The sequence below is a fragment of the Lissotriton helveticus genome, chromosome 3_1 (genome assembly GCF_964261635.1).
Source record: "Lissotriton helveticus chromosome 3_1, aLisHel1.1, whole genome shotgun sequence".
Taxonomy (NCBI): Eukaryota; Metazoa; Chordata; class Amphibia; order Caudata; family Salamandridae; genus Lissotriton; species Lissotriton helveticus.
In genome coordinates this window covers 1,724,963,156-1,725,035,244 of record NC_136061.1, presented here as the reverse complement: position 1 = coordinate 1,725,035,244, position 72,089 = coordinate 1,724,963,156, and the positions used below count along the sequence as shown (strand labels likewise).

The 72,089-nt window shown below is 47.2% G+C and overlaps 1 protein-coding gene across 1 annotated transcript; it reads right to left on the bottom strand.

The window, feature by feature from the left end:
* Positions 1 to 16,107: 16,107 nt before the first annotated feature.
* PTAFR (platelet activating factor receptor) lies at positions 16,108 to 43,515 on the bottom strand. Its single transcript, XM_078682510.1, has 2 exons — positions 42,196 to 43,515; positions 16,108 to 18,888 (listed from the first exon to the last, which is right to left on the bottom strand). The coding sequence occupies exon 2, from the start codon at positions 18,835 to 18,837 to the stop codon at positions 17,779 to 17,781; it is 1,059 nt and encodes a 352-aa protein (XP_078538636.1). The 5' UTR covers positions 18,838 to 18,888; positions 42,196 to 43,515; the 3' UTR covers positions 16,108 to 17,778.
* Positions 43,516 to 72,089: the final 28,574 nt, after the last annotated feature.

Below are 72,089 nucleotides of genomic sequence, written 5' to 3'. Positions count from 1 at the left end.
TTTGTCTGAGTGAAATGTCCAACTACCTATAACATCCCTGAAACCTGTGGGTTTTTTCAGTGAATATATATATATGTCATGTGATCAAGGGCCAAGAGGGCTCGAAACACGTCATGGCGGCGGTGCGGGGGATTTGCACAATAAAAGACTAAAGCACTTAAGATTTGGGTCCGCTCACGTCCTTACGATGTGGTAGTGTCGACTTCCTTGATATATATATATATATATATATATATTTATATTTATATATATATATATATATATATATATATTTTTTTTTTTATTTTTTTTTTTTTTTTTTTTTTACATTGTTGTGAAAGAGTAATAAAATAAAAAATAAGATTCATGTTGCCGGATGCAATGTACAGAAGGAAGAGCCCCTCCCCACAGGGCAGGAGGATCCAGGATGAGCAGCAGTGGTGGATCATGGGTGGAAGCCCCAATGTCAGTCAGGATAGTGATTTTTTTAGGTCTTGGCTTGGCAGCGCATGCGCTGCATGCACTGTCTCAGTGAGACATAAAGTACTCTGTATGCTGGTTCAAAGTCTGTGGACTTTCTCATGCCCCTTGTTATTTGTCGAAATCTGGCATTGCTGTTGTTATCTTTGTTTCTGTTGGCTGTTGATCCGATGCATCACTTCCGTTTTTATCGGAAGCAGCACCAACCAACTACTGTTTTATTGCGCTGTCTGGCTTTGTTAAATTTGTTTAGGGACTATTTGATTTTTTTTCTTTAGATGTGCCGCGTCCGCTTTACTGAGCATGTTTTCACGGACTGGATTTTGCACTCGGGGCTTGTTGCTCGTAATGTTTACAAGACAATTGCATCCACGCTGCTGGAATGGCGAGCGCTTGTCTCTCTCTTCCTCCCCCTCATTAGTGTACAGTAGCTATAATATATGGTCTCTTAAAATAAACACAGGAAGTCTTTGTGATCGTTGGAGTGATTTCTGCATGCTTCCTTTCTGCAATTTCCATAATCAGGAGCGCGTGTTGCTTTTTTCTTTGAAGTGTTTCTCTGGCGAGTAAATTGCCTCTCGTTCTCCTCCAGTGCTAAATGCTTCCTGCTTTTGTAAAGCATCTGTTGGTCACTAGCAGGCGTGCAACGCCCATTGGACCCAAAGGGCTTCAGCTCCCCCAACTGTCATGTGTGGCAGCCCGGGATGAGACAGCTTCCCGGGCACGCACAGCCGCACCCGAGCACTTCACAGGTCTTTAAAAGACCATTTGCATGTTAATGAGGCATTGTTGTTGTTTCGCCCCTTCTAAGCGCCCTTGCAGCTCCACTCTGCCTATTGCTTAAAGATTCAGCTCCCCCCGAAATATTTTCTTAGCGCGCCCCCCCTCCCCTGAAATTTGGCTCTAGTTGCGCCTCTGGTCACTGGAATAATTATCGTGAGAGGAAGCCGCAGCCACCTAGCCTCTAACATCGCCTTTTCAAAGAATTGCACTTGGTATGATAGGGTTCTGTATAAATTTGCCTTATTAAAAAGATTTCCGAGTGGAAACCTTAAATAGGCATTTACGTGCTGTTATGGCTTCAGTATTACCATGGATGGAGGGCTATTAAAAATACTTCTGTGTGATCTTTAGCGATCCACCTTCACTGCCCTCCACCTAAGTATTTGTCTGTAAACTACACATGTCTAGTAACGATTACTTTTGAAGGTACCTGTGAAAAACATAGCTTTGTCAGCTGTGGGCCTACTATAACAATTTGTGTACATCCTTCAGATCATAGACTCGCTAAGTAGCAGAGTCATCTCAGCCATTTATCCTGTGAGGTTGATAAAAATTGTTTAATTGAGGTAGGCAATGAAGACATCCATTTTCAGACTCTAGAAATTGTTCAGTTTGTATCAAACGCAAACAGTAGTAAATCACAGTAAGTGTGATATAAGCGTCCTCTGTACCACAAGCACAAATATTTTGGCTGCCTTACTGAGTCTTGAGAAAACTTTTGTATTTCATTTTGATTTGTCTGTATTGATGATTCGGATAAAATTTGTATATTTAAGAAGTGCGTTCAAATGTCAAATTTGTGGCATAAATCATGCTGTGTTGTGTATGGTGCTGCTGATTTTGGTTCTGTGGTAGCAAATAGAGCTTGCATTTGTGGCTGTTATTACATGATTCTGCAAAAAAATGTATCATCTGTATTGAAAAAGCTTTCTGAAATTTCACGAATACTGCTGTCTGGGGCTTCATCATGTAGGATGGACGTATGCTCTGCTGTTTGATCCCGTAAACTATATGTAGCTGAGCAGTATCACTGCTAAATAAGACATTTTCTTCTATCTTTACATCTGTTTCGTAACGATTATTGCAATAGGATAGCTTGGAGGGTAAAGTGCAGAGAACAGAATATAACATAGTAGCCAGTGCAAAACACCCATCGAGCGACCAATTGCGAGGCCCCTAACTCTCACATCAAGACAAGCTGTGAAGAGAGAAAGTGCTACGGCTTCCTTCAGATCCTACAGCAGATGCAAAACAAGCAAGAAAATGCAATCGGTCTCGCCTTTGATTAAGTTAAAACCATTTGCTTCGCTAATGGTATTGTATAGCAAATCACTTTAACCTAATGAAAGGCGAGACCTATTGCATTTTTAATGCTTGTTTATATTTGGCTTGGCTGTGTTGTAAGACAGCTGGAAATCTGGCTTTCTACTACTATTATTGAGTTCATGAAGTTGCCTGATAGCATTGAAGGGAGAGTGGACTGAGTATAAACTCACAACCGTGTATGCCCTCCTACTTTGTATTTGCACCTTTGTTCCTACACTGCGTGGTATGCACACCATGGTGCATGCCACACCGTGCAGGAACGTGCAGTAGGCACTGTCATGGTGACAGCCTGCTTGTTAGGCTCTCCTACGAGCATAAGAGACCACCACCGTGACACCACCGCTGCACGTCCCACCCGTCCTGGATTCAACTTTTAATCTGGTGGGCGGGTGCACAATGGGCTTAGCAGTCATCCTGAGAGCGCAGCAGTGGCGGTCCTACAGGAGGATGGTCAAACTCATAATCGGCCCCTAAGTAACCCAAAAATGAAAGCTTCTAGGTAGCTGGTAAATTCAAAAAGGGGGTGGTGATGGACAGAGTATCTGACTTAATCAGAACACTCCTACCCAGTCAAGAGATCAGGGCTTGATCCATCACCGTTTTTTAGCTCACTGCACCATCCCAGTTCAGAACCTGGCTATATGCAAATTAGTCTGTCCCTAGCCCAGTGCATCATGGGAACAGGGGAGACCAAACTACCAAGCCAATTCTTCACTGGAAAGGAAACAAGCTTCCGGGGACCGGTTTCTGGCATTACAGCCGTCTTCGGCCTGGCTTGCTTGAATCCTGATGGTGCAGTGAGCAAGGGACTCATGTCTGAGCATACCCTTCCACACTCATGGTGGCCAAAATAATTTCAAAAAGGGGGTGGTGATGGACAGAGTATCTGAGTTAATCAGAACACTCCTACCCAGTCAAGAGATCAGGGCTTGATCCATCACCGTTTTTTAGCTCACTGCACCATCCCAGTTCAGAACCTGGCTATATGCAAATTAGTCTGTCCCTGGCCCAGTGCATCATGGGAACAGGGCAGACCAAACTACCAAGCCAATTCTTCACTGGAAAGGAAACAAGCTTCCGGGGACCGGTTTCTGGCATTACAGCCGTCTTCGGCCCGGCTTGCTTGAATCCTGATGGTGCAGTGAGCAAGGGACTCATGTCTGAGCATACCCTTCCACACTCATGGTGGCCAAAATAATTTCAAAAAGGGGGTGGTGATGGACAGAGTATCTGAGTTAATCAGAACACTCCTACCCAGTCAAGAGATCAGGGCTTGATCCATCACCGTTTTTTAGCTCACTGCACCATCCCAGTTCAGAACCTGGCTATATGCAAATTAGTCTGTCCCTGGCCCAGTGCATCATGGGAACAGGGCAGACCAAACTACCAAGCCAATTCTTCACTGGAAAGGAAACAAGCTTCCGGGGACCGGTTTCTGGCATTACAGCCGTCTTCGGCCCGGCTTGCTTGAATCCTGATGGTGCAGTGAGCAAGGGACTCATGTCTGAGCATACCCTTCCACACTCATGGTGGCCAAAATAATTTCAAAAAGGGGGTGGTGATGGACAGAGTATCTGAGTTAATCAGAACACTCCTACCCAGTCAAGAGATCAGGGCTTGATCCATCACCGTTTTTTAGCTCACTGCACCATCCCAGTTCAGAACCTGGCTATATGCAAATTAGACTGTCCCTGGCCCAGTGCATCATGGGAACAGGGCAGACCAAACTACCAAGCCAATTCTTCACTGGAAAGGAAACAAGCTTCCGGGGACCGGTTTCTGGCATTACAGCCGTCTTCGGCCCGGCTTGCTTGAATCCTGATGGTGCCGTGAGCAAGGGACTCATGTCTGAGCATACCCTTCCACACTCATGGTGGCCAACATAATTTCAAAAAGGGGGTGGTGATGGACAGAGTATCTGAGTTAATCAGAACACTCCTACCCAGTCAAGAGATCAGGGCTTGATCCATCACCGTTTTTAGCTCACTGCACCATCCCAGTTCAGAACCTGGCTATATGCAAATTAGTCTGTCCCTGGCCCAGTGCATCATGAGAACAGGGGAGACCAAACTACCAAGCCAATTCTTCACTGGAAAGGAAACAAGCTTCCGGGGACCGGTTTCTAGCATTACAGCCGTCTTCGGCCCAGCTTGCTTGAATCCTGATGGTGCAGTGAGCAAGGGACTCATGTCTGAGCATACCCTTCCACACTCATGGTGGCCAAAATAATTTTGAAAAGGGGGTGGTGATGGACAGAGTATCTGAGTTAATCAGAACACTCCTACCCAGTCAAGAGATCAGGGCTTGATCCATCACCGTTTTTTAGCTCACTGCACCATCCCAGTTCAGAACCTGGCTATATGCAAATTAGTCTGTCCCTGGCCCAGTGCATCATGGGAACAGGGCAGACCAAACTACCAAGCCAATTCTTCACTGGAAAGGAAACAAGCTTCCGGGGACCGGTTTCTGGCATTACAGCCGTCTTCGGCCCGGCTTGCTTGAATCCTGATGGTGCAGTGAGCAAGGGACTCATGTCTGAGCATACCCTTCCACACTCATGGTGGCCAAAATAATTTCAAAAAGGGGGTGGTGATGGACAGAGTATCTGAGTTAATCAGAACACTCCTACCCAGTCAAGAGATCAGGGCTTGATCCATCACCGTTTTTTAGCTCACTGCACCATCCCAGTTCAGAACCTGGCTATATGCAAATTAGTCTGTCCCTGGCCCAGTGCATCATGGGAACAGGGCAGACCAAACTACCAAGCCAATTCTTCACTGGAAAGGAAACAAGCTTCCGGGGACCGGTTTCTGGCATTACAGCCGTCTTCGGCCCGGCTTGCTTGAATCCTGATGGTGCAGTGAGCAAGGGACTCATGTCTGAGCATACCCTTCCACACTCATGGTGGCCAAAATAATTTCAAAAAGGGGGTGGTGATGGACAGAGTATCTGAGTTAATCAGAACACTCCTACCCAGTCAAGAGATCAGGGCTTGATCCATCACCGTTTTTTAGCTCACTGCACCATCCCAGTTCAGAACCTGGCTATATGCAAATTAGTCTGTCCCTGGCCCAGTGCATCATGGGAACAGGGCAGACCAAACTACCAAGCCAATTCTTCACTGGAAAGGAAACAAGCTTCCGGGGACCGGTTTCTGGCATTACAGCCGTCTTCGGCCCGGGTTGCTTGAATCCTGATGGTGCAGTGAGCAAGGGACTCATGTCTGAGCATACCCTTCCTCACTCATGGTGGCCAAAATAATTTCAAAAAGGGGGTGGTGATGGACAGAGTATCTGAGTTAATCAGAACACTCCTACCCAGTCAAGAGATCAGGGCTTGATCCATCACCGTTTTTTAGCTCACTGCACCTTCCCAGTTCAGAACCTGGCTATATGCAAATTAGTCTGTCCCTGGCCCAGTGCATCATGGGAAAAGGGCAGACCAAACTACCAAGCCAATTCTTCACTGGAAAGGAAACAAGCTTCCGGGGACCGGTTTCTGGCATTACAGCCGTCTTCGGCCCGGCTTGCTTGAATCCTGATGTGCAGTGAGCAAGGGACTCATGTCTGAGCATACCCTTCCACGCTCATGGTGGCCAAAATAATTTCAAAAAGGGGGTGGTGATGGACAGAATATCTGAGTTAATCAGAACACTCCTACCCAGTCAAGAGATCAGGGCTTGATCCATCACCGTTTTTTAGCTCACTGCACCATCCCAGTTCAGAACCTGACTATATGCAAATTAGTCTGTCCCTGGCCCAGTGCATCATGGGAACAGGGCAGACCAAACTACCAAGCCAATTCTTCACTGGAAAGGAAACAAGCTTCCGGGGACCGGTTTCCGGCATTACAGCCGTCTTCGGCCCGGCTTGCTTGAATCCTGATGGTGCAGTGAGCAAGGGACTCATGTCTGAGCATACCCTTCCACACTCATGGTGGCCAAAATAATTTCAAAAAGGGGGTGGTGATGGACAGAGTATCTGAGTTAATCAGAACACTCCTACCCAGTCAAGAGATCAGGGCTTGATCCATCACCGTTTTTTAGCTCACTGCACCTTCCCAGTTCAGAACCTGGCTATATGCAAAGTAGTCTGTCCCTGGCCCAGTGCATCATGGGAACAGGGCAGACCAAACTACCAAGCCAATTCTTCACTGGAAAGGAAACAAGCTTCCGGGGACCGGTTTCTGGCATTACAGCCGTCTTCGGCCCGGCTTGCTTGAATCCTGATGGTGCAGTGAGCAAGGGACTCATGTCTGAGCATACCCTTCCACGCTCATGGTGGCCAAAATAATTTCAAAAAGGGGGTGGTGATGGACAGAATATCTGAGTTAATCAGAACACTCCTACCCAGTCAAGAGATCAGGGCTTGATCCATCACCGTTTTTTAGCTCACTGCACCATCCCAGTTCAGAACCTGACTATATGCAAATTAGTCTGTCCCTGGCCCAGTGCATCATGGGAACAGGGCAGACCAAACTACCAAGCCAATTCTTCACTGGAAAGGAAACAAGCTTCCGGGGACCGGTTTCCGGCATTACAGCCGTCTTCGGCCCGGCTTGCTTGAATCCTGATGGTGCAGTGAGCAAGGGACTCATGTCTGAGCATACCCTTCCACACTCATGGTGGCCAAAATAATTTCAAAAAGGGGGTGGTGATGGACAGAGTATCTGAGTTAATCAGAACACTCCTACCCAGTCAAGAGATCAGGGCTTGATCCATCACCGTTTTTTAGCTCACTGCACCATCCCAGTTCAGAACCTGGCTATATGCAAATTAGACTGTCCCTGGCCCAGTGCATCATGGGAACAGGGCAGACCAAACTACCAAGCCAATTCTTCACTGGAAAGGAAACAAGCTTCCGGGGACTGGTTTCTGGCATTACAGCCGTCTTCGGCCCGGCTTGCTTGAATCCTGATGGTGCCGTGAGCAAGGGACTCATGTCTGAGCATACCCTTCCACACTCATGGTGGCCAACATAATTTCAAAAAGGGGGTGGTGATGGACAGAGTATCTGAGTTAATCAGAACACTCCTACCCAGTCAAGAGATCAGGGCTTGATCCATCACCGTTTTTAGCTCACTGCACCATCCCAGTTCAGAACCTGGCTATATGCAAATTAGTCTGTCCCTGGCCCAGTGCATCATGAGAACAGGGGAGACCAAACTACCAAGCCAATTCTTCACTGGAAAGGAAACAAGCTTCCGGGGACCGGTTTCTGGCATTACAGCCGTCTTCGGCCCGGCTTGCTTGAATCCTGATGGTGCAGTGAGCAAGGGACTCATGTCTGAGCATACCCTTCCACACTCATGGTGGCCAAAATAATTTTGAAAAGGGGGTGGTGATGGACAGAGTATCTGAGTTAATCAGAACACTCCTACCCAGTCAAGAGATCAGGGCTTGATCCATCACCGTTTTTTAGCTCACTGCACCATCCCAGTTCAGAACCTGGCTATATGCAAAGTAGTCTGTCCCTGGCCCAGTGCATCATGGGAACAGGGCAGACCAAACTACCAAGCCAATTCTTCACTGGAAAGGAAACAAGCTTCCGGGGACCGGTTTCTGGCATTACAGCCGTCTTCGGCCCGGCTTGCTTGAATCCTGATGGTGCAGTGAGCAAGGGACTCATGTCTGAGCATACCCTTCCACACTCATGGTGGCCAAAATAATTTCAAAAAGGGGGTGGTGATGGACAGAGTATCTGAGTTAATCAGAACACTCCTACCCAGTCAAGAGATCAGGGCTTGATCCATCACCGTTTTTTAGCTCACTGCACCATCCCAGTTCAGAACCTGGCTATATGCAAATTAGTCTGTCCCTGGCCCAGTGCATCATGGGAACAGGGCAGACCAAACTACCAAGCCAATTCTTCACTGGAAAGGAAACAAGCTTCCGGGGACCGGTTTCTGGCATTACAGCCGTCTTCGGCCCGGCTTGCTTGAATCCTGATGGTGCAGTGAGCAAGGGACTCACATCTGAGCATACCCTTCCACACTTGTGGCCACTGAGTCTTAAAGAAAACCTTCCATATGGTCAGTTTCTGCGTGTCCGCAGAAACTGTACTTACACTGATGATTTCGAATACCATGCTGAAAACCTTGTGTCAAAATTGTGTGATAGAGGGTACCCAAAAAAGCTAGTAAAAAGTTGCAAGAAAAGAGCACGATGGGCACCGAGGGAAGCTCTTTTAGAGCGCAGAACAAAACCGGCTTTGAATCGCCAGGTCTGTGTTACCACATTCTGCCCTAATGCAAATCAGTTGAAACGCATAATTGGACAGAATTGGCACCTTGTAAAAAACCTAGATCCTTCGCTTAAGGAATTACCTCTGTTCGCCTTCAAAAAGGAAAACAGCATAGCGAACCATATAGTCCGAGCTGCCATGCCCTCTGAATCACCACCAACTTTGCGCCATCTGTTAGGGATGCCGCCAGTCACTGGACACCACAAATGTGGCACTTGTCTGTGCTGTGAAACCACAGTGGAGGGGTCCCTATTCCAACATAAGGGAATCTCTTGGAAGCACAATGCTTTTAGCAATTGCAAATCCAGATTTGTAGTTTATGGAGTAATCTGTCCTTGTGACAGCCTCTATATTGGTAAAACCAACCAAGAAGTGCGCCAACGCATTTCGCAGCACAAATCCAGATTAAAAAATAAAGTGGAGAATGCCCCGTTGGTCAATCACTGGAGCAAAGCCAATCATAAGATCAGTGACCTGAAATGGACCATAATCTCCAAAGTAGAGAAAGACCCCAGAGGCGGCGACCAGAACCTAAAACTGGCACAGCGAGAGGCTTACTTAATCGTAAAATTCAACACAGCCCTATCAGGACTCAATGAATTGAGTGAAATTTATAATCTGTGAGCCCTACTGCTCCTATATGCCATACAATGAATAATGTACCTGCAGGTCAGCTTATTTTCTTAATTTCGATTTTTTGTTGACATGTTTTATACTTAATCACTTACTCTACCAAAATAGGCCCTTCGTTCACCCTTAGTTCACATCGTTCGCCCTTAGTTCACACCGGTGCATGAGCCTGTGTCTGGAAGAAATGTGTGCCACTTTGAACTATGTAATATTAAGCTGGCGAGCTCCAGCTCTCAACTTCCACATGGATAGAGTGGATGAACACCCACGTGACTCCATCAGCCGCGAGGTACGCCCCACTAGATAGTGCTCCTATTCCGCTGGACTATTTAAATGCAACAGCGCATGCGCGAAGGATTAGCGCTATGCTGAATCCGGACAGTGAGACGCGCATGCGCGAGTAATCAGCGCCTCAAGGAACGCCGCCTTCGGAAGAAACTGCTGCTTGCCGAAGTAAGTTTGCGCCCGAGTTTTGTATTCGTTAGCGGTCCTTTCAGAACTCCAGACCTTGTAATGCAGGTCCCTGTTGTTTTTGTTTGCAACCCCCAAGGACATTAAAGTAATTCAAGACCGCTGTGAGACCGGTAACCGCGAAGAAGCAGACGCGATAGACCTCACAGCCCGTTTTTACACGGTACAGTTTTGCCCGTGCCCATATCTAAAACTTGAAACTCTGGATAAGTATCCCCCGATATTGATATATTTTCATTACATCCCCAGCCTACCCTGGTGAGACATTCTAAAATCAACGAAAAAGAGATGGCAGACGCTACTTAACGACTACAACTGGTAAGATCCAGCCTATGTTGTTGTTAACCCAGGCCTCCTTGCATGTGTTCCAAGTATAATCTTAGACTTCTGGGTGATTAGAACCTCAAGCCGTTCAGTTTAGGCTTTAGGCAGTCCTCAAAAAATTACATCCTGAGTAGCATCAAAAAAATTACATCCTGAGTAGTATTTAATCACGTGAACGCGATAGTGGTGGCACGCTTGTAAATCAAGACTCCTCCAGCAGAATGAATTCAATATATGTGCATTCCTGTTTCCCAAGGCACCACGGATAGCGGCAAGTCAACACCCAAGAAACACAGCCCCATCTACCAGACAGCCAAGAGGCACGTCAACAGAACTCTTTAAGGTCGGTAAGAACCGTAGTGAACTCCTAATCCTTCCATCATTAGAATTTGAGAATTAGAGGCTTATTTTTAATTCAGTTATCGTTCTTGTACCTACCAGGTCAGGATACCCTAGGGTCCACTCCCTCTTTCATTGTAAAGTGACCGCTCCCACCTTGATCCCGGTAAGCTGGGTTGATGACCGGTGTTGCATTGCTTAGTAGCGTATCCTGGTGTGTTCATGTGTATTGCCCAACTAACTACTACTAGTTCACTTACTGATTTCCTCCCGTTTTCTTCTAATTTTTTCAGATTCTTTTCACTGGCCCTGATGAGAATCCCTCTTGCGACTTCAGAAGGGATTCGAAACGCGTAGGCCCAGCCACCTTAGTCTACTTGGATATCCAGGTGTTTCAAATAATCCAACCTGGGATCCAGTTTCATGTACATTACCGGACAATACAAGTGTTAATGAATGTTAAAGTAAATACTCTGACACATAGGAATGTACAGTTTTTTATTGATTTCTTACCTTTTTTGAAATCTTTTGTAGGCTTTGGCTTTTCTGTCCTTTAAAATATTGTTTTTTCTTCTTTCTCTTGTTACTATTTATTAATTTTCTTTTTCTGTGGTTTAAATGTATGAATCGGTTTTGGTCGTCTGTGATATGTGTGGTTCCTTGAATGATCGTTTGAATGTATGCATAGTAATTCTATTATTTATTTGTATTTAAAAATGAGTGCTATTGTACTATGTATTGATTTTGCTAAATGCACAAAAGTAACTTTAAAATAAAAAAAGCTATTGAAGAGTAAATTTCCCTTGCTTGAATCTGGTGTCAGGTTAAGGAAGCACACTGAAAGATAGTGAAGAATTGTTTGCTTCAGTATTGGCATCCCTGTTGTGTTTATTATATTGAAGGCTCAGCCTTACTGAATAGAGCCAACCCCTTGTTGTTTGCTATCATAATCCCTTGGGCAGAAGGAGATGCCCGAGGGATTACTGGAGGCTGTCCAAATGGCAGACAGGATCTCCGAACCCATACTGAGATTGTATTTTATCACTAAACGTTTTGTAAATTGTTTTTAAATAAATCTGGATTTGGCTAAATTACCATGGACTGAATGTTATAACAACCATGCTGCTACATTGAGAATGGATGGAATTTTTTTTTAAACCATCCAGAATTAGGTAAAATATCGTAATGTTGCCCGTCCTAAATGTGTGGAATATATATTTACAGGGCCCTATTAACGAGAAATTAACGCAGCGCGGTGCCGCAAGTCATTTTGCTGCACTGCACTTTGTTCGTTTGGAAGCACAGGGATGCAACATATTTACAACAATATGTCGCATCTCTGTCCTTTTCCCTGCACTAGTGCACAAACAGCTGCCATGCACCGGTGCAGGCACCCTTGCACCAGGGTGCAAGGATGCCTGCCTCGTGGGGAGATAGTTTGTGAAGGTGCCCCTTCCTGCACAAAAACAATCAATTGAATGGATTTTCACTTCCAATATGTGCTGTAGAATGCAGCACGCATTGAAAGAAGAAAAAAACAAGGAGTATTGAAAACATTTCTCCTCGTTGCGCCTTGCTATGCCACCCCTGGGGTGGTGTAGCATTCTGATTCATTTCCAGGTTTATGATTGCTCGTAAATCTTCCCGCAATGCGGGAAAATTTCACCCGCATTTAAAGGGTTAAAAAAGATTTGTGAGCATGAGTTAGATTTGGATTGTAATGGCAAGTTCCTCGACTTTCTGGAGGTAGTGTTAAAACAGGAGGAAATGTCACCCGTGACTTAAGGGGCTCTCAGAAAAAGTGCAGGATGTTGAACAGGAGCAGCAAAGGCTGGGACATCAGATCTGCAAGCTGGAGGGTCAGTCTGAAGAGACGAACACTACTGTTTAAGGCCTGGCATCCTGTAAGGCCATAGAGACAGAAGAGATCCCTATATTGATGCGAGAATTGAACGGTTAGATAATATGGGGAGAGGGTCTTGCCTCAGAGTCTGAGAGGTTACTCATGATTCCCAAAAAGATCTTATGAAATGAGATGTACAAGGAGTTGTCAAAGTTGGTAGATTTGAAGGGAGACACAGCACAGCAGATGGTGAAATTTGCTCATCGTACCCTCCAGACCATGAGATAACAGGCCAGAGACAGGAGGTACAATGATGGTCTCCCTGAGATCCTCTGGGGAAAGATGTGAAATCCTGAAAGCGGTCGCCAGAAACAACTTGATGCAGATTGGAGACCAGTGACTTCTGGTTTTTCGTGTTCTGCACTGATACAGGCTGGTGAAGAAAAGAGCCTTTGTGAGGGAAACAGCCATTACAACGTGGCTGTTTCCATGCATAATGTCAATAGTGGTTTGTACTGTGCACTCCTGGTTTTGTAACTAAATTATACTAAACTTATAATATGCCTGAAATTAAACTCCCGTGCTAGGGGGAAAGGAGGTAGCTACCCTCCACCAACATAAACTACTTATAATATGTTTCCATGCAAAGCCTTTACCACGCATGTGTTACAACGCATGCACCATTACCACGCATAACATTGACCATGCATGCTGTTACAACGAATTACGTTATAATTACGTTATAGTACCTCATGCATGCGTTGCAATAGAATGGGTGTAACGTCATACAACCCTTTTTAGTGATTAAGAACACATTAGTGGCAAGGAACCTGGAGGCTTAATAGGCATCCCCGCACATCTGAGGGCGACAAACAATGGGAAGTACCTTGTGTCCTCCCAAGTGGAACCGGGGAAGTCCTTCCTGGACAGTTTGTTAGCGGGTAGTGATTTGCTATTTTGCTTAGGCTTATGAGGTATTGTCTCTCTGCTCTCTTCATTTCCCTCTTTTTGGGCTGGATATAAGCCCCCTGGGATTCACAAGCACAATTGAAATTGGTGAAGGCTTACAGTTAATTTGTGACTGGACTGGACTTATAATTGCATTTAGGCCAACACTGGTAAATGGTGTCTCTATGTGTTGTCTTTCATTTGCAATGGCCGATATTGCAAATTCTTAATAGATTAAACATAAGAGTCACAGATGAAATTTCCTCCACCAGAGCAATAGTATTCCAGTGGCGGGTTCCATTCTAGTCTTAGCGCCTCATGCAGAAATCCGAGAACTTCCATTCACCTCTTTCGTCCTTCCTACTGTAGACACCTCATTGGGTAGCACACAGTTGATAGCAGACGATTGTAAGCGATTACCGAGAACCAAACAAATCGCCCCAAGTGCATCCCTGTACCTCTAAGACTGCCTATACCACAATACTACAACCCCCTACCCATACCATGTTAGCCATACCTCCAAGCTACACCTTGCATACATTTTTAAATATCTACCCATCCCCTACTTATAACCCTGTATCTCTATGTCTGCCAGCGCTCTTGTACATCTTGCTCTGCCATTCCCTAAGTGCCTCCACCTCTAGTTTGCATATAGCCTTGTATGTCTGTTCCTATACTAGCAGCTCTACCCCTGCCTTTTCCTTAGTACCTGTACCCAGGTTGGTAACCTTTTATCTCTACCGCTGCTTATCCCATAGTACCTCCACCTATGCCTATACCCTTTTACCTTTACCTCTAATTACTGCTATCCTTACCTAAATGCTACCTCTGATATCTATTGCTGGCGATATCTTAGTACATCACCCCTTTCTGTACCCTAGTATTTCTACATGTCCCTATACCACAGAGCTCTACCTGTACTCCACCATCGCACCTCCACCACTGCCTGTGCCCTAGTGCCTCAGTCCCTACCTAAACCCTAGTCTGTTTATCCTATCTGTACCCCACAAGCTCTTTCTCTGTCACTTTCTCATTAATCCTTCCTCTTTTTCGCCGTAACTTGTTTTTGAACCATTTTATTTCCAATGTGTACTTATATACCAAACCTTTTCCCCACAAGTAACCTCCTGCCTATGCAGTAGAACAATAGTATGTCTGCCTCTGCAACCCCGGAGTCACTAATGCATACCTGTAAACTCACACGGTGCGTGTGAGAATGAGTGACGTTACAACGCAAACATTTACAACGCATTCCTATACGACGTAGTTTTTACACCGCAACATCCTTTACAACACATGATTTTACATCGCATGCCATCATAACGCATTTTTAGAAACTACATTTACAACGCATTCCCTTACAACGCATACCATTACAACGCATACCATTACACCGTATATTACTTTTAGGGGTACAGTAGGGTAAGTGTTGGATAGTGTAGGGATAAAAATTACTATTCTCACTCCAGTGAGTGCAACAGTAGGGTAAGTGTTGGATAGTGTAGGGGTAAAAAATTACTATTCCCCATTTCTTACCTTATATTGCGCTCTAAGGTCATGCGCTGTAATCGCAGGTGTTGTAGTGACATGTGTTGCAATGACATGCGTTGTAGTGACATGCGATGTAATGGCTGCGTTGTAATGGCATGCGATGTGAAGGATGTTGCATTGAAATGACTGTGTTGTGAAGGTTGTTTCCCCCCATGTGACACACGTTCTCGGCTCCCATCACCAGGTCTTCCGGTGAGGAGCCAATTTCACTTGGTGGCAGGGAAAACAAGCTGAAAACCACTGTAAATAGTGATTTTTCAGCTTGTTTACCGAGATTTTGAACTGTTGGGTGGTCAATGCATTGATCACCTCCCGTTTAGATTACGGAAATGTCCTATACCTGGGATCATCACAAGCAGTTATGAGACGCCTCCAACTTGTCCAAAATGCCGCTGCTAGACTACTTCGTAAGTGTCCCAAAAGGGAACGTATATCCGGTCATCTCAAGGCACTCCACTTGTTGAAAATCGAAAACCGTGTCAAATTCAAGACATTGAGCCTTATGCACCGAATTAAATGGGGAAATGCCCCGAGATATCTACAATCCCTTGTGCAGGCTTATATGCCGGCTCGCTGCCTTAGGTCTGCATCTCAATGTCTCTTTTGCGTGCCAAAAGTGCGTAGAACGAAGATTGGAGGAAGATCATTCTCCCTGTTGGGCCCCAAACTCTGGAATGCTCTCCTACTGAACTTACGTTTGGAAACCCGCTACAACCACTTCCGCAGAGCCATTAAAACATGGCTCTTTAATCAGTAAATTGCTCCTGCTCCTCCTCAGAGTTGTACAATCTGCTCACGGATATAGTATCTTTTCAGCGCCGGGAAACCCTTTTTGGGTAGCTGTCGCGCTTTAGAAGCCTAATAAATAAATAAATAAATAAACAAATTGACGTCCATTAAGCAATGTGAAAACACCCCAGGACATCGGCACCAGCCTCAGCAAGCTTTTTTTTTTGGGAGGAGGGGACTTGGGGGCGGGGTGCGGTTGAAAAGAGCCTCGTAGGTACTTCTCGGCAGGAGGCTCCACCCCCTTCAAGTCCCGGGCCCCTCCTCACACAGTGAGATTGTTCTTCAAGTTGGCAGGTATGCTACTTGCATCCTAACTACCTCGGTGAGTGCTACCCAACACCATGAGTTCTGCTACAGATCTGCACACAATAAGGTACATGGATAATTTACAAATCCAAAGAATTCAGTCATGGTTGGTTTAGTTTATTAAGGGCCATATGTATGAACATATTTTCCCATAGACACAGAATGGGTAAAACCCTTTGATACATCTGGCCCTTAGTCTTTATAAGAATGTGTTCAGCTGCCTGTACACCACATCTTCAGATGCTAAGATCACACATCTGAGCTTGCTGGGACTGATGATCACTCACATCATAATCAAATGGCAAGGTCGCACTGTAAATCCTTCAAGGCATAGAAGCCTGTCTAGGGCCCCCCTCTTACTGTGCATCTGATGCATTTGTGCATTTCTTTCTACCCCTCCTCTTAAGGCCTTTCTCACTGAAATCTTGGCATTGGAATGCTTACTACTGGATTAAGTGCATTGTGTGAAACCTGAGCGCTTTCTATTGAACTCCGTCATGGTGGAAATTCCAGTTGGTCAGCTATGAATGTATTTTAATGGATCAAGTTGGTAGCATGTGAGTTTTTCGCACATCATAAGCTGCTGCAAAGAACAATCCAACACATCAAATGCAAAGGTATCGTGAAACTAGCTATTGGTGTCTATGCTTGCCCACAGGTGACAGTTGTGTGCCGCAGGATTACTATACCACATAACATATTGGTGCCTATTGGTTTCAAGTTCATCTTGAAAATAGCTACTGATCTCTAGCTGTGACTGTTGGTTTAGCATAAATATTGGAAGCGGTTATTTGTGTCTGATTGTGTTTATTGCTTTCAGGTACATCTTGAGACTGAGTACTGGTGCTTTGTGGGGTCCAGTGATTTTAGGGGCATCCTGCCTATGTGTACCTAACGGTGTCTATAGGTTTCAGGTGCATCTGGGACCTGGTCCTTAATGTCTAACAAAACTGTGTATTGGGTTCATGTACATTTTACACATTGATCTTTGGTGTCTGATGGTCTCCGCTGCCCATCTAGAATTTCCACCAATGCACAAGGTTATGCTTAACTTCTTATTTCACTTCTAACCCTCAGCTCCATTGCGTTGTTCCCAGATAATGTCAGACATCAGCTCATGCATTTGGTGGACAAAAGCTTTCCTCGAATCCCCTAAATGAAAAGTGTCCACCATTTTAAATACCACAGACATATATATCATAAGGTCTCATGTGAAAAATCTTCAAAGGATTTTAGAGTTAGAATCAAGGCTTTTGTGGAAGCAATCCAATTATTTATGTTCACACTCAGCAGAGAAGGCCCTGGAAGACCCTTGCTGCTCAAGCTCCGACTTTTCTCAGCCTATAAATTGGAGACTGGAATTTCCACCGTCTATATCGTATAAAAATAGCCTTGGAAGTTAAGGGTTGCCTCATAAAGGTAATTACTCCTCCAATGAGGCACTACTGCCTTGTCATTGCTAAAGAGGAAATGCACCCTAAAAGGAAGCATCCAGTGTGCCTGGCCTGTGCTTGTCTCTTTTAGAAGGTGAGCTCCTTTTAAGTGCAGTTAATTCTCATTGTGGTTGACAGTACCTTTCCTTTCATTGTCTCCACAATGCTCTCTGGTCAGAAGTATTCTTGGGAAGTGCATGAGCATGTGTCTACCACTGATTATAAGGAATACATAGGAGCAAATACTCATGCGCCTTGATGCTATTTTGCATTGTTGCGCTTTACAAGTCTTTTTTCATTCATTCATTCATGCCTGCATCAAATGGCTTTGAATTTAGTTCACCGCACAGGGTTTTAGTGGCACCATGCCTTCCAAGCCTGTCTCAGTGGTTTGTTTGGAGCACTTCCGACTACTTGTCATATTCCTGACATGCGCTGAAAGATGTTGCCTGAACTTTTTAGTTAGGAAGCAGTAGATGACAGGGTCCAGCACACAGTTTGTGCCCATGAGACAGAGGGTCACTTGGTGGACATCGTTCATGGCTTGACGGAAGGCACAATCCTCCACTCTCCACAGGTGTAAAACAGTTAAAGTCCAAGGCCCCTGGACCACGTGGTGAGGAACGAAGCAAATCACAAAGACACCCAGTACAGCACACACCATTCTCAGGGCACGCGTCTTTGCGTTGACACTTTGCCTTATTTGCGCAGGTTGTGATAAAAGAGTCTTAATAATAATTATATTGCATACAACTATGATCAGGAAAACAATGAAGAAGGCGGCAATAAGTAAGAAATTGATTATTGCCACTGGTTTGTTGTTTGCAGGACCGTACCCTTCAAAACAGCGAGTGACGTTGTGTGACCCGAAATTTTCCACATTTGTTCCAGTGACAAAGAAGAAGTAGGAGGCGATGGCCACGATCAGGACCCAGACTATCGCCGATATGCAAAGGCCTCTCCTCCCAGTAGAACCCTGGGCGGTCTCCACAGGTCGGGTCACGGCTTGGAATCGGTTGTAGCTGATCACCCCCAGGAAGGCCACGGAGCAGTAGGTGTTGATGAAGAAGAAGCAGCCAGCAATGTTACACAAGAAATCAGGCATGATCCAGTCGCCTTTGTGATGGTAGTACACGATCCAGAGTGGCAAGGTCACCAGGTAGAGCATGTCCGCCACAGTGAGGTTCATCATGAAGACCTTGATCTCGCTCAGCCTGCGCGTCGGATAAATGCGGGTAAAAATCCAAAGAACGTAGGCATTGGCAATGAAACCCACAATGAAGATCAGGCTGTATGACACAGTGAAAAGCAGATATCTGAACTCTGAATCCACATGACAAGAGATATTGGAGGCCTCCACTGGGGTAGGGGTGGCAGTGGTGATCATGGTCATTCTTTTGTGATGTGGGTTATCAGCTGAGGTAAGGTTGCGCTGCTGCACCACCTACAGTAAGGAACAGAAGAAAATAATAGAACAAAGTTACCTGATGCAGTGTATTCAGTTGTAACATTAATTGTCCATAGGCAGAGACATATGGAGAAGAAATAGCCCTGAGCCTGACCATTGGCCAAATAGGAACGGGAAGATCGGGTAAACCTGTCTAGTCCCTCTGAGCATGTCAAAATGGATCAGGGCACCTACTGCTAGTAGTGTAGCTTCTTGCATGTTGCAACTCACCAGAATAATTCTAATGTGCATCACTCGCAACCCTGCCCTCTCCATTACTTTCCACAGGAACCCTAGCACAAGGTGCCAAAGTGCTCCTTTGCATTCAACTAAATCAATATTGGTTCATTCCTCCTCTTGCTTGACTTTTCAACAAGGAGAGGTAGTTTGTGTTATCAAAGGTCTGCACCCCTTGACACACCTAGTTTACTCGTTATGTATCCGATCCGGGTGTTTTTAATCTAGCATTCTATAGAGGGTTCACAAAAGAATCTGTGCATCCACATTTAGTGGAGCTAAGGCCTGTGAAATGTATGTAGCGTCTTGGGCCTGTCAATGTAGGGATCACTCTCCCTAGGGATCACCCTTCTACGGAGTCCCCAACCCATACCCTGGGCTTCCCAGACCTTTAGAAACAAGAGCTTATCCAGAACGACATTCTAAACAGGACTCAACTCAACCACCCGAGTATAACAAAGAGTAGAACTTTCTAAACAAAGCAACGTTCACACAGTCATCCTTTTATTTATTTTTTAACGCAAGGTTTATTACCTTTTTATTTTAGCAAAATAGATAATAGTACAGGAGAATGATGTCCATTGAGCACTTTACACCGCCGTTGAGCGTGTGCCGGATCAGGTTTTGATAATGACCATGGGCGAAAAATCACTTAATTGACTTTCAAACCACACCCACCCGAATCCCTACCCAAGCTTGAAACTACTGTGTGCCACTGAAGGGCTAACAATATAAGAAGGAGGAGGCAGGGGGGGGAGGGGACAGGAGTGACCATGTGGGTGTAGTGTAACAAGTTTGTGAACCTAGTGAACACTAGTGTTTATGGGAGCCACACCCTAGTGTTTACCAGGCGAGGGGTACTGCTAAACTAATGAATGCCCACTCACTGGGAACCTACTGCCCCCCGGGATCCAAATCCTGTGCTTTAAAGCTCTCAAATAACAAATCCCATTCCATGGAGATTGGGATTTTGCAGCGTCCTCTAAATTCTTCCCCTCTAAGGGCTCCGCTTTCGGCGAGGGCCCACTGGCTGACGTCTTCCCACCAGTCTAACAATCTAGGGGCTGTTCACCCAGTCATTCTTAACCATATATTCCTTGGGGTCTCTCAATACCTACATTGTTTCCCTATGAATGCTCACCCGTACTCATTGTTTCAGCACCCTAAGGGCTTTTCTTTATGTTGTCAAATAACCTCTGGTTCAGAGCCAAGGTCAATAACGTACTCAGTTTGGTCCTTAACTTGTTCAGTTCGCTATATCCTGCTGGGAATCAGTACAGTTGTGCTTGTCCTCAGCCACCTTCAGGTCCTCATGGCTTCAGATGCCCAAGCAAGAGGATTGCTCATTAGCACTGCTGCAAAGATTCCTAATTCCCCAGTAATCGTGGTCGCAATCCGTTTGGCTGGTACATGAATGTCAAGGTCTCATCTGCATACATAGACACTATATGAGCAGTCGCACCCAAGGCGATGCCACACTCCCGCAACACTACTTAAAGTGTACAGGCCAATTGATCCATCACAAGAGCAAACAACAATGGTGAGAGAGGACTATCTTGCCCTATTTCTCACTCCATCATCCAGCTATCCAACAACATCCACCCTATATTCACTCTCACAGTTGGATGCGCACACAACCGCTTTGTTTGCTCAATCAGGACAGAATTATAATTAATCACTAAGGGGCATATTATCAAGAACGGCGTTAAATTATCGCCGGTTTAGCGGCAGAAAACTGCCGCTCAAGCGGCGGTAATGGACTTGATAATATGCCCTTGAGAATTCCAATAGAAGCCCATGTTCTGGTGTGAACATGGGTTTACATTGGAATTCTCCAGGGCATATTATCAAGCCCATTATTGCCGCTTTAGAGGCAGTTTTCTGACTCTAAATCGGCGATAATTTTAACGCCGTTCTTGATAATATGCCCCTAAATTTTCGCTCCAGTTGTTTGACTGTTAGCTATGCCATAAATAAATAAGAAGAAAACAGAAGTTTAAAACCAGATAGAAAAGAAGTAGCTCAAATAAAATAAAATATTTGCCCGTGATTTGCATGGGGGAATCCATAATTACTTTTAAAACAAAAATGTTAATAGAGTTTTATATAGCGCGAACTAGACCCAAATCAGGTATCAGAGTGCTTTACATGAGCCTCAGTTTCGGTACAGAAGGACACATTCATTTTTGCACAGGGAGATGAAGTGATTTGCGCTGAATCACAGGATGTTGAGCGTCGTTGTCAAGACTCGAGCCCGGTTCCCCAGCTTCGAGGTCTACCGCCCTAGCCAAAAGGCTACATCCTCTCCACTTCTTAAAAGACACAGTGAAATAGCTATTTCCACAATTCTCCATGCATCTGTAAAACAGTTGCAAGTGCACACCATACTCTGGGGTCATTGGGCAACATCAGTAAACAAAAAACATTGCAACATTGCCTGACATTTCTCAAAAGCGGAAATACGTACTTCCTTGTTAGTTCTACATCGAATGAACAAACAATAAGAGATGCACAGCGTATGCTATGGGTTTGTAAAAAATAAAAATGCATGGGCCCAAAGGTTTTCTTAGGAATGTGCTGCTGAAATCCGGGGTGGCCGAATACAAGGACTGCCTAGGTGTTGGTGTTGGTTTCACCTCAAGCCTCCTTCTTCTACTACCCTACACTTCCTGTCTCTTTATATATTTCTCTCTTTGTCTTATCTTTCTCTTCTTCGTCCTTTCTCATTTTTGTCTCCTCTCTCTCCTGCTCTGAGTCAAAGCGTAAAGTTGAGGGTCTCTCGTAGGTGCCCTACTGACGGACCTGTGCTACAACCCCATTGTTTTTGACGCAAAGACCTATCTTCTAACATTTGTAAGCAGGGCTCTGTCCCAAAAATATATGCATCCTTGAGGCTGACACAAAGTAGTAGACAAGATTCATTTTCGCCAACCGCTTCCCAATTTACATGTGTACTGCTCTGTAGAGCACAAATACAAAGTGAGGAAAATGTTTGTTAGTTTAAGGGCCTTATTACAAGTACGGCAATCCACAGGACCACTGTATTCACGGTGGTGGTCCGATCCTTGCTGGTCCGCCCGCAGTATTCAGAGTGTGACACCACAGGACACCTGTGTCTGCCTGGGATCCAGGATCCTGCAGCGGTCATTTTTTTTTTTTTTTATTTGTTTTTATTGCAGAATTATAAACAAGACCTCGGAGTAGGTCAACCATTACAACCATGACACTTCAAAGCATAGGAAAGGCAATAAAGTCGTACACAGCCATTCAGCCCGTATCCCGGAGGCCGGGCGGCGCACCAGTTCGTCCCTGCAAAGAAAATGTCACAGCGGTCACCTCATAGAGGTGTCTGGTTAACAACACATTTCGGTATCTGCTTTTTTACCCATCAAACTCCCTCCCCCCTAGTCACCATCAAATATAGCTAGTCTTCCTCTGGGGGCGATGCCAGTATCCCCAGTACCCGCTCCAACATGTCCATATTAGCACCCTGCCACGGCTGCCCTCCCCAGAGTCTAACAATAACCACACCACAGGAGCCCACAGTATACCGCCCGGGGATCCCACTCCTTTAGGAACCAACTATATATCCTAACCGCAGGCATCCCTCTTGATAGGACGATGGTGCCTAATAACACCCCACCAACCTTCCTCCCCCCCCCCCCCAACTGCTACTGATGTGGGCATAATCGTGTGGTCTGATGGAATAGTACGCCACTTGTCGGGTGTGGCATTTGTTTCTTCAAGCCCCATAGAACCCCTGCCTCCGAGTGTACCTATTCTTCATCCTCTACCATGTAGTCACGTAACGCTTGCACTATCAATTCCCAAGCCCTCGCCATCTCCAAACTCTTATCATTGTCAGTTCTGGTAGCCTGTCGCATTCTAATCACGCTTTCGCACCTGGACCATTTCAACAACTCATTCATCCATCTCCTCACCGATGGGCCCTCCTTGGATTTCCAGTGCCAGGTAATCTCTCTCTGAGCTAAGATGAGCCCTAGGTCGATAAATTTGCTCGTGATTTTCGTCTTTATTGTGTGAGGGAACCAAAGCAGCAGGCACGCCGCCATATCAAACTCCACCTCCCTGTCAGTAACCGCGTTCAAAAGTTCTCCCACTTCTGGCCAGTACGTCCCTAATTTTCGGCATCCCCACAACAAGTGGTCCAGCTCAACGTCTGGCGCTAAGCACCTTGGGCACACTGCATCTTGCAACCTAAAGTATCGCTTGATCCTCCCCGGGGTCAGATAGGCCCTATGTAATATGAAGAAATGCACCTGCTGGAAGCGGGCATTTCTGATACCCTTCCACGTCCGTGTCATAACATGACCCCAGACTGTGTCCGGTATGGGTCTACCTATGCTGTCTTCCCATTTCGTCTTCAGCGCAAGAAGCGGCTCTAGTCCCTCGTGTAACATTCTAGAGTGGAGGCAGGTCACCGCCTTAATGGTGCCCGCAGCCATCACCACATATTGGCAGGCCATGGTCGTGTCCGGTTCCACTAGCCCTCCCTTCCAGTGCTTCTGCATCGCCGCTACCACTGCTGCATGCAAGAGATAGCTCCCATCTGGGAGACCAAACAGCTCCTGCAACGTCCGAAAGGGGACCAGCTTCCCATCCTTATATAGGTCCCCCACCATCTGTAGGCCCAACTCTTCCCATTCCGACAGCGGGGACCAATCGCCCCCATGGGGCAGCGCCGTCAGCATCCCCAGTGGGATCTCCGGCGCATACGGTCGGGCTATCTTCGCTCTCCTCAGACTTCTGGGCCAGCACGACCGAAGGGTTTTTTCCTCCATGGTGAGATCCCTCAAATCTAATTTCTGTTGCATGATTATATACGACAAGACATGTCGCTGGATACCGGTCCCCCGTTCTTGGTCCGGGCCCCTAAATTCTCTGGCAATGTTTTGCATTAATATCTGCAGCTGAGCCGCTAGGTAATATAATTCAAAATCGGGAACCGCCATCCCCCCCTCCAGTTTGGGCCTGAGCAGAGTAGTCAGTGCCACCTTACGTCGTCCGTGTCCCTAGAGGAAGCCAGTAATCATCGTCTTCAAGTCTTTGAAGATCCACTGAGGGATCCATATCGGTAGGGTACGGAAGTAATAGAGCAACCTTGGCAGAGCCAGCATCTTCAACAGTGCCACCCAGCCCAGTACCGATAGAGGGAGGGAGGCCCAAAAGGACATACACCCCTTTAGTGCTCTTATATTTCCCTCCAGCAGATTCTCGGCCCCGTGGTAAACACGGACACCCAGATAGGTGAAGCACGTGGACTCCCACACCACATCCACCTCAAGAGGGGGATACGGCGTGTCCGCCCGTAACGGGAAAACACAGGTTTTGTTCCAGTTTACCTTAAGTCCAGACAGTCGGCCGAAGCTGGATAACATCTCCACAGCTCCTCCCAGAGCCCGTTCCGTATCTTCCAGGTACAGCAACAGATCATCTGCATACAGTGATATGTAATGCGAGTCCTCACCATGTCTAACCCCATTGTACAATGCACCCGACCTCGCCTGCGCTGCTAGTGGTTCCATCGCTAAAACGAACAGCAGGGGAGACAGCGAGCAACCCTGCCTCGTCCCTCTACGCACCGGGTAATCGGAGGATATAACTGACCCCAATCGTACCCTTGCAGTAGCAGAGGAGTAGAGAACTCTCGTCCATCGTCCAAACCCGTCCCCTAGGCCGAACTTCACCAACACCTCATCTAAATACTTCCACTCAAGACTATCGAAAGCTTTTTCGATGTCAACCGATAATACTGCTGGTTTTCGATCCGGGTTCACGGCATCGTCTAATATTCGGACCAATCGGCGAACGTTCATGGATGTGTTCCTAGTAAGAATAAACCCTGCCTGGTCCCCGTGTATCAGCATGGTCATGTGCGGTAGCAATCTAGTGGCTAAAATACGGCTCAAGATCTTATAATCCACCGTTAGCATAGATAAGGGCCTAATCCTGCAGATGTCATGCGGCGGAATGGTGGCGGTGCCGCTGCAGCACCACCGTGCATAATACCAGAGAGCCTGCCATGAAAAGGGTGGCGGAGAGGCAACTAAGTGGGCCCTAATACGGCCCCCTGCCACTCCTGGGCCTGGAGTTGCTAATGGGGGGACACAGGTTGTTCCCACTGGATTTGCACCCCAGTTCCAGCACAGTGCGGCATGCATGATCCACTGTGCAGGAACGTGCTACAAGCTCTGTCACAGCTTCGTCTGCAGTTAAGGCTCACTATGAGCCTTTAAACAGCTGCTGCTGTGAGACTCCCGCAGCACCGCCCGCCCGCCCGCCGTAGATTACAGTTGTAATTCAGCGGGCGGGCACTCGACTGGTTTGGTGGGCCTCCTATCGGCGAGGTGGTGGCGGGCAACTCTGCTCAGATGCCCGCGTCTGACGCTATAATATATCAGTGAGCAGAATACAAGGCCTCATAGTCTTAAATTCGCCCCAGCCCTCTTTATTCCGCTACCAGACACTCCTGACCCTTTATTGTACTCGTGCTGGTTCCTGCTTTCTCCCTTTTTGTCAGTTTGTCCTCTTTCTCCTTCTTTCCCCTTTGTATGTTTCTCCTTCTATTGTTCCCGGATAATGTCAAAATTGTTCAAATGAGTTCCAGTTGCCAAAAATGAGTATCGGTGGCCCACACCGGCAACCACCAGCTTAAATTAAGCACTGCGCTTAACACATAATTGATGGCACTAGCTGTTTATCACTGTGTGCATAGCTGTACAATGTATTTCAATCTAAAACATTCCTCACATATGTACTGTCTGTGGTAATATGCTATGCACTGTTGCTTGTTTATACTGTTTCGGTCTCAGGAGTGGTCTGTGTCTGTGGGAAGTAGCTATCACTGGTGCAGGAGATGCAGTGGCACCGGAACCCAGAGCTCTGAGGAGCCCACGTAACACTGATTGTGACTGTATTTTACTACCAAACCAGCATGCTGGGGATCTATTTCCCTTGCTGGTACCGGTGCCCATGGCATCTCTTCTATGCCACTGCTGTGTCTATTGCCAGTTGAGTTTTTACCATTGGTCACAGATCATTTGCACCGTAGCTGCAAATGTACTACATATGTTGTGAGATTTCAGGCCTTCTGCGGGCAACATATATGTCTTATATTTCCCCTAGACCTCCGGGGATTGCAGAGCATACCTATTAAGTGTTGAGAATCCAATCTTAGGACATGCCAGGTTCATGGTTGAGATTAGCCAATTCTGTTACAGGCTGTCTTTATAGTATAGACTAGAGCAATGTTTTCAAACTTTTTAATCCTGTGCCTCTTACGTAAGAAATAATATCACCAGGAGCCTCCAAAAATGATAAACATATTTTACTCACATTTATTCTATAAACTGTTAAACACTGCAAGCAATTGGAAGAATTTCAGTTGGATTGAGGGTGTACCCTGTAACAAATGTAGATAAAACTGATATGTGCTAAAGCATTCATCTTCAACATTCTGTGTTTCTTATTTCTCACAATATACCTCATATGTGAAATTTAAAAAGTGCATTGTAGGCAAATTACCCAACATTCACGAGGGATCCTAGAGGACATCCAAAAAGTTTTTCCAAAGATTTATGTTATTTCTTACATTTTCATTGTTCACCTTACTATACTAGGGTGGCAATGGATTCCATGTCATGTGTAACATGTGTAATCAGTCCACTCTTTTCAGACAAACTTAGTTTGCATTCTGGTATTTCCTCCCCCCACTTCATCCCAACTGGCTGGCCGTGTATTCAACACGTGGGGCACCTTGCAAACTCTTAAAATCGAACATTCTAGTTATGTTCGGTTATCCCTTTTAAATGCTCCCTCAAATTCATGATTGCCAGCATGCTATTGGCAGACTTTTCTCTTTAGAAATTTACATTGTGTGATCATTTATCTGAATAGAGCGGGTGAAGTCTTTGGGTTAATTTGGTGCCTCTCATTTGACACCAACTTCCAGCCAGGACATAAGTGACCAAATACATTGTTCATTAGATAGAGGCTCACGGCCTCTCTGTTTTTCACGCACTGCTTTTCAACTTGTCTCCAGGATAAGTGCTTCTATTTGTCAGAGCCTGTTGCTTCCCACATGACATCTAATCATGTCCGACACCCAGAGGTTCATTCCCACAATTTCAAGACCACCGGTCCAAAGATAGAGGTGCTATACATCCTTTGGGCAGGCTATGTTTATAGTATGAAGATACAGGTGCTGGCAAACTCTGGGCTGGGCTAAATTCCTGGTCCAGAGATGCCGATGCTGCCTAACCACGGGCCAGGCTATGTTCCTGGTCTAGAGACACCAATTTTACTCTACCCTGGATATGGCTATGACTACCGTCTATATGTACCGATGCTACCCAACCCTAGAGCAGGCCGTGTTTATGGCCTAGAGAGGCCGATACTAATCATCCCTAGGGCAGGCTATGTTGATGATTCAGAGATGCTTCTGCTACCCAACCCTGGGTCTGGCTATGACTACGGTCAATACGTGCTGATGCTACCCAACCCTGGAGCAGGCTGTATTCATGATCTAGAGAGTCTGGTGCTACCCATCCCTGGGGCAGGCCATGTTGATGATCTACAGATGCTTCTGCTACCCAACACTGGGGTCATGACTATGGTCTATGGATACGAATGCTACCCAACATTGAGGCTGTGCTTGGGGCCTACAGCCAGTGATGCTATCCAAACTGGGGCTGGGTGTGCTCATGGGGTAGAGATAGAGACACTACCCAACCTTATTGCAGGCAGTGTTCATTGTACGGTGATATTGACGCTACCCAACCCTGCACAGGCCACTTCCTTGGTCTACAAACAGGAATGCAGCCCAATCTTGGACCCTGGATGGCAATGCCGAATAGGAGGAATCAGAAGGATAAATAAAAGAACATGGGGAGGATGGTGCGTGGGTGTAATAAAAGAGCCACTCGTGATTTTGGCACCCTATGATGACCCTCAACCACCACCATTTTAACTGACTTTAGTGTGTTATTTTACCCTAGCTTTAATGTAGGATGGTCCTGCTTATGCCTGCTTCTCTTCTGTCCTGTAATCTTGCTGTCTTTCAGTGGGAGCTGTACTATTGGCTTTGACATGGCTTCATGTCATACTTTGCCTTGTTTCTCTGCTTGCACTGCAGTGCTTGCAAGTTGTTTGGGTTATTCACATTCAAGGTCTTGCTGTTTTCCTGAGCGATTGTTTTTGTTTAATGTACTCTGAAAGGCCTTGTGAGAGCTTCGTCAAGATAGAGGCTGGAAGATGTGAGACTAGAGGAAGGGACGCAGGAGCTCCTTAATGCCATGGGATGCTTTCTTGGAATTTGGCCAGTTCTGGTAAAATTCCTTTGGCGGTGGGAGGAGGTCTTTCGGGAATCTTCTAGTGTGTTTAAAGCTGAGGGTTGCAGGCTAAGAGATTGGGAGTTTGGAATCCGAGCGAGGGCAGACGTGTCTATCTCGGAGTGATCAAACCCTGATTGATGAGCTCTGATCCCCGGCTTTGTGAAGACTTTTAGATTATAAGTTTGCTCAGTTATTGATTCATGCCTTTAGATTATAAGTTTGCTACATATATTTGAATCTTATGCATTTGGTATCTGAGACAGCCTTAGTTTAGAGAGTATTATGTAATAAACCCCAAGCCTTATTCTAAAAGTGATAGAGTCTTTGCATTTTGTTAAATAAAACCCCTTTTCAAAAGGTGCTATTTGTTTTGTGTTGAAGTCTTGCTGTGCCAGGGGTGGTAAGACACGCTCAAAAGTGATATTATTTAAGGGTCCAGGGGGATGTTGCAGTTAGGATGTGTTCTTTTTGTGAAAAGCAGATTCAAAACAGAGGGAGAAACCCACTTCTGTGTCCTTGCAGGAAAAACCTCTAAGCAGCCGAGCGCGACAAATGTTATGAATCTGTGATAGCCTTGGAACAAAGGTTGAGACAAAGGTGGTGTTTAACCTAACCAAATGAAGCAGTTACAAACTGAACTTATGTGAGGTAATTGTATCAGCACTGTTAAAACAAACTGGTCTGAGAACTGGTCTGAGAATGGAGAGGAGGGATGGCCAAGTGCATAAGAAACTCAAGTATCCCAAAAACAGAAAATGGGGAGAGGGGAATCTGAGAGGATATTTTGTAAAGTGTATCATATGAACTCCCAAACTGTCAAGAGAGTCTATGAAGTGTCTCTCTGGGAAGCCTTTAAAATGGTCATCAGGGGTCAGGCTCTATCACTGATAGCTGGAGCAAAAAAGGAAAGGAATAAAGATGTGGTTGAAGCGGAGACAGAGATTGGTCGCTTGGAAGGAGAACTGGAGCGGGAGGTAACTCGGGCTAAACTGCATACTCTGAAACTCAAGCAGCATGATTATAAATCTCTGGTCACTGATAATGCCAGGGCTCTCGGTAGGGAGCAGCAGGGTAGGGTTTATGACCTCGGGGATAAAGCAGGAAAACTTATTGCTTGGTTGGACAGAAAGGACAGGGCGGAGCGTGTCGTCCCAGAACTTGTTACAGCCAAGGGAGTGTTGCTTACTGATCCCCAGAGTATTGTCGATAGCTTTGCGACATATTTTCAAACTGTGTATACCTCAGTCTCGGAGTGGCAGGAAGAGGACTCCCATTTGCTCCTTCGGGATATACAGCTCCCGTGTTTGTCTAATGAGGACCGTGACTTTATGGATAGTGCCCTGACAACCGACGAAATAGCTCAAGCTATTCGCTCCTTGAACTCGGTTAAGGCACTAGGACCCAACGGGCTCCCAATTGAACTATACAAGCTTAGGCCAGATAAGCTGGCTCCCCACCTTAAAGGTATGTTTGTTGAGGCCCGGGAGAAGGGGATACTGCCTTATGATCAGAGAGTTGTGTCGGTGGTGGTGATTCATAAGGAGGGTAAGCCAAAGAGTAATTGTGCCTCTTATAGGCCTATTTCCTTATTGAACGCTGAGCCCAAAATACTTGCCAAGCTTCTCTCTAATAGGCTGGTTAAAGTGATCAGTGGACTGATACACCCAGATCAATCGGGCTTTATTCCCCACAGAAATACAGCCCTGAATCTACGTAGGTTACATGGCGTGATAGCTAGGGCTCACACTCTGCAGGATCCGGCCATAATCGCTTCACTTAATGCAACAATGGCTTTTGATACCGTAGAATGGCCCTACTTGTGGGCGGTCCTGGCCAAATTTGGATTTGGCCCCGACTTTATTTGCTGGGTGCGTCTATTGTATACTGAGCCGCTCGCTCAGATAGTGGTCAATAATCGCGTCTCAGCGTCCTTTCTTCTCGGTCGGGGCACTCGGCAGGGTTGTCCCCTCTCCCGCCTTCTTTTCGCACTGGCCCTGGAACCCCAGGCGGCCTGGATTCGCTGGGAGGCATCTATTCGTGGCATTTGGTGGTCCCCTGATTGGGAAGATCGGATCTCCTTGTATGTGGATGATATTCTGCTCTATCTGACCTCCCCTAGGAAGTCCCTCATTGTTGTGTGCGATGTCCTGGCCTCCTTTGGTAGGAACTCCGGCCTCTCCATCAACTGGGGGTAATCTCTCTTGTTTGTTCTTAGGGGGGTGTGAGTGTCCCACAACAACCAGGAGGTAGTAGGCCCCAATTATAACAAATGGAGTCTTTCACCACTGGTACCCTGCGGCATCCGTATCGAGGAGCCCCTAAGTAGGAACTAGGTATGCCTTTGTAGCACTTGGCTCCCAGGCAGAGCAGCACAAGGCTTACTTAGGGGAGGTGCTGGGGGCTAGAGACTCAGCACCCAGCAAAGCAACAAATAACACTTAATAAATTGTGGTACAGCCACTGACTTGCTTTATAAATAGGAAAATACTGCACACACTACTAAATACTACACACAACTGTATATATATATATATATACAGACAGAATGGTACGTGGAAATGCCTATGGTGGCACCCTTTATAGTCCTCACTATCAACATGGGGCACACATTAGACACAGGTCCCACTGATCAAGTGACTCCTAAATTTACCCTGTAATCTCCTGTGCTGGAGGACACGGCCTCCAAGTGTGGGCCACCCACTTAGCCCTTCAATTGGGCCATGCTGGTGCCCGAGCCGTCGCTGCCAGGCTCAACCGTCGCAGTCCGGCACACTCCACTTGCGGTGGCCGGGGGGGGGGGGTCCTCTCTGGAGGTGTTTCAATTGATTTACTAGCTGAGATGTAGATCACCTCTGCCCAGGGACACTGACGAACAACCGTGCAGCTCTTCCATGAATCAAAAACACATATAGGCCCAGCTGGATTTGGAAGAATGTGGTTTGCAGCACTTTGCTCCAGGTGGTTCTCTCCAACCACCAGAAGTATTCGCTTTTGGTCTCCTGACCTCTAAATGTTTGATATTTTTTTGCAGCGGAGCTGCTTTATAACTGCCTTCTCTCTGATGGGCGAAAGCTCATGGCCTGCTCTCTTTCCTTTCTCAGCTCAGAGTCTGCTTATAAACCTCTACTGCAGCTCCAGCAACAAGCTGCATCCTTCAAGCGGTAGATGCAGATGCCAAGACCCGCTCTTGCATCTGGGTTCCCAGTAATCCCCTTGGCCAGGGTCCTTCTTTCAGTGGTACCCCAAGGCCTTCAATGCAGGCTCCACTCCATGCCTGCAATCCAGAGACCCCACAGCATCCTGGTCACTTGTAGGGCAACTGGTTATGTGTCCAGTGGGAGTCTGAAAGGTCCTTCTCCATAGATACCCTTCAGAGGCTAGTCCACAGTAGTTCCAGGGGATCGTTCTCCTTCAGGGAGTAGTGTAGAATGATGAATATTTCATTGGAATTAGTGCCAAAAGGAACCTTAGTATGACATCTCTCAGCATTATTTGTAGTTGTGTAACAGTTGTTTTGACTTCTGTGCACTGAAGGGATGCCCTGGAACACTGATCTGGGAGCTCGGTATAAACACACCTTTTTTTTAATAACTTTATTTTGGATTTTGTGTACAATTAAGAAACAAAACTTAGGAGTGGGAAAGGAAAACATCAGCGCAAAAAATACAAGCAATAAGAGGCAGGAAGGTATGGCAATGGATAATGCAGAAGATTATGCAAGAGAAAACAGACATTTACATCAACAGTGGCAGTCCAGCAAGCATGAAAGGCAAACCCTTCTAGAATTCCAATCTTACACAGACGGCGGGAAGACATTCCTTATGGGCCAGTACTAGACCTCGCATGAGACAGTGCAAGGGCTCCTTCTTCTATATTAAGATCCAATTTGTAATATTTCAACCATGGGGACCAAATCTTCAGAAATTTACGTGGGCAGCGCCTTGCCTTATAAACCGCTTTCTCGGCTACCATTTAAAGATCCATATTGGATTTCCATTCCGTGAGCGTAGGAAAGTGTGATGCACCCCAGTACTTGGCTATGTCTCTCTTAGCCACCACCAACCCAAGATTAGCCAGTAGGAGCCCACAGCGTGGTAGGTCAACATCCGTGGGAATACCCAAACGTAAGAACTTCACGCCCATCCCCATAGTTGCCCCGAGTATTTTGTTTAGTTCTCTCACTATCGTGTGCCAGTAGAACTGGATGTGACCACAGTCCCAGAGAGTGTGGATGTACGTGCCATGCTCTGTACGACATCTAAGGCATGCAGGGTCTTCCGCCCTCCCCATCTTATGCAGTCATTCCCTATCGTAGTAGACCCTATGAAGGATCGTATATTAAATAAGGCGTAGTCTCAACTTGATCGCTGCCTCTTGTGGATGCGTGAGGGCTGCTTCCCAATCTATATCTTCAAGTGGCCCTGTACTGAGTTCCCATTTTGCGCGGAGTGGGCCCAGATTGTCCGGCATGTTGTTGAGTAGCGTTTTATATGTCAGGGATATCGCCTGGGTCGGGATCTCCTCATGAAGGAGTCTGCCTTCAAGGGGGGCATATTCTGGCACCGTCACGTCGTCCAACCCTTCCGCCCGCCATGCATGACAAAGTCTAAGATGGTATAAACACACTTAACCAACTACAGTTGTTTCTGCAGCGTCTATTTGATCGTTTGTGTTCTTGGAAGCACAGGTTACTAGTTAGGGTCCCCGGCAAGAACCCCAGATGAAGATAGGTGGTCGGTGCCACTCGCTCTGGAGTCACTAGCCAACCACTCCAGACCGGGATTCATCCATAAGTGGTCTGTCTGTACTCGTGTTCTGCAGGTTCCAGTGCTTCTCAAAGTCTATCTGGTGCCAGAGAGTGGAGCCTATACCCAATCCGAAGATGACACATCATCACTCCACCCCTGTCCCATCACTCCTGCACAACCACTTGGGATTTTTCAAGATGGCGACTTCAAGCAGCCAGTAGTCGCAGCTCTCTAAGAGCATTAAGCCCACTCTAAACCGCCACTACCAAACTAGCTCCTTCACATCAAAAATTCAAATGGATCTTGTTAGAAATGGGGGTCTCTAGTTGGCAATGGTTTGCACCTTTGTCCAAATAGGGACCCCTGCTTAGTCAGGATAAGGGGGATACACTCCTAAAATAACCCCTGCTCACCCCCTTGGTAGCTTGGCTCAAGCAGACAGGCTTATCTCAGAGGCCGTATGTAAAGCATTTGTGAACACATACAGTAACACAGTGAAAACTCTACAAATGGACACCACACCAGTTTAGAAAAATAAGTAATCTTTATCTAAACAAGACCAAACCGCAAAAATCCACAATACAGTATCAAAAATAAGTTTCTTAAATGTTAGAAATAGTTCAGTTCAATGCAGATGGTAAATGCGACACTTTTCCAACAAAGTACCTTAGATGCGTCACACAAAGCAAACAAAAGGGTTGCAGGGAAGGTGATGCGCCGTTCCTTGCACTCAAGGGAGTGGATGCACCTGTTTCTTACTGCAGCGCAGGGGAGAAGATGCGTTGCTTCCTTACTGTTTGGGGAGTTGATGCATCAGTTTCTTACTGCGTTCCGGTTTTGATGCGACTAGATGGCGCCGCGATGCGACGATCCGGTGCGATAAAATGGCGACTTGATCCAATGCGACGATCTGGTCCGATGCGTGAACTTTTACAGCTGCATGTCCGGCACTGCAACAATGTTCTCGGTGATGCGTCGGGACTCAGTGTAGATGCAGCATGCTTCTTCCCTGTGGCTCGGCGATGCGTCTGGTCTCGGTTCAGATGCGACATGCTTCTTCGTCATTGCGACGCGCTTCCAGCTCCCAGCGACAAACAGTCTCTAGAGGTCCTAAACAGCATCAGGCACCTCTCTGCAGCTTAGAATTCCCAGCAAGGAAATTCAGGGGAGCTGGTGGTGAAGTCTTTGTGTTCCTGAGACTTCAGACAGGAGGCAAGATCAATTTCAAGCCTTGGGCGATCTTCCTCAAGATGACAAAGCGAACAGCAAAGTCCTTTTCTCCTTTCCTTGGCAACAAGTAACCACTGCAGGCCAACCCCAAACAGCAAACAGCACAGGTGCAGTAATCTTCCTTCAGCTTCTCCAGTTTCTTCTCCTTTGCAAAGGTTCCTCTTGATTTCCCAGAAGTGATCCAAAGTTCTGGGGTCTACGTCCCCCTTTTTATACACACAAACCCTTTGTCTCTGAAGGCAGAGAGTGTCTGTACCCAGCCAAAACCAGTTATGTCCTCACTGGTGCAGCTTTCAGGCAGGAGGTGGCTTCCACACAAAATCCAATTTAACAGCGATGGCTGGAGCATGGATATACATACATATACACCAGACATCAGAAAGTTTTTCGAATGCTGGCAAAGTCACAGCCCGGTCTCAGGCACCTGCTAATATAGGTGCCAACCTCGCCGATGACATGCGCCTGCGTCCCTTATTAGAAAAGCCCCAGATGCTTTAGGCTTAAGTTCTGCTGTGCCCAGGGCTACACGCCAGTCAGTCTCACACTCAGCGGTGTAGCGTGAGTTGCCAGCTCCTGGGTCAAGGCAAGTATTGCTTCCCCTAACCCGTGGACCGTTAACACTTCCTGGTGCAAAATGTTAAAAGAAAAATAAATTGTAGTACGAATTTTTTTCTTTTAAAATGTTGCGCCCCCTAAGAATTTTGCCCCCGGGGCAACTGCCCCTGTAGCCCCCCGCCCCCCACACTACACCACTGCTCACACTCCACCCTTTCCCAACACATCACATATTTGAATGGGGTCAGAAAGCTTCACTGAGCCCTCCCCAGCCTGTGCTGTGGTAAGTGAGGAAACTGTGGTGTGATAAAGATGGAGCCTGTGGAGTGGACCAACATGGACCCGGCATCATAAACTCACATTCCAAGCGCCAGCTTGCAGTTTCCTCTTTGAGTCCAGTGCCGGTTTTTTTTTTTGCTCACATCCGAGGATAAGGAGCTGCCTGTTGGAATCGGGGAATAGTAGAAGCTTAAGAAGATGAAGCTAGACCTGCACAGACAACTGAGGGGTGAGAAAAGATATATGCTCGGCAATGTTGTGTGCAAGAGCATGTGTGTGTTTGTGTGGTTGTGTGTGTGTGTGTGTGTATGATGTGTATTTGAAATAGTTTGTATGTGTGTTTATGTTTTTGTATTACATATGAGCAAGTGTGCAGGCAGACTCCTAGCATATTGGCGGCACGTGGACTATTTGGAGGAAGGCCTCACATCCTGAGGCATCAATAACATTAAACATTGAATGTTGGTGCTTCTTTGGAGCCACCCAAGTTAAAATTCTTAGCATCCTGAGGTCATTTGAGGTGCATACAGCCGGCAAAATGCTGGCCCTGGCATATTGATGGTTACTACTGGCATATTGGTGCCATCCATGGTGTGATGGATCCTAGTGTGACCCCTAATATACTGCTGGCCATATCAAAATAGGGGTCATTCCTCCCTTGGGCGCCGTGGCATGAGATGTTAATACATGAGCATGTAAAGAAGAGTTTATGTGTTTGGCAGCACTACATGTGAGTACTTGATGGAAATGAAACAATTGATGTATGGGCACTGAACGTGTATTTACTACAGATGATAAGATTTTGATTGAATGAATCAAATTTATTGTTCAAAAATACTAAGGGTGCATTTGATATAGTAATGTGCGTGTGCATTTCCAAAAATAACCAGTGATGTTTGGGTATAAAATGATCCATTTTCAAATACATATCTAAAGCAGATAAATGATCATACATAATGCTTTCTGAAACTCTGATCTGTAAAATGAGCATCTCCGTAAACTGAGTGATAGCATTGCTGTCTGAGTATGCAAGAGCTGTCTAAATCTGCTACTGTGTGCTCTGCTTGAGATTGTGAGATGTGTGTATTTGTTTTATTTTTCACAGAGCCATCAACAAAGAGATTCCCATGTATAACAAGAAAGGGAGTCTACTTGGAAATAGTGGGATGGAAAAATGAAATGTAGGATTGAAGATTGATGCTATGGTTAATGAAAGACCCTGTAAAGTTTAACTTCCTGAACATCCCTTTTCCCTTATGACTTTTTAGACATTTTTTAGGAACACTGCTCTAATTTGCCACTATTTTCCTACAATGATCTTAGAGCAGGGTAACCTGAGGAAGCTCATGCTTAGTTGCCACTCCAATAGGGGACTGCAACATTTTATGAGCACCCATGCAGAGTATTCGCTTTTTTGAAAACATATGTGAAAATCTTCTTTAAAATTCACTATTTTAACTTATTTTTTCAAACTTTTTCTAGGTGGGACACCTGAAGCACGTAAAGACAAGTGAGCTTGCTTGTTTTGCTCGCCCATTCAGATAAGGGGCAGGGGCTTTGCCCTCCTACTTTCAAAGATCGCCAGTCGCCTCTGATCACGAGCCAGAATAATTGAAAGAATTTACCAATTGTAAAGTGGTTTTTAATTCCCTCATGTTCAGCTGTAATTCTTTTTTTTTTTTATCAAAAGGAATCCTTCATGTTAACAGGAAAAACTAATCACTGCCTAACAAAAACAGTTAAGGCCCAAGCAGAAATATGAATTTGTGTATAAAGTATCCCTTTTGTTACAAAATAGCTACTGTAAACAGGTTTAATTACTTTGAGTGCGAGGAAACAAACTTAAATTAAAATTGCACAGGCTACAAACACCAAATGTAAGTTTTGATTACATTAACACATTCAGATTGCACCGTAACTATGGTTATTTTATTGCCCGTGTACATCAAACATATTGGTAGACCTGGGCTTCATTTCTCACATTAGCGTGCTCTGTGAGTTGCCCTTGCAGTATGTTCTACTGGACTAAGAATGATTTGTTAAAGGAAACCCCAGGGCTTGATATTTGTTATTAAGCGTTTATGAAGCAACCTGGCCGCCCTATTTATGTAATATATGCATGTGGAGGTGCAAGTACCACAGCGGGGAACATCCTTTTCAACGCAACTTTTACCATGCAGTGCTTTTACAATGCAGGCTTTACAACGAAAACCATTACAACGCATTGCACTGGGGGGCGCTCTAGAATAAGTAATAGTTTAATTTACTATCCAACACCTTCCCTACTATCCACGGGGACTGGAGTTGGAATAGTAAATTAAACTATTCACTATCCAGCACCCCCCAAAGCAATGCGTTGTAATGGCTTGCGTGGTAAAACTTGCGTTGTAACAGCATGCGTGGTAAAAGCATGCGTTGTAACAACGTACATCCACCGCAGCCCTACCTGGTTGTCCCAAGGCAGTCAAGCATGGAAGGGCATGCTGCGTGCACTGTGTTGTTAACTACAACATCTCATTTCACTGTCCAATACTGAACGGGTGTTTTCTCAACGTTGGAGGGCAGGGTCTTCATACAAGAGTCTGGAGCCACTTAGATAGGAGGTAAGTTCTTTATTTCATGTTAGGTCATTAGGGTAGAACAACAACAAGTAGGTCCTGCCAGGGCTCAATCATCCATCCAACTGTCTAAATTCTAGCTACCACTGCAGACCACACGTTAACATCAATATCGGCTGCTACTGAACAGGGGGGGGGGGACATTGTTTACAACGCGGTGTTTACACTGCAATACCTTTACAACGGTGCCATTACAACGCAAGTCGTTACTACGACTTGCGCTGGATGGCGCTGTTGTATAAGGAATATTGTAATTTTATATTCCAACACCTTCCCTACTGTTACGTGGGCTGGTGTTAGAATATAAAATTATAATAATCCACAATCAACGCACACCAACGCAAGTCGTTGTAACGACTTGCGTTGTAAAGGCAGCGTTGTAAAGTACCGCGATCTAAAAGATCGCGTTGTACTAACATACATACGAACAGGGGTGGTGGTAGCGGAGGGGGGAATAGTATGTGAGCAACAAGGACCCCCTGGTACAGATACGTATCCTGGGACAGGGTAAATAATGTATGTAAACTAAAACTCCCAGGCATAAAATACAACAATAACGCAATAGAGTGAACAAAACAAACTACTAGAGTATCAAAAAATATACATTTTTAATTCGAAATAAGATACAATTAATAACAATCAATACATTGGTAAAAGTTAATAAAAATGCTAAACTGATGTATAAGGATTCACAAAAAAATCAATTTAAAAATCAAATTTAGAGATCAAAGGAGGTAAGGTGGTATCCGGTCGACGCGTTTCAACATAAATTATGTCTTCATCAGGACATTTACCATCCAATTTCTAAAAAACCGAATCATAAACTCTGTGTGCAGTTCCTCTGTGTTTCTAGCTGAGCCCTTTATCCACAGAGTCCAGAAGTCTTTAATATCAGTTATATATCACAACTATAAAAATCCTTTATTTCAATAAAAACCAAGCTCACAATAAGCCGATCATATCCGGTCGCTGTCTAACACCATAAACCCAGCGATAAATTATGATATTCTTCTGCTGTGTTCATACGTTCCTATGAGGTAATGAGGAGCAATCCGTTAGTCCCTAATTATTTCCTTTTTCCGTACTTCTTCTTATTCGCATTATTCCCAAATGCGTGCGTTTTGTCAGCCTTAAATCCGTCTGACTGTTCGTGTTAGATATCCTTATCGTATATTTTTTCTTTGTTTATGGCAGGCACAAGCCACTCCTGCAATCTATCCGAAGAGAAGGAATGACATTTAATCCTGCCAATTGGTCAGGAATATACCGGAAAGCAGCCCTGATCGGAAAAACGCATGCGTTTCTCTGCCTTAATCCGGTCTCAAGGGTACGGCGGCGGGGAACTTTTCTTAAGAACACGCTCGCTACCCTGGAGTTTACACGATGCAAAAGCGAATGATAGGGTCCTGCCGGTCGGTCAGGGATACGAGTAACAACCGCGGAGGGGGGAATACCATTTTTTTTTAAATTACTTACCTTGGTGCCGCTGGCCGCAGCCTCTCCTCCAGCGTCTTCTCTGCACTGCCACAGGAAGCACACAGCCTCCCAGAATCCCCTGGCCAATCCCAACGCTGCAATGCAGAGTTGTGATTGGTCTGAGTGCCGTGGTTTGGCGCACAGACAGGGACAGGGAGGCTGTGCATGTTCCCTACCAGGCTGTGTAATGCAGCCTGTTGGAGAACATGCAAAGTGCGCAGGACTGTTTGGTCGCCTAAGATGGCCGTCCAAACCATCCTGTGCACTTTAGAGTGTGCCTAACACTCCTCCCCCTTGGTCCCTGCTCTGGACAGCCCAGCCTCACCCACCCGGCACCTAAGTATGAGGGAAAACTAAAATGATAATAATGTTAGTTATTATCATTTTAGTTTTCCTTTTTAACTGCTCACAGAGCAGTGGGGCGACGCTCCTCCGCCTTATAGGAGGAGCCGCTGCTGGCTAACATTCTATTACACCATTCGCTCTCAGCATTCCAGGCACCAGCTGAGACTTACAAGGAACTGGGACACAGGATGCTACTCATTCCACGCCTGTCTAAAATGAGGTTTCCTCCACAGAGGTCTTAACATTATGTGAATATGATACATTTCTCTTTCTAGCATTATTTATGCACCCATTTCCTTTGCCACACCCATCCGCCCGTCTGCGCATTGCTCTGTCCATTCGTCCATCTCGCCATTTTTCCATGCTTGTATATGATAGCTGTTTGTAAGTGTGTGTGTAGACACCTGTGGGTACAAGAGGACCTGAATCAGTGCTGTCTGTCTTTACATGGGTATCTGTGTGTGGATTTGTTTCTGTATATCTGTTGGTTTGAGTGCTTGGTTGCATTTATATCTACTTGCATGTATGTGACTGACTATATTGATGTCCTCTGCCTTGATCACTGTCTACTAAAGCGCCGGGACACCCCATTTGGGGAAGGTGCGTGCTCTACAAATGCCTTTTATTATTATTATTATTATTATTAGGTGGCACAGATACATGTGTGTTTATTTAAATGTTGACACAGGTGCATGTATGTTTTTTAGATTAGGTGCATGGGTGCCTGCATATCTCCTGGCCTACATACATGCATGTTTGAATGTCTGTTGGTCTGGGGGCATGGAATACCTGTACGCCTTTTATGAGTTGTGAACTTAAGTGTGTACATCTCCTAATGTGTGTGTAGATGGGCGTCTTCATGTCGTGTCTGTAGGTGAATTGATCCTCATGTGCGTGGATACCCGTAGTGAAGTTATCTTATTATTTTCCCCTACCCGTCTGCCTCTTTATGCATCTTTGGATCCTCCTTTGTTTGTCCGTCTATCCATCCATCCATCCATGCATCCATGCGTGCCTGTGTTTGTTATCTGGAACGGCTGTGTTATCTGTGTTTGTATGTGTGACAATGTGAGTTATATGTGTAAATACGTTATTTGGATAATAAAGTGTGTGTGTTGGTCTGTATGCAAATGTGCCTGAATTTGTGTTGGTTTGTTTGCATAGAGGCTGTGTTTGCTGGTCTGTGTGTGCAGTGGACTTTGCGATGGCTTGTATATCTCTTTCAACAATTTCTCAAGGGAGATAATTCAGTGGTCAATGACTGCCCCCAACACCCTCTTTTCTTCCTTCCTCAAATGAGATTTATCTCTGCAAAAAGCAAAGGTTACCAGAGGCGGTTATGCATCCATCCATCCATCCATTCCTCAACCATATATTCATCTATTCATCCATATGTCCGTCACACCGTCAATGTCTTAATTTATACTGGTGTCTATCTACGACCGTAAGTGTGCCGGTATTTATTATACTATATATATGTGAGTGTTAAGTGACACTGCACACATCAGTGGCTGCATGCCTGGGTTCCTGTGTGATTCTTGCCCTCTGCCAGCTGCTGCTTCTTTGTCTGTTGGTCTCTCATAATATGTGCTTGTATGACCGTATGTATGTTACCGGCATGACTTTTGGCCTGTGTGCATGAATGCCCCAAGCTCTGATGGTCAATGTGTTTGTTCGCCTGTTGCTCAGTGTCATGATTGCCTGAATGTCAGTTGGTCTGTCTTCATGACTGATTGTATTTCTTTTCACATGTGACTGTACAGTTGTTGACTGTATTGTTATCAGTACTATTGCCTGTTGGTTTACGTTCACAACTGTCTATACCTTATGTATGATGATGTATATTTGGTATGTGTGCGTGGTTCTGGTATGCCTGTTTGTGTCTTTGTAGGTGCCTGTATGTTTGTGTGTGTGGTGCCTGCATTCGGTTGTTTGTCTGTGTGATCTGTTTGTGAATGCCTGCATGGATGTTGAGTGTCTCTATGGGAATACACTATACAAAAGCCACGCCTACTGACTTCCACACTACTTCTTCCTACGTATTGAGGAACGCTGTGAAAACGAAGAGCTTCTTTTCAAGATGTGAAAATCTTACGCAAATCTTTCAGGAAATGTGTGTAACGTATGCATCAGAGGAGACGAACGGCTATCTATTTATTAATTGGCACATGTCAAAGAAACATTTCCCATCAGTTGAACTAGCTTTGTTGTGTATCTCAATATACTGTGCTTGTCTTGGGGAATTTAAAAACTGATTTTAAATGAACGATCGCAATAAATCATGCACGGGCGACGCCCACTTTAATGATTACAAAATGCGTGTCTTGTACTCGAAGCCGGGATGCCAACCAAAGATTGTACAACTTATTACAAGTTCAAGAACAGTCACGCACGATCAGCTTCCTTCTTTGCACAGAATGATTCGCGATAAATTAGAAATTACCACATTAATAGCTTGCTTACCTCGGACTTGTAGGTTCAGTTATGCCTGCAGCGCATCTGTTCCCGCGTCGGTGTTCCTTCGTGGTACAGTGAAAGCTGAGGGGGCCACAGGGCCGAGCTGAAGGTAACTCACACACGCGCTACCTTGTGAACCGTCCGGGTGGTGGCACACGATAGTGCACCCTGTGAGAGCAGGATGGGTCTCAAAAGCTGGTACCTCGGAAGGGTGCTGCGTGTCCAAGTGGTCGCTGTAGGGGCCACGCCACCCGGTGCACTGGCGGTGCTGGGTGTCCAGGTGTTGGCAGGGGGGGTCACACCACACTCTGCTGACTGCTGGGGTCCCCACTGGTCACTCCACCCCGTATCCTGTGATCTGTCGGATGTCCGGTGCTGGGAGGAGTGGGTGACACCCTCCTGTGCCCTGTGAGATGCAGGATCCTTGGCTGGTGGCTGGAGGGGACCACACGGTTATCCCATCACCCTGTGTGTCCGCTGTTACTGGGTGGGGTCACGCCTCTCTCTTCCCTGGGAGCTCCCGATATTCTAGTCTAGTGGTGGGTCAAGGGGTCACACCCTGAACCCCGTGAGCTGCGTGTTGATAAAAGGGGTCACAACACACAATTCCCCTGATGCTGGTGTGGTGACTGCTAGGGTCCCTCACTCTGAACCCCCTGAGCTGGGTGCTAAGAGGGGTCACAGCACCTGTTCCCTGGGAGCCCCCTGATGTGGGTGTGGTGACTGCTAGGTTCACACTCACGTGAACCCCCTGAGCTGGGTGTTGACAGGAGGGGTCACAACACACAATCCCCCTGATGTGGGTGTGGTGACTGCTAGGTCACTCACCCTGAACCCCCTGAGCTGGGTGTTGACAGGAGGGGTCACAGCGCCTCTTCCCTGGGAGCTACCCGGTGTCCGTGGGATGTCTGGAGGGGTCTCACTCGCTCTGCACCCCGTTAGATGCTCACTCAGCCGAGAACAGGAACTGTCTGTCAGATCCCCGCAAGGGACCAACTGAGGGGAGTGTCTCAACCAAACACTGCCTATTAGAGGGAAACGACACCCACGAGACCCCGGCACTAAGAGACTATCAGCGCCATTACGGAGTCGCATTACACGCCACCCTGTCAGCAATTACCGGTACTGAGAGGGGCTCGCCCGGGTACGTCTGTGTTCCCAGAACCGCTTGCGGCTGCGGAGTTCAGGCCGGAGGGCCCGCCGAAGCCGTAGACGACTAACCCTCCAAGTATGCACTGCACACTCCTTTTCCTGTCAGCCGCGCAGGCCCTTGCTCGCCCAGCGACGGAGGCACCCATGAAGCGGACTTTACTGATGCCGACCTTTGAGATGTGCAACCGCCACAGGTGACACTGAGCCCTAAGTTTCGGTTTCATGCTTAGAATGAGAGGCCAAGGTCAATATTCATATGTATTTCGGGCTATAAAATCTCAACGGCTGTCGAGCGACTTAAAGTCATGCCTGACACTTTCAGTCAATCCTCGCCTGTAGGTGTGGGTCCCAGTATCCACTCGTTAGCATCACCAATGTCCGAGTACAGCCTTATTGAGTGATGGGGTAAGGAGCATTCGTACCTTTTGCACCCCTTCTTAATCGCCAATTCACTTTCTTCAATTTAAACCTCAAAATACAGAAACAAGTGGGCATCATACAAATACACATATCACAAAATTGAATTTAATTCCCAACATAAAAATACAAAACAATGTAACTTTAGTTTTAATGAGAAGGTTGTAGCTTTTCAAGATTTGATTTTTATTTCTAAACGATATTGCACTCTCACATATTGCTTTGCCTTTTTTGCTCGTAATGCCTGCTATTTTTATGTTGGCCACACCCCTGATTTGTTGTAGACTGTGGGGACCATGGGGCGAAACGTTAGGTTGGCGCTGCTTAATTAGGGGTGGATCCTAGGCTACTGCATAGAAGGATTGCACACATACACACACAAGTGCCGTGCCACTCCTGCCCTTTTATTTATAGCCTTCTGGCCACGCCTGGCCAGAAGGTGATACAATTGGTGGTAGTGCTTCCGGGGCTCAAGGGAGACCCTCGGAGCACTAGAGCGCTACATCCCTTCCCAACTTGGAATTTTGAAAAATTATAAATGAAATGTTCAACAAGCAAAGTACGCTAGTCTTTGGCTTGGCCTGGGGTTTGGCCTGAGGTTATATCGCCACTTGCCTCTGGTGGGTGTGGATTCCTGAGGGTATCCCGGTGAGATCGGAACTGCTGCGTCCGGTGCAGCTATAGGTGAAGGTGTACTTGTTTCTTCCGTTCCTCCTCCATCTTCCCTTGCTGCAGATTCTTCCTGGATGGTCAGTTGTTCTCGAGTCGGTGGTATTTGTTTGAACCACAATATGTTTCGGGTTACCTCCTCTCCATTCCGGCTGGCTGTTATTGCTGTGCCTCTTGTCTCTTTGATGGTCCAGGGTTCTGGTTCGAACGGCGTTCGGAACTTTCCTCCTGGTCTACTGGTCCGGATCAACACAGTTTCTCCTGGATGCAGGATTCTTGACTGAGCTCTTCGTTGGTGACTTGCCTTCTCGTTTGTCCTTTTCCTTCTCTCCTGAGTATTGGCTGGTGAGTATGGCGCTGGAGTCCAGTTGTCTGCCATGGGGAGTAGGTCTCTTCTCGGTCCGGCTAGCATCAGCGCCCATGGTGATCGTTGGGTGGGGTGCTCCTGTACTCTCTTAGAAAGAGCTGTAGCGCATCTTCTGGGTCGCTCCCTTCCGAGGTGGCTATTCGCAGAGTTTTGTTTATTGTTCTCATGAATCTTTCCACCTCGCCATTTGCCTGAGGCCACTGAGGTGTGATTCTGTGGTGTTTTATGCCCAGATTGTGTAGAAATTCTTTGAAATCGCTCCCCTGGAACGGGGGTCCATTATCTGTCTTGATGACGAGCGGGACTCCGAACATGGCGAATGATTTGCTGAGGATGGGGCGAATGTTTGCAAAGCTGGTGGACGCCGCTAGGTCTACGATGGGATATTTTGTGTAGCTGTCGATTAATACTACGGTGATTCTCCCATCTGGGAAGCTCCCGAAGTCTAGACTGAGCCATGACCATAGGGATGGAGCAGGGTCCTCTGTAATCACTGGGGCTGGAGCGTCGGGACTGCTGGTTATCTGGCATGCTCGACATTGCCGTACTACTGCATCAACGCTTTCTTCCAGGTTGGGGAACCAAACTTTCTCGCGCATCCGGGCCTTCATCCTGCGGGTGCCCTGGTGTCCTTCATGAGCCAATATTGTCGCTCTTTCTTGCAATGTCTTTGGGATTACTACCCGGGACCCTCTGAGTATCAGCCCCTTGCTTGCACAGCTTAAGTCGTTATGTACTCTCCAAAATTGGGTCAGGCGTGCTCTGTCCGCCTCGTTCCAGCCACTGACATTCCTTAGGAAGTTTTCCCACAAGCCGGATTGTAGGGCTTCCTTCACGCGTTGGATGACTGCATCGTTCTCATACTGAGAGATAATGGTCTCTGCTGTGAGGGCTCGGGGGCATGACCCGGTCGACAGCATGTTCACGAATGCTTGAGTCTGAATCTCTTGTTCAGTTGCGTGATGTCCTTCTAGAGCGGGGTGGCGAGAGAGAAAGTCCGCTGGGTTTCTCGCTCCTGGGCGGTAAAATAGGTCCATTTGATACTGTTGTACTTGGATTGCCCATCGCTCTATTCTCGGTGGGGGGTGAGGAGCTGTGCCTCTGAATAGAGGTATTAGCGTCTGGTGGTCCGTCACCATTCTGAAGGGATGTCCAGATAAGTAAAGGTGAAAGTGAGTACAGGCCCATTTTACTGCCAGGGCTTCTCTTTCGATTTGCGAATATCTTGACTCTGTCGCTGTCAGTGCCTTGCTTGCAAATGCTAGAGGCGTCCATACTGCTGGTTCTGTTTCCTGTGAGATCAGGGCTCCTAGGCCTACTGGACTAGCATCTACTAGTATTTCTGTGGGTTTGGCAGTTTTGAAATACGCCATGGTGGTGCTGTCTAGTAGGGCCGTCTTGATCTGGTGGAAGGCTTTGTCTTCGGCCTCTGTCCATTTCCATGAGTTCTCCTTCTTAGTCAGGCTCCTTAATGGTTCTGCAATGGTGGCTAGATTGGGGATAAATCTTGCACAGTATTGTGCCATCCCTAAGAAGCTCCGTACTTCTGATGCGGTGGTGGGTGCAGGGGCCCTCTTGATGGCGTGTGATTTGCGTGGGTCCACTTTAACTCCTTCTGAATCAAACACGTAGCCAAAGAACTCAATGAATTTTTTAAAGAATTGGCACTTTTCTTTATGCAGCGTTACGCCATACTGCGCCAGTCGCTGCAGTGTCGCCTTCAATCTGTGATGGTGTTCTTCACTTGTCTTGGCGTGGATTAAAATGTCGTCGCTGACATTTATTACCCCATGGAGCCCAGATAAGATCTCCTTGATGGTGTTCTGAAAGATTTCGGCAGCGGAAGAGATTCCGAAGTTTAGCCTTTTGTATCTTCTCAACCCTAGGTGTGTTGAGAAAGTCGTTATATAGCGGCTCTCTTCCGCTAGCCTCAGCAGATGGTATCCTGCGTTGAGGTCTAGCTTGGAGAACCATTGGGCTCCGTTCAAATCTGTCAAGATGTCGTCTACAGTGGGCGTGAGGTGTCGTTCCCGTCGTATGGCCTTGTTGGGGATCCTCATATCTATGCATATTCTGATTTTTCCAGGTTGACGTGGTTTCTCTGCTATCACCATGGGGGATACCCATGGCGTCGGTCCAGACACCTTCTCAATCACCCCTTGTGCTTCTAACTGGTTCAGTTCTTTCTCTACAGCTGTGCGAAGGTGAAACGGAATTCTCCGATGTCTCAGTGCCACTGGTTGTATGGCGGGGTCTATGTGTAGCTTGGTGGGTGGACGTCTGATGGTTCCAAGGCCTTTAAACAACGAGGGGAATATTTGTAGTATGTCTTCTGTCTGGAGCGCATTTACTGCGTCCGCAAAAGCAATAAGGCGTAGATCTTCTGCCGTGTTGCTTCCCACTTGTAGGTCTGCCTCCTTGTCTATCACATGAAATGTCGTCATTACCTCTTGGTCTTCCGCTTTGACCTGTACCAACATCTTCTCTCGCAACGGGAGTGGCTCTTGGCTGCCATAGGTGAGGATTCAGGCCTTGGATGGAACTAGTTTGGGTCTTGGTTTCAGGGACTTGTAGTGTTGGATGCCCATTACATTCACTGTGGCGCCCGTGTCGATGACTCTAACTGGTGACCCATCGATTTGTATCTGACACTTCGGTTGCGGTCTTCGTCTTTTCTTCAGCTCACTGACAAATGACACATAGTAACATTCATCATCCTCTTCGGTGGATGACTCGTCGAATCGTGGCTGCGGCTGTCGCTATGTTTTGGTCGAGCTTGATGGCGCGGCGTCATCTAGTGACAGTTGTTTTATTGCTCCGGTGGCCGTCTTCTTCCCTGAGAAGCTTAGTCCGCGAAAACCTCCTCTGCATACACTCGCGAAGTGGTTGGGCACTCCGCATTTTGAACATGTCTTTCCACGTGCTGGGCAGCCATCTTGATTATGCTCCTCCCTGTCACAATACCCGCATGGCGCTCGGCGCTGCGTTCTGGTCGGCCATCTTCCTCTGCCTCCTCGGCCAAGGGTGCGAGCTGCGTCTACCCTTTCTGTCTTTATCGTTGTTCCTGCATCCGAGCGTGGATTTAGGGCTGCTTCCATCGCAGTTGCGCGGGCATCTGATAGCTCATGTGATCTGGCGAGGATTAGTATTTCTTCTAGGGATATTCGGGGTTGTCTCAGAATTAAAGTTCTTAGGTGTTTGTTGCGACACCCTTGAATGAGTTGCGCTGTTACTTCTTTCTTCTCGTCGTCTTCTGTGCACGTGCTTATGAGATCCCTCAGGCGTGCGTGGAACGCGTCCATTGTTTCTCCTTCCCTTTGTTTGGGTTGCCGGAATTTGAATCTCTCATAGTGGGGGTTCAATTGGGGATCAAAAGGGGCATTCAGCGCGGTGACTGCTGCGTCATAGTCTGTGTCGGCCCCGGTATTTGGTAGGTGTTTAAAGAGCTTATAAAGTTCTGTGCCGCCAAAATGCAATAGTAGTGACCTCTTCACCTCATTGTCTTTTTCTCTGGTGGCGGTAAAATAGTTGTTGAGTTGCCCTAACCACACTGCCCACCGTGGTGCTGCTGTGCCCGGGTCGATTAACTCACTGAAAGGTGGCAGGATTGTATCTGTGAATGTGCTGATGGTATTGGAGGCTGAGCTACGGGGACTACTGCTTGGGCTGGGGGCCCTGCTTGTTGCGCTGGAGCTGCTGCTTGTGGTGCTCCCCCTGTTGCCCCTCCTTGGGGTAGAGACATGTTTGGGCCTGGTGCTGGCGTGTTCTGTCTTTTCTTTTCTCTCCTTTCCTGCCTTTGCTTATGCTTGTTTGTTGTTGTGTCTTATCTGTGCCTGTTGTCTGGTTCTCCAGTTGTGTTTCCTCCACTGTCGGATTTAGGACCCTTTTGATTATTCTGTGGGCCTCCTGACTGCTCTTGAGTTGCGTTGCCTTTGCTTATGCTTGCTGTGTATATCACTGGATTGCGCTCTGTGCGCGTGGCTGTTTTCTTGCTGAGCGCGAAGCTTCTTTAGGCTTCCTCGGGGCTTCGCGCTGCAGTGTTTGCGTGTGATCCCTTCACCGCGTGTGCCAACGCGGAGCTTGTCTTCGGTGAGCGTCGGCCTCACTTCATCAGCGCATGCGCGCACCGCTGGGCCTGCCGGCAGCGTCTTCCCTGCTCGGCGCCTCGTCTCCTGCCGCTCAGGCTGCCCTGGATTATCGTCGCCGGTGCACTACGCAGCTTCTTGCCTACGCTGCTTACCGGTAGGTGGCTTCGTCTTCTGCTTTGTGGGTCAGTCCCGGTTTTCTTCTCTGCTCGGCTTCGGCGCAGCTGCCAGTGTTCTTGGGCAACACCGAGCTGGCCATGCGGCGTCTGCAGGTCACGTCGGTTTAATCCGATCCCACCCTCGTCGCCAGTGTGGGGACCATGGGGCCAAACGTTAGGTTGGCGCTGCTTAATTAGGGGTGGATCCTAGGCTACTGCATAGAAGTGATTGCACACATACACACGCATTGCTGGTCCGGACAGGAAGTGCCGTGCCACTCCTGCCCTTTTATTTATAGCCTTCTGGCCACGCCTGGCCAGAAGGTGATACAATTGGTGGTAGTGCTTCCAGGGCTCAAGGGAGACCCTCGGAGCACTAGAGCACTATATAGACCACCAATCATCCATGCTAGATTTTGTTTGACGTACATACTCTGATCCCAGGAATTAAGCTAACGATATCAACCTATTGTTTAGCTTCGAATTTCACGTTTTCAGATATACGGAGTGTTTTAAACGTTTCAATTTAATATTTTGTTGTTTATGTATATGAGCTATATTATCAGCTAAAATGACTTAATTTTCGAAACAGTCACGGATCCATTGATTAGGCCCTGAGAACGCCCAGGGGGGTCGTGGAGCCCAGGTTAAGAACTGCTGGTATAGCAATTTCCTACTGCTTACAGGACCCTAAAGCGCTTTCTGATTGGTTGAGTGACCAGTTACTCAATTTGGTGTGCATGGTTGACTGATGTACGACATAGTATGTTTTGTAGTCAAGCGTGAGACTCTGAGATGTGGTCATGAAGCGAAGCACTCCAATAAGAGGGACAGCGTCACTCTCTCCACTTCTTTTCAGAGTGACAGACTGGAGAATTCAGATGACAGACTGGCGATTACCATGTACACTAAGCGTTCCACCCAACCAGTCCACACTACATTCTAACCCACTCACTCAAAGCTACAAGGAACAAAAGATGGAAGAAAAAAAGAGCTACATAAACCCACAAACATTTTTTCGCCTACTCAATGTGGTGCTTCTATGAGGCACACACATCCTCCTCTGAGGATGACAATTTGAAAATGTCTACATCAATCAATCAATCTGTCAACCAGGGAGATTATAAGCGCGCTACTCACCCATGAGCAGGGCCGGACTAGCCATAGCGGGCACCGGGCATTTCCCTGGTGGGCAGCTCGGATGGGGGCCAGTTTTGGGCCACTGGGGGCCGTTTTTGTTACCGGAGTCCACAATATCGGCTCCCTGTAACAAAATCGTCCGAAACCGGCCCTCGCAAACTGCTCAGCTGCACCCCCCCTCAACCTAGGGGGGCCCAGCCGAGCAATTTGCCAGGGCCGGTTTCGGTTCACAGTCCGGCCCTGCCCGTAAGGGTCTCAAGGCGCTGGGGGGATCCGCAACTTTGTTCATCCGAAGATCCAGGTCTGGAGATCCTTCTTGAAGGTGTTCAGGGAGGGCGCGCGTCTGATGTCGATCGGGAGTTCGTTAAAGGTCCTGGCCTCGATGAAAAAGAAGGATCTTCCCCCAGCTTTGGCTACGGGGATGCAAGGGGTTTCGGCGAGGACGAGGTTGGTGGATCAGAGGTTTCTTTTGGGTACATGAAAGGTGATTCTCTCGTTGAGGTATTGGGGTCCGGTGTTGTGTAGGCATTTGTAGGCGTGGGTACCTATCTTGAAAGTGACTTTCTTCTCGACAGGGAGCCAGTTGAGCTTCCGTAGGTGTTGGCTGATGTGCTTGTGTCGAGGGATCCCGAGTACGAGTCTGGCGGCAGTGTTCTGTATCATCTGGAGCTTGCGTAGTAGAGACTTGTTTATGCTGGTGTAGAGGGCATTATTGTAGTCCACCCTGCTGGTGATGAGTGCCTGGGTGACTCTCTTCCTTGACTCCGTGGGGGAGGTCCATTTGAAGGTCTTACGGAGGATGCAAACGGTGTTGAAGCTTGAAGCAGCTGAAGGTGATGGCGTTCACCTGTCTGTTCATGGAGAGGGAGTAGTCAAGTACGATGTCGAGGTTTCTGGCATGGGCCGTGGGTGTCGGGGGGGGTTGCAGAGGGCGGCGAGCCACCATGTGTTGTCCTATGCCGATGGGGTGGTTCCGAGGATGAGGACTTTTGTCTTCTCCGTGTTGAGCTTTAGGCAGCTGTTGCTCATCCAGGCTGCAATGTCCTGCATTCCTTCCTGGAAATTGAGTCTGGTGATGGTGGGGTCCTTGGTTAGGGAGAGGATGAGTTGGGTGTCGTCAGCGTAACATACTATGCTGAGGCCGTGTTGTCGGAGGATGGTGGTGAGTGGGGCCGTGTAGATGCTGACGAAGGTTGGGCTGAGTGATGACCCCTGTGGGACGGCGCAGTTTATTGCTGTGGGCTCGGAGCGGAAGGGTGGCATTATGATCCTTTGGCTTCTGCCGGTGAGGAATGATCGGATCCAGTCAAGGGCGGGTCCTTTTAGTCCCGCGTCGTGTAGTCTGGTGGTGAGCGTCTGGTGGGAGACTGTGTTGAATGCTGGTGACAGGTCGAGTAGAATCAGGGCTGCAGTGTGGCCTTGGTCAAGGATGGTGCGGATGTTGTCTGTGGCGGCAAGTAGGGTGGTCTCTCTGCTGTGGTTGCCGCGGAATCCGGATTGAGAAGAGTCGAGGATGGCGTTGCCTTCGTTGAACCTTGTCAGTTGTGCGTTGACGGTCTTCTCAGTGACTTTCACTGCGAAGAGAGGAGCGAGATGGGCCGATAGTTTTTGAGGTCCGTCGGGTCTGCTGAGGGCTTCTTGAGTAGGGTCCTGACTTCTGCGTGTTTCCAGTCATCGGGGAAGGTGCCGGTCAGGAAGGAGGTGTTGATGGTGTGTTGTAGTTCGGGTGCGAATGCGGTGGCGGCCCGGTGGTAGATGTATAGTGCATAGGGGTCTGCTGGGGCCCCTGAGTGGATGCTTTTCATGGTCGAGGCGGTCTCTTCGGTTGTGATGGGTGTCCAGGAGGAGATGGTGGGCTAGCTGTTGTTGTCGGAGGGCGGGATGGGTGCGGAGTCAGGTGTGTGGTATTTGAAGTTATTGTAGAGGTTTTTGATCCTCAGGTGGAAGTAGTGTCCGAGCTTGTCACAGAGGCCCTGGGAGGGGGAGATGTCCGTGGCTTCACTGCGGGGTCGGGTGATATCCTGGATAATGTTGAGAAGTTCCTTGGAGTTGCTGGAGTTGACGAGGATGTTGTTGTGGATGAAGGTCTTTTGGTGGCTCTGATGCGTTGGTAGTGTTCTGTCATGACGTCCTTGTAGGTGGTGTGGTTTTCAGGTGTCTTGCTCTTTCTACAGTTCTTCTGTAGGCGCCTGCAGGTGCACCTGGCTTCTTGGAGGTCGGTGGTGAACCAGGCGGCTTTCCTGGGTCATTGTCTGTCGGAGCAGCGTAGCAGTGCGAGCTTGTCAGCGCAGTTGGAGATCCATGTGTGGAGTTCCCTGGCTGCGAGTTTGACGTTTGTGGTAGTCAGGGGGGTGTTGCGGTTGAGGGTGGCGTTGAGTTGCTCCTCCGTAACTCTGCTTCAGTTCCTTCTCGAGGGACGTGGGGCTGGTTTTGGAGGTTTGGGTTTGTTGACGATGAAATGTACGCAGTGGTGGTCGGTCTATGGGGGCTGCGTGGTATGACTGAAGTGGACGTTGTTTCCTCCTGCAATACATACAATCATCAGCTGTGGGCGCAGCTCAGTGATTATGATTTTACTCCCATCCATTTGATGCCTGTAACCAGGGCCACTGGAATTATGCGGCAGGACCGGGCCAAATTATGCAATAGGGCTGAGTAAATTATGTGTAAGAAAAAGCAAATGATGTGGCATAATAAGCCCCATTTCATAATAGTATTACTTCATTATTTTGTCATTTTTAAACTTGGTAACACTTTCTGGGCATTGGCTGCACCTAATTAGTACTAGTTTAACACCCAAATATAACAATGAGCAACAGAAATGTGAGCAGTCTAGCTTTGCAAAAGGCCTTCCACCACATGGCAGCATATGCCGCTACATTTTTAGTAACTTTTGAACCGTTTGAGATAGAAACAAATTATTTTTGTTAAAATCTGAGATTATGTGGCAGATGATGGATTATGTGACAAAAACTGCAAATCTATAATTATGCACATAATAACTGTGGCCACACAATCACATAATTACAATGGCAATGGTTATGGCTAACTGTATTTTTTAAATGTAACCAGGTTGCTGTACATAAAAACAGTTTCAGCAATACAGAGTGGTCAATTTACCTCTATCCTACACACTTGGTTTCTGAGTACTCCTTTTAACATCTTGCATGAACTGCCTTGCTTGAACTCCCTTCGGCAAACAGAATAAAATCCTCCACATACAGTGGGCATCTTGGAGGAGTCAATTTACCTCTATCCCAAACACCTGGTCTCTTAGGTGTCCTTTTTTTTAAAATTCTTTTTATTAAACATTAAACAACAAAAAACAAACCAAACTGACCATCGTGCCATAGGTATCCGCAAATCATAATCGGAGAATGTAGATTCCAACATTACAGAATTATTAAGGAGTGTGAAAAGTGGACTCAGGGTTCATCCAAGTCCTCACGAACTGGATCTATTTCTGGCGGCGTACATATATCCGCACGGTATGCATTCCAAACCTCCCCTATCTTCCCTCATTTGCGGGGTCTCCCTCTGGCCACATACACGGACCTCTCCCGAAACATACACCAATCAAGGTTCTCCATCCATTTCCCAAGCTGGGGAGCTCGACCTGCACCCCATAATTGTGCAATGTTTCGCTTGGCAACCATACATGCGAGAGTGACCCAAAGTTTACCATGGCTCGAGAGGTCGGAAGGCCCCCATACATTAAGTAGGCAACGAGGTGCCTCAAGTGCAATCTGTACACCCCACACCTCACTCATTTTCTCATGAATCTTGATCCAATAGTCATGGATCTTCGGGCACTCTCACAAAATATGCAAAAACGTTCCAATCATACCACATCCCCTACGACAATCTGCATTTGAAGCAAGCCCCATCCGACACAACCCTGGACCCGTGGTGTAGGACCGGTGAAGAATCCTAAGCTGCACCAGACGGAGTCTCATAGGAATCGCTACTTCCCGAGGGGAAGATACAGCCTCCCCCCAGTCTTCGTCGTCCAAGACCAAGCCATCTGCAACCTATTGTTCCCGGAGTTTCACTAGGGGATCCTCAGTATGATTGACCAATTTCTTGTAAACCAGAGAAATCGCCCTGGCAGGAAGGTACCCATCCAACAGTCGGTCCTCCAGCGGAGAGGCCACCGGTGGTTTCACATCGCGTGGGATAGCTGCCGCCAGTGCATGCTTAATTTGTAAATAGCGAAACCGCTCACTCTCATTCAGTTGGTGTCTTGCTTGCAATTCCTCAAAGGTCAGTATCCCCTTTTTACCCCACATGTCTCGGACCTGCGAGATACCAATCAGGTCCCAGGGATCGAAACCCCTCGATCTCCACAGAGCACCCAATGCTTCCGAGTTCCACAATGGCGTAGCCATTGTTATCTTACCCTCCCATTTGAGAGCTTGGTTAGCCTCATGCCACACCAGCGTCGAAACCGACGTCGGACCCAGCAGAGGAAACCTGCCACGTCTAGCATACAGTACCCTAGTGTACTCACCACCCGGCAACTGGCCACGATCCATGGCAAACCCGGGGTCAGCCGGAGAGCCATAGATTGCATGATTGACAGGAGCTAATTGGGAAGCCCAGTAATATTTCCTGATATTGGGCAAACCAATCCCACCATCGTACCAGGGCAACATCAATTTGGATAGCGCAATCCGCGTTTTCCCGCCCCAGAGAAGTTGACGTTGCAGCGATTCAATCTCATGGAAATATGAAGAGGGTACGGGATCGAAGGAGTTCTGCAAGGCATATAAAAACCGGGGTAGCGCCATCATTTTAAACAAAACCGCCCGACCCAGCAGGGAAAGCGGCAACACCCTCCATTTTGCTATATCACAATGGAGTCTGGCCAAGGGGGGACCCAAATTAGCATTGAAGCGCACTTTATTATCTTTTGATATGTGGATTCCAAGGTAGCGAAAACTTACTAATTCGACTTTTACCAGACAATTCGCTGGCACTCTAGGGGGATCACCGCTCAACACGAAAAGGACCGACTTCGCCCAATTGATGGCGAAGCCCGAGTATCTCCCATAAATTGCTAAGATGTCCAGGAAAACAATCAGGGACTGCCGGGGGGGGTCAGATACATGAGAATATCATCAGCGTAAAGCGAAATTTTATCCTCCCACTCCAGTGTCCATCGCAGCCCTTTGATTGATCTGTCCCATCGTACCCAAGCCGCAAGTGGCTCCAGGGCTAGGGAAAGCAAGAGTGGTGAAAGGGGACATCCCTGGCGGGTGCCCCTCCCCAGCTGAAAATCCCGGGACTTATGGTTATTCACCACCACTCGGGCCAACGGAGCTGAATACAGAAGACGGATCCAACGTATAAATTCTGGTCCAAATCCTAGCTTTTCCAACACCGCAAAAAGGTAAAACCATTCCACCCTGTCGAACGCCATAGTAGCGTCTAGCGATAGAAGCACAGCCGGCTCGTGAATACGGGAAGCACCCGCCACCACTCCATGGAGTTTACGGAGATTAAGAGTGGTATTACGGCGCGGCATGAAGCCAGATTGGTCCGGATGCACCAGTGCTGCAACAACCTTCACCAACCGGTTAGCAAGTAACTTAGCCAGGACCTTAGGTTCCGCATTCAGAAGGGAAATCGGTTGATAGGAGGAACACTCCAACCAAGGCTTGCCCTCCTTATAAATTACAATGATATTGGCGATGCGTTGGTCATAAGGTAGTACACCACTTTCCCTACTCTCAAGATACATGTCTTTTAGAAACGGAGCCAGACGGTCTGCATGCAATTTGTACTGTTGTATAGGGATACCGTTCGGGCCCAAGGCTTTCCCGGAGTGAACCCCCCGGATAGCCATCGCGACCTCGTCATTCGTGATGGCGGAATCCAGAAACTCCCTATGCTCAACTGATGGGACGGGCATTGGAATATCTCAAATGACCTCCGCATTGTCTTCCACTGTGTACTGTCCCATCGAAGTATAGACCTCCTCGTAGTATCGGGCAAACTCATCCACTATAATCTGTGGATCCGTCGTGACACCCGAGCCCGCAATCTGCAGCTCAGGCATCAGACGCGACCCCCAATCTCCCTTCTCCAACCACGCAATCAATTTTCCAGCCTTATCACCGTATTCGTAAATTCTACTTTGTATGTTGGCATGTTGCTCCCTCGCCTTATCGCGCGCCAGGTGTTTGTATTCATCTCTGAGGAGACCGAGGCGGTGTACCGCCCTCGGATCCCCATCAGTGGAGACCTCCCTTTCCAAGGCCGACAGCTCCGCCTCAATCCTGTCAATTTCCGCCCTACTCCTCTTTTTCTGCCCAGAGATTAGGGAGAGCGCCTCCCCCCTGACTACAGTTTTATAGGCCTCCCAAAGGGAGCAGCCAGAGTCGACTGTCCCCGCGTTCTCAGGAAGTAGCTATCCGTAACACGCACTAACTCCTTTTTGGTAGTAGGGTCTTTCAACCGCCAAGCGCTAATTGGGGCTATCCTAGCCACATCCCTTTGTCCAATTTTCAGTTGAAGCCAAATCGGCGAATGATCAGACACTCCTCTAGCCAGATGACTCACTTCCTGAACAAACATTGCCTGCGACGCAGGCACCAACACATAATCAATCCTAGAGAAAGAGTGATGTGCCGCAGACACATGTGTGTACTCCGAGTCACCAGGGTGCCGGAGTCTCCACCCATCAACCATGCCAGTCGCAGAGACAAAATCCGACAACCATCTACGAGAGGGCAACAACACACGGGAGGGGTGCCTGTCCAGCTCACCGTCCATCACAGCATTGAAGTCTCCTCCTAACACCATGATACCTATGGGCAATGACAAAAACACCCTGCTCAGGTCGCGAAAGGTGTCTGTCTGAAGCGCGGGGGGGACATATATTGAAAGGAACGTAACAGGCCTACCCTCCCAGAGCCCCGAGATGCCGACATAACGGCCTCGGTTATCAGACCAAGTCGCCTGTATAGTGAACGGAAAGGAATTCTTCACTAAAATCCCTACCCCTCTAGAACCTGAGGTGAAACCCACATGGGCCACCAATCTATACCCTCCCCGGTGCAGGGCCATACATCGCTTACCCATAAGATGGGTCTCCTGTAACAAAACCACATCTGGCGATTGTCGTCTGATTAGCTGCCCCACTATGGCACGCTTGATCTTATCTCCCAAGCCATTCACATTCCAACTGAGGACGGATATACCCAAGCCCAACCGAACGGAAGCCATACTCATCCCCCGAGAATTCTGATGCATTTTGTGACACCCATAGAGGACACAGGTCATAAACAAAACACAAACCAACAATCAAAAAACCCCTAAACCCAACTCTCCAACCCCCCTCCCTGCACCCCTGCATGAAGCGTATGCACATCACCAACTATCAGTGTGCCTGTCTCCCCAAGACTAACGACACAATCTAAACGTAGAAAACGGAGGAGGACCTTACAACAGGCCACCAACCTCCACAATCCCAACCCGCAATCAAACCCCATCAAAAAAGGTTCAATAAAAATCCAAAAATGTTAAATATATCGACGGGGGAAAGAAATCGCCCCAGTCAAACCAGCATTCCCACCACCATAATCAAATCGACACAGACAGAAGAAAGTCACTGTTCCTCGTTCTCCGCCCGGGTGTCTCCCTCCGTATCTGGCACCTGAACGCGGTCCAGCCAGTCCACTGCAGCCTCAGGATTGTCAAAAAACCACGTTTTTCCGTCGTGCTCGATCCGAAGGCGGGCCGGGAACAGCATGGAGTACTTGATTTCAGAGGCCCGCAGCCGCCTTTTAATTGCCATAAAAACCCTGCCGTTGTTTCTGGACTGTCTGGGTGAAGTCAGGGAAAAAGAGCAAGGAGGCGTTCTCAAATGCCAGAGGTCTGGAGGATGGCGTCTCGATCCTGAAAATTCAATATTCGTGCGATCATGGGATGAGGGAGTGCCCCTGTCTTCGGGCGTCCTCCGGGAACTCTGTGGGCTCTTTCCACCGTGAAAAAGTTACTAAGGTCCTTGGGTTTCAGATGATTCAGGATAAGAACCTCCACAAAGAGATCCGGGGCCTGTCCCTCCGACCTCTCCGGTACGCCTAGGATGCGGACGTTATTGCGCCTCGCTCGTCCCTCATATTCATCCAGCTTTCGGTCACATTGAGTCCGAGACGCCTTCAGGTCTCTCACCTCCCGCTGAAGTTCCGACACATCATCTGTGAGGCTCGATGTTTTTATCTCAAGTGTCTTGACCTTCTCTGTGGTTTTGGTCAGGTCCGCTCGGATATGGCCTACCTCAATAGTCACTGTGTCCAATTTGGAGTCCATCCTACCGAGGGAAGACTGGACCCCGGTGATCGCTGCCATCAGATCCTTCATCGTCAGGTCCTCTCCGGAGGGATCACCCTCCTGGCCACCTGCATGAGCGCGCTTTTCGTCCACCGGGGAACCCTTCAAAAAACTGTACTTTTCCAGTCTGCTGGACTGAACCAGTCTGGAAGCCCTCGATGTTTTCGGCAGTGGCTTTTCGGGGTCCCCTCTCGCCGCCATTCTCAACTCCTGTCCAGACACCACCTCTGCCGATCGAACAAGGCCAAGCCAATGTGTCGCCAAGTCAATCAAAGCCTGTCGATCGCGGGTTGCTCCGTCCCGGCAGGGGGGCGCAATGAGAGCAAGTCTTAGAGGGGGACCCGGGGGCACTGCAGATGCGACACGACTTCCATGGACCGGGTGCCAGCGAGCACTTTCGGTCCTGCTCGCCGTTGTTGTTGAACTCCAGAGCGGGCAGTGCCACACGCGGAGTCCCGGTGTCGTTTCCAGAAGGCCCCAAAATTCCAGACGACGGTATTAGGTCATCAGAGCGCCCAATTCATTAAAAATTTCACCTGGTGGTTCAGGTGCTGGTCCCCCACCCGATGGTATGGATGGGGCTCAGGATAATGTCAAGTCAGGATGTGGCGGCCGGTGGAGCCAATGCTCAAGCGGCCATCTTGGTCGCTGGCGGGGCTCCTCCCCCTCTTAGGTGTCCTTTTAATGACTTGCATGAACTGCCTGCGTGCACTCCCTACTGCAAACAGAATGAAATCCACCACATATGGTGGCCATCTTGGAGTGGCCAATATACCTCAATACCACATACTTGGTCTCTGAGGTTTCCTTTTTTTCTTTTTTTTTTTTTTTTTTAAAACCTTTATTGTACAGAAAAGCGCTCACAAATACGGGCCTACAACCCGTCGGGCCGGCCACCACAATGAAGGAAACATATCAGGCAGTACAGAAGCTCCAAGAGGATATCACGACAATCCATACAAGAAGCAAAGGTGCAAAGACACCGAGCAACCACCACAAACAGGATGAGAGAAGGTTGATTTTATAATAGAAGAAAGGGTGTCGCAGAATAATGGCAAGCCGTAAAGTCCAGAGGGCCGTGGTGGGCCGCGAGCAAGCAGAAATATCGAACACAGGAAAAATCAAAAAGAACAGTCACATTTTGGTAAAGGCAGAACGTGAGTCCCACCACAATAAGCAATTGCAACCGCTGCCCAGCGCCCTCCCACCACTACGAGGACACACCATAATACACAAAACTAAAATTAAGCTTACAAAACAAAGAGCCCTCTGTTACAACAACCCGGGGAAAGAAAGAAAAAAAAAGGGGGGGGGAAGGGGAAAAAAGGGGGGGAAAGAACATAGGAAAAAAGGGGGGGAGAAGAAGAACGCAGCATCATTGCACGCGCCCCACGGCTAACGAAGCACTCAAGAATAGACCGGCACATGGAACTAGTGGTAACAGGAGGAATGAATGCGTAGTAAACCGTGACGGCAGAAATACCAGAAGGCCCATGCTAGCAAAAAACACCCCAGGGGGCCACATGCCGACACCGCGTCTCGAAAAAGGGGATACACAAGAGCCATAGAACCAAAAAATAAGGGGAAAACACAATACTACAGACCCCCCCCCCCACCCCGCACATCCCACCCTGCACCCCTGCAGAAGGCTATGGCCTACCCCCCGGCAGCGTGCCTGTCGCCCTAATCAGAACCCGAAATATAGAGAGATAAAGTAAGAAAGAACCACAAAGACAAAAAGAAGAAGGGAAAACAGGGAAGTAACAACGGGAGAGGAGCCATACAATCAAAACCCCAGCAGCTCCCACCTCCCCGTCCGAAAATATTCAGAGCCCACGGGAAGATAGTAAGCACAAGGATAAAGTCCAGGAACATGAAGGAGAATCGAACATAGTCATACAGGCACAAACGGATCATCCGACCATACCGCAAGATAATAGTCCACCGCGGCAAGTTCATCTCAACCCTGTCCTTGTTTATCCCAAGCTGTAGTCGTCCAACGCACAAGTAACCAGATCATGTGGAACAGGAGGCGAACAACAGGGAGTCCGATCGGCAATCCACACAAGTCATATCGATTGCGACCCGGATGAACAGGATAGAACGGCAACCACATCAGGCAATGCAGGCACAGTTCCGGCGACAATATGAGGAAAGCCGATCCGGCGGAGCAATCACAGGATCTTCGTTCGGCCATTCGAGGCAAAAAAGGAAGGGAGGATCCAACGAGGCCGGTCCGGACGGGACCCGGCCGGCGGACCCCCTGCACAGGGGGGAGCACAGGATGAAGGAGGGCAGCAGACATCCGCTCACCCACACCGACGACAGCCGCCGGGCCCACGACCTCCAGGAAAGTTCCAGCAGCACACAACAGAGATGAAGCCGCACCCATCAAGGGGGGCCCAGCAGGCCCGGCAAAATGATCCTCCTCCAGGTCAATGATAGGTGCGGCCATGGGAGCACCCCAGGAGCGCAAGGCGGCGAGGATGTCGCCAAGCGTAGGCTCACCTTTACGGTATTCAGCAAACGTGCCATGCGGCGGACCAGCGTCACCAGTCTCGGCCAGGTCGAGAGACATGGGGCCGGCCGCCATTTTAGAAGCCCGGCGGGGCCGCGGCAAACTCCGACCCCCGTCCGGACACCAGCGGGGCAAATAGGATACAGCCGACCACCAGCAAAGGCACCACCAGAGCAGGAAGGGGGGCCACCAGAAGAAGGCGGATCGCCGGCTCCCCACACGCTACCGGCTCCGTTCTCCGAGTCCGGGCGGAGGGACTCAAAATGGCCGGACCGGAGAACAAAGGGGAGATGAGCCACATACACGGTCACCCCCAGTCCATGGAAGGCAGCGCCCCAACACCAGGTCACAGGATCGTCGGACCAGGCCCGGATAGCCGTCACCGGTCTAATTGCACATCGGCCTCACCGACCGAATCCACACCGCCACCAAGGGCCGGCCACAGCGCATCGTCCCTCCCGGGCGCCGCCAAGGAGTGTCAGGCCCGCTCGCTCCGGAGGCCCCGAAGCAGACAAGGGCGCTGCTCAGGAGCCGCGGCACCCAGGAACAAACGGATCAAACGGTAAGTGCCTGTGAAATGTCGTAGTTCCATAGTCCATCAAAGAATACTTCCCGGGGCAGGATAAGACACAGGATAGACGTTCCAGACAGGAAAGCGAACGGAGCCGAGCTAAAACGCGGCCATCTCGGACGCGAGCTTGGCTCCTCCCCCTCTGAGGTTTCCTTTTATTGACTTGCGTGATACGCCTTGCGTGAACTGCCTACTGCAAACAGAATACAATTCGACCCATGGAATTGCCTTCAAGTTGATATGGCCCATCCTCCTGTCTTTTTAGCCCAAGACATTTGGTCTCACATAGGTTTTTGTCTGCTTAAGTGAACCTGATTGAGCGGTGGTGGCTAATGGGAATCGACTCCCTCTACCCCCTGAAACTTTCCGTTAGTTGCTACACTGAATACATTTTGACACCTCTCTGACCTCTATCTAGTTTCTTGGATTACTTGCGCCTCCTATGTCATGAACTAAGTCGAGCATTGATATGGATCCAAAATCCACAAACTCCCTTTCTCCCAACCTCGATCCGGCTGGCCATAATGCTTTCAGAATCATATATCCCCCATACCTATAAAAAAATGCTGCAAAAAACTTTAAACACAGATTACTTAAAACCCAACCGGAAACCCTTACCCCAGATCATTACTTCTCCATCAAAAAAGGTGTTACCATAAATGATCTCATCTTCTACACTAAACGACATGCACAATGGCAGAAGACCATCTACTCACTGTTCCAGATCTCCACTCCCCTGAAGACTCCACATTCCAGGCACTGGAACAGGCATCCGTTAGGCTTTCAGTGCTCCCTGTACCAGCCTTCTAGACCCAGACAGCACAACAGGGCTGCTGCCGACTAGAGACACAATTCTGCCCTCCTGCTGTCGAGCTAAGCTCGAGCTGGGGAAGGCAGAATAGGTATCCTGTCACAGGGAGTTGTGACAACCTCACAGACAGGATTTAGTGTATTGGGGTCAGGTGGGTGCGCTTGCCAGTGTCACTCAGTCTGCATGAGAAGCATATTTGGTGCCTCCTTTCAGAGTCCAGTTCAAATCATTAGCTTCCGCTCTGGCACGAAACTGGACAAAGGACATGGATCCTCAGCCCTGTCCAAAGCCTCCCCTGGGAGGGTCCCCTGAATCATCCCAACCCCTTTCTTGGGGTACTTAAGGGCTTTCCTAGGTGTAGGTCCTTAGATTCATCGTGGGATACGATTCAATTCAGACACCACTTCAACTTCTACCTTCTGGGCACTCTGGACTTCACTGGACTTCGTTTGGGCATGACTTTGTCTCCCTTCCAGTCTGCTGCTTTGTCTGTGCCTGTGCACCAAACACGAACCTTCCAAGGCCTGTGGGCATCCAAAAACACCTGAAGGAATTTCCCTTGGCGTGAAGGAGTCCCTTCCCTGCATCTGCAGGCACCGCAACTAAGTTGGCTGGTCTGCTGATCCAGAGCTCCCACGGACTCTGAAAGGCTAAGCAACACAGATGGTGGTTCTCCACAGCTCTCAAGGCCTGCCCTGCCCTCTAACCAAGTTTGTGGCCAATATCCCTCGTAGGAGCCACAGGAACCAAACCCATTGTGCACCGCGTCGACTTGCCATTGCAAAGGCTTATTGGCTTCCTTTCACCAAGATCTTCAGGCTCCACGTAACCCCAACCTCAAGCATCTCCAGTGACCAGAATCTTTGTCCACATCGCTTTGTTTGCATCATCCCCTGCATCTTTTGGTGAGCTGCTCGAGGTCTTCTTGGGACTCCAGTGCCATTGGACTATGGGTCCTGTTGTGGGTCACCTTTGTTTATTTTGGGTTCCCCTAATTACTTGGGGCCTACCCTGAATCCCCTCCTTGTGGTAAGTCCCCTGGACCTTGCTGGTCCCGACATTGCACCTCCTCTGACTTCCACGTTGTTTGTAGTTGCCAAGACTTGTTGGCGCTCCCAACGTACACCGACCCCATATCTCTCGATATACATCGTAAGAAAGCTCATGCATGGCTCCTGGTCTTCCACAGCATCACCTGGTCCTCACAGCTGCAGAGTCAAGGTCACTGTCAACTCTCCTGCAACTTCTGACATCGGTGAGCATTTGTCTTCCAGGTCTCCGGGTCACTCCTGAGTGACATTGACTCTGTCCCCACTGCTTGTAGGTACTCTACAACTTAGATCCAACTTTGGATTCCACCGGACACTTTCTCCTTCTCCAGCAGCGGCATTTTCCTGAAGTCCTTCTTTGGGTTCGATGGCAGTTTGCGACACCACTGCACACCTATGCACCCGGCTATTCTGGTGTAGGTAACGTGGGTACTAGGTTATCCACGGTTGGAGTGGCTCTCCAACCTTCTGTCTTCCACAAGGCTTTGTCAGGGTCCACTGGGAAGGGTCCTTATTCTTTAAAATTGCAACCGCGACTTACACGTTGATTTGTACAGAGAACGCGGTCGTGTTTCCACACTGCACATGATCTCCATGGTGCTCCTAGTCACTCACCTTGGGTGGTTCCTTGGGTCCCTGGCACTTCTACATCCTCTGGACATTGTCTTAACACGAGAATTGGTTCTTATTCCACTTTCTTAGTATATGGTTTTGTCCCCCCCCAGGGTCCACTGTGCATTCTGTGCTATTTACGTAATTTCTATGCAAAGTATTGTGTGCATTGTGCATATCTCCAGGTTGGAGATATCTATATGTGTTAGTGAATATTATATAATAAATACATATTTTAATAAATACATTGTGTAGTTCTTTTTCACTTAATCTATACCTATAAGATTACATTGTGGTAAAACAAGCTGATTTACACTCCTTCTGGACTACGCCTGAAGGCTGCTCTCCACAGCTAACATTTAGAGAGCTTTCTTTTTTTTCAGTTTAAGAAAGTTTTTATTTTGTTTGAACAAAATACAATACAAAATGATAAAATAGTACATGAGAACCGAATGAAATAAGACATAGGTATATAAAAGATATAAAATAACGGTTCAGCGAGAGAAGAAGAGATGAAGAGATATAGGAAAAAATAAGAAAAAAAGAAGGGAAAGAGGAGAAGAGGGAAGAATAAAAAAAGAAAAAGAAGAAGAAAAGGAGAAAATCAGAGTAGGAGAAGTAAGGAATAAAAGCAAGAGGATATAAAGGCCCAGCAATCAGACAGAAGAAGTGGATGAAAGATAGTTGGAAAAGGGGAGCCATAGAAGGTCAGATTTAATTTTTGAGGAGACAGAAGAGGAAGAAGCAATAGCAATCCTATGTTCATCACATATGAGGTTCCACCAAGTAAGAACAGATAATTTGGAGTTATCCTTCCAACAGGATAAAATCACTTTGAACGCAGTAGCAATGAAAAGATCAATTAATCTAGCATTAGAAGGAACAATATCTATATCAACTGAATCAGAGCCTAAAAACACATTCAAGAATGATAAGGGAACAGAACAATGAAACATGCGCATGCAAATATTCCAAACAGAGTTCCAGAAGGCTAAAACAGAAGGGCACTCATATAATTGATGTTTAAGTGTACCTGTATGTGAAGAGCATGACCAACATAGAGTATTAGATAAGGGCGAAAATTTGGCAATACTACCAGGAGTGAGGGTAGCTCTATGATAAATAAAAAATAATGATTGAGTAATGCGAGCAGCAACAGAAATCTTAAACAATTTGCACCATATACAATTCCATTCATCAACAGAAAAAGAAACGGACAAATCAGATTCCCAAGCGAGCTCAGTAGCTGATTTAGGCCGCTCCTGGACATTTGATAATAATATTTTATAGACAAGGGCAGCTTTGGGTTGATGTAGGGAAAATAAAGGATAAAGGGGAGTGGGAGGAGAAAAGGATGGTAAGGTATCAGATGTTGGAAAGGTTGATAAATGAGATGTTATAGCATTAGTAATAATTGTATATTCCTTGACACAAGACATAGGTAAGTTGTACAAAACTTGCAGTTCAGGAAAAGAGATAATGATATTATTGGTGAAAAATTGATGAACAAATATAATATCCTTTTCTTTCCAATACTTGTAATAGAAAGATTTGCCCTTATACTTAAGGAATTTGTTGTACCATACACTAGATGACAAAAAACACTGGAGTGGAGATAACTCTTTAGAGAATATATCATGCAATAGAGTTTGTGAGTGTTTTAAAACTGTATGTTTAGTTAAAAACGAACAGTTGGACATAAAAACAGTATGTTGAAACGAAAAATCCTTTAATAATGAACGTTAAAAATCAATCCATTCAGGTATTGGGGCACTTTTAAAATCAAAAGCTAAAGAAAAGGATTGCTTAATAAGGAAGGCAGAGTGGTAAAGTTTAAAATGAGGGAAACAAACCCCATCTTCATTCTTAGGACGTATGAGCTTATGTAAGGCAATGCGAGGGTGCTTATTATTCCACAAAAATTTAGAGCAAATGGAGTTTAAGCGAGTAAAATAAGAATTCGGAATTTTCATGGGGAGCATCGAAACAGTGTATAAGACATGAGGCGTAATCATCATTTTAATGGTATCGAGTCTACCCCACCAGGATAAAAATAAGGGGGACCAACTTTGGAGAAGGGATTGAATTTTCTGAGTGAGGGATGCAAAGGTAACTGTGAGAGTATCAATAAGGGAAGATGAAAACCAAATGCCAAGGTATTTAATTCTGGAGGGACACCACGCAAAATCAGTGGAATTAAACATGTATTGATAGCAGTTAGAGTTTAAAGGTAAGACTTCCGTTTTAGATAAGTTAAGTTTATAGCCAGAGACAGAGGAATAAAGAAGGACTTCGTTCAAAAAAGGGGGAAGTGACGTAACAGGATTAGCCATATAAACTAAGATATCATCCGCAAATGCGGATAATTTAGTTTCTACAGAGGAAATTTTGAACCCAGTTATTTGGGGGTTAGAGCGGATTCATTCAAGGAAGGGCTCAAGGCAAAGTATAAACAATAACAGGGACAGGGGGCATCCTTGCCTCGTTCCCCTAGATAAGGGGAAAAACCTAGAAAATTGGTTATTAACAAAAATACTGGCACGGGGGGCTGAGTAAAGGAGTTTAACCAAGGAAATAAAAGATGGACCAAAACCAAACCATTGCAAAGAGCGGAACATAAATTGCCAATTAATGCGGTCGAAGGCTTTCTCCGCATCTAGAGACAAGGCAGCGAGAGGGGCTTTGAAGTGTTTACTGTGAGAAATGACATTAGCAAACATACGGGCATTGTCAGCGGCAAGTCTGCCTTTGACAAAACCAACTTGGTCAGTTTTGATCAAAAGGGGGATAAGAGAATCAAGACGGGAGGCGAGAGTTTTAGCAAAAATTTTACAATCATAATTGATCAAGGAAATAGGACGATAGTTTTTACACTGGTAATGATCCTTGTCTGATTTGGGAATTATTATGATTAGTGCATCCAAGAAAGACCCTGAGGCCTTAGCGTCAGCAATGAATGAATTAAAAAGTTGAAGTAGTTTAGGCACAAAAATAGAATGGAAGGCAGAGTAAAACTCAATTGGTAATCCGTCAGGACCAGGAGCCTTTGATTTTTCAAGGAGTTGATAGCCAGAAGGATCTCTTGAGAGGAAATATCTTTTTCTAATTGATCAAATTCATCAGGGAGTGCAGGAGGAGGGGGGAGACCTTAAAAAAAAAAGATACATTTTGAGTAGTGGGGTGTGTATCATCAGTATAAAGAGTACGATAGTAGTTATGAAAGACTTCTGCAATATCTTCATCGGATGTGACTAGTTTGTTTGTAGAATCATTTAGGATAGGGCCTACAGTTTTACGCTCAGATTTGATTTTTAGGTAGTTCGCCAGCATTTTGCCAGCCTTATTCTGACCCCCATGGAATTTAGATTTAATTTTCAACAGAGTGTTACAGGCTTCAACTGTAGCAATTTTATTCAATTCAGATTTTGCTTTAATTAGATTATGGAGGGCATCAGCAGCTTTAGAAGAGAAATACGAATCTTCCAGCTGTTTAATGTTCTTAAGTTGCTCCGTATACTTAATTCTATTTAGTTTCTTTTTTTTCGAGACATAGGAAATTGTAAAAGCCCCCAGGGCAGCTTTAAATGCATCCCAATTATTGGGAACCGAGGTGTCAGTCGGAACATTAAAGGTGAAGAACTCAGCTATAAAATTCTGAACCTCTTTCATATAAACAGTATCAGACAAGAGGAATGTGTTGAATTTCCAGCGACTAAATTTAGAAGAGGTGAGGGTAAGGTCAAGGGTTGCATAAACTGGGGCATGGTCCGAAATAAAAATAGAACCAATTTCGGATTTCTGAAGTGTGGGAAGTAGAGACTTACTGACTAAAATATAATCAATCCTGGATCTAGTATGGTGGACATTCGAATAAAAAGCATACTCCAGGGTATCAGGATTACAAGTTTTCCATACATCGTACAGGGGGCGGGAGGAAATAGCTGATTGGAAACATTTATGTGTTTTGTCAGGATGAAATTTGCTTGAAGAGAGTCTGTCGGAAAAAGGATCCATCCATTGGTTAAAATCACCAGAAATCACAATATTAGGGCAGTAAATAGAGGAAATAAGAACTTTAACATCATTCCAAAATTTGGGGTCAGGGCAGACAAGACCATAAATATTCAATAAAACCATTGTTTTGTTTTGGATCACAACCTTAGCCATAAACCAGCGACCTTCAACATCTGCCTTTGAAGAGAGAATTTGGACACATAAACCTTCATGAAATAAAATTGCAACACCCCCCTTTTTGTTGACAGCAGGAGAATGCACAACTTGACCCACCCATTGTCTCTTGAGCTTAGAATATTCTATATCCGTACAGTGGGTCTCTTGGAGAAAAAAAACCTGTGAATTTAGCTTCGATAAATGGGACAATACCTTTTGACGCTTGACGGGGTGTCCCAGACCACAAACATTCCCGTGACAAAGTTACACATGGTGGAAGGTGAGGAAGGGGGGAAACACCTGGAGCCAACACACTGCAGGAGAACAGCTACAAAAAAAGACACAATAAACATAAACATTACAGATACGCATGAAACTTAACAGAAGTACATTAGCATGAATAAATATGCCCAAAAGCACTGAGAACGACATAGCGAAGAACAGAAAACGAAGACCAGGAAATAGAGCATTAAAAAATAAATAAAAGAGAAGACAAAAGATGGAAGAAAATAGGCGTTGGTAGAACAGGAAAAGGGAGACTAGGAGGAAGAAAAGAAAGAGACAGAAGAAGGAAAAGGAATAAGTAGACAAATTAAGGCAAGAATGCCAGATCTGAGAGGAAAGAGAACACCAAGACATCGGGAGCGAGGAGACGCCGAAGGAGTCACAGACTCCACTAAGCGTCAGGAGAGCACGAGACAAAATCAAGAAAAGCATGACATAGAGAGAGAAAACATGTTGAGGCCAGAGTAATCACAATAACTCAATAAAGGGTGGTAAGATGAGGAGAAAAAAAAGAAGAAAAAGAAAGTCATCAAGTATTAACGTCCATGTTAGGTGAGGAGACACTTTGAAGATATTCGTGGAGCTTCTGAGGATCATCAAATGAGCGGGTACGGCCATTATGAGTGATTTTGCAAAAGCACGGGTGAAGGATTCCATATTGAATGTTCAGTTGCCTCATTTGAGGACGAAGATTCAAAAATTCCTTGCGTCGGACGTTTGTTGCATTTGACAGGTCCTGAGAGATAAAAATATTATGACCTGACCACACGAGGCGACGTTTAAGTCTGGCAGCTTTGAGGACAGTCATTAACTCAGCAAACTCGAGGAAAAGAAGGATAATACCACGAGGTTTAGATGAATTGGAAGTAAGACGTCCGAGACGATGAGCCCTCTGGATATTAAGGGGATGAGAAGCTGGTTGAAGATCTAAAAGTTAGTGTATATGTAACAAGGACCCCCTGTATACAGTAAGAATCAGATTCCTAGACCAGGGATAAACAAAGGTTGATATGTAACAATCTAGGCAATCATAAAAAACAGATCCACTCTCAGTAATAATAGAATCAAGGAAATTAAGCTACAACAAAATAAAGTTACAGTATTTTATTAATGATTAGACATGAAATCATATTTCAAGACCTTTAAAATTCATATTAAAAAATCAACAATTGGAAAGGTAACATAATAATGAAAACATTTCACATATTAAAACATTCTTATTGTTGAACAAAAAGTAAAAGGGAAATAAGTGGCAGGTTGGTACTCTACGCGCGTTTCGGCGACCAGCGCCTTCTTCTGGAGCAGCCACAGATAATTCTACAAAATAAAATTAATACACAAGACAAAGAATTACCGACAATACTAGATAAAAAATCTTGAAAAACTATTTTTACAATTTCTTTTGTAGCCTAAAACCTTGTCAGTTTACTGGACGTATAACATGTCATAGTACAATCATATTCACATTTTCATTTCCTTGCGACACTGACCATTATCGTTTATCTCCAAAGGTGCAATAACCCAGGAGTAATCGAGAGGGATACCAAATTGGGAGAGGGGGCCACAATTTTGTGGTTGAAGGAAATTACGGAGCAGGTGCTTCCAATGGGCTCAATCTATTTTTGCTGCTTACAACTAAACTTTAGTCCTTCATTAGAGCAACTAGGACCAGAGGTCGCGACTTTCGAATTAGTGGTATTAAAAAAGCTAGACCAAGCACTGAAATTCATCCCTAAACCTATATATAATTTAAATAAAGAGGAACATCAATCCCTGCTAACTATTGCCTCTAATAAAGACCTTACGATCAAAAATTGTGACAAAGGAGGAGGAATTGTTATTCTGGATACTAACTTATATGAACTAAATATGCTGAAAATGTTGAGTGATAGAGAATTTTATTGTCCCGTCCATACATACTCCACACTAAATCTATCTAAAAAAAATTACGTCTATGACCAATAAAGCACTAGAAGATGGGATAATAAACACAAAGGAATTTGAATTTCTTAATTTTAACTCAGGCAAAATTGCATGCATCTATGGACTTCCTAAAATCCATAAGAATCTTAATGACCCTCCTTACCGCCCAATAGTTTCAACCATAGGCACTGCTACAGAACCTTTGTCAAAATACGTAGATAACTATCTACGCCCATTTATACCAAGAATTGAATCATATGTGCGAGACACAGGCGATATGATCAAAAAGACAGAGGGATTGGGGCGTGGCTACGCTAGCGGAGATGGCGGTCGCAGCTTGTTAGAGCTCCCGCCGGCCCGCCATTAATCCTTCCTGATATCCTGGTCCCCGACCCCAGAACCCACAGCCACAACAGGGCGGTGATTGCCGAGAACACCTGGACTCCTCCGGTGTGCCCAGCGGAGGTCCGGCGTCCCGGAACGGGACGGAGCCCCGAGGTGCGAGGTGCGGCCTGGTGGGCGGAGGTGCAGCCGGGACCTCGATTTTGGCGCTCCCCGGCCGGGGAGAGGTGCATCGCCGGGCCTGGTGACGGCCGCGACGCCCGGAGACCCGAGGGGCTGGGAACGCGGGAGAGTCTCTGTGCTCCCTCTGCCGAGGCCCAGACCTACACGGAGGAGGAGCCGGGGCAGCGGTCGACCGAGATCAGCTGGAGAGGCCTGGTGGCCCAGGCGCAGCCGGGGGCCCGATTTTCGCGGCCCAGTACTGGCCGGGTCCTGCAGACGAGGCGGAGGTCGGGCGCCCTGATACTCCGGGACGGCGGTGCTTGACCCTCGACATGGGCAGACAGTGGAGAAGCTAGCAGCAGCCGTGAGTAGTGCCCCCCCCCCCCCCCCCAGGCCGAGGGAGACGCCAGCGCTCTGGTGCGACGTACACAATAACTATCCACCCTTCTGGGGGGGGCTGCTGCTCAGAGGTGACCCTGCTCCTTGGCGGACGCTGGGACCGGCCGCGTCCTGACCGGGTCGTTGGGTTGCCTTGAGACAGACCAACCGGGACCTGCCTCGGGGCCGGACACTGTCCTCCCTTGCCCTCCATAATTGTCCACCCTTCTGGGGGGGGCTGCGGCTCGGAGGCGACCCTGCTCCTTGGCGATCACTGGCGCCGGCCGCGTCCTGACCGAGTCATTGGGCCGCTTTGAGACGGATCCGCCGAGACCTGCCCCGGGGCCGGACGTTGTCCTCCCTTGCCCGCCATAGACCTTGGCGGGAGCGGTCGTGGCAATGCGCCTCCTTCCATCGTGAGTTTTCCTTTTGCTTTTTGCTTTTTGGCCCTCCGCAGCCATGACCAGGGGAGGTGGTGGCCCCGCCAAGCAAGTGACTATCGACAAATTCACCGGGCCCAGTGGGGGCGCTGGCTCATCCGGGGGTGCTCCGCCTGGAGGGGGGCCAGACAATGCAGCCCTTATGGCGGCCATAACTCACTCGAGGGACATGCTAGACGCCAAGATCGGGGCAGTGGGCGCAGATGTCACCCTATTACGCCAAGACCTGAGGAACGCAGTGGCGCGCATCACAGAAACCGAATCCAGGGTAACAGTGGTGGAGGAAGATGTAACTACCCTTAAAAAGAGAATGG

Excerpts from the sequence above, each read along its gene's own strand:
- PTAFR (XM_078682510.1), bottom strand. The coding sequence starts at position 18,837 with ATGACCATGATCACCACTGCCACCCCTACCCCAGTGGAGGCCTCCAAT.